Below are 72089 nucleotides of genomic sequence, written 5' to 3' on the forward strand. Positions count from 1 at the left end.
TGACAAAATCAGTTCACATAAAACTTTCAAATTAACCTAGAGCACCTTCATCTCCCTTATCTAAAACAACATGATTTCTATTCTGGATTATAAGTAGGTTTGTGCAAATTGCTATTCCACCATTTTCACATTATAAGAGTCCCATAGTATGTGTAACGACCAACTAAAGGTCAGAGGAAATGGAGGGGGGAAGACATCATACACCACATTTCAATATAAACTATTTTCTTATTAATTCATCCATCCAGGTGATGCAACATAATCTCCAGCCTTGCAAGAATCACGTCACCAGTAGGTGGCGCTGTTTGCGACAAATGAGAGGAACCCTGCTGTTTCAGTCATCGAATGGAACGTACGCCGGAGCTGGTTCCGCAGAGCTACAGTGGCACGACGGGGACTTGAACCCGGTCCCCCGATGGTGGGCGTGAGTGAATTTTAAAGATGTCCCTCTAGGAAGCCACCCAGAACGTACATCTCTACACAAAGGAACAAATTTACTGCAGATTTCACTGAGGTGACACTTGTGCTAAAATCCCATGCCCTTAATCTATTATGTTCTTCTGGCTTGTATACAGTGAAAGGCCAGTGAGTGCGACTGCTACCGACAAGACCGATGCGTCCTCACAAAAGTTCGTTTGAAAGAACAATATACTCTATGCCTACCATCTGAAAAACATCACCAAAAGTTACAAATGAAGTCCTTAATGAACTGAAAATGTAATTTAATATGGCGTATTTATATTGCTTATAATGTGTGTGGTTTTTTTTTTTTTTTTTTTAAACTTCTCACCACCTGAAATGGTTGGTATAGAATTATCAATTAACAGAACAAAACTTTAAAAACAGCTCTATAGTTTGAAAATGCACCCACATTTTGTGGATATTAAAACACCATAAAAAAAAAAAAAAAACATTAGTTCTCAAATACTTTGAAGCAAAAAAGTTATCAGTTACAGAGGGGGCAAATAATTTTGGGAGTGGGGAGGAGGAAAAAAAAAGTGTATTCCTGCCCCACATCAGAAATGTTTGCGATTACAATGTGTCAATACTGACTGAAGGAACAAATTCTTAATTCTTTGAATTATTTACTAATTGCCACATTATAATGTGTCAACAAATGCATATGTCAACATTTTGACCAAGACAACAACTAAAACATTTGTTAGTAATATAAATCAAGGAACATTTTCAGCACATGTGTACTGAACTCCCAAATAGCAGACCATTTCAGGGTTATCCAAGAAAAAAGGTGCAAACTGAAAAAGGTGCAAAACTACAGTATGTCACTAATGTCAATACATTTTCAAAAACCACATTAAACTTAATAAAAAAAAAATCAGTCACATCTAAACACTAATCGTAATTTGAAGTGTTTTGTTTTCTCTGTTATTCACTTTGCTTGTACAAGTGCAGCAGAAAAATTAAAGCTGTACTTTGAAAAGGGGAAAAAAAATGAAAAATCAAACTAAACAAATGTGTGGTATTAATCTGAACTCAACGGTAAAAGGCTGAGGAAACATCTGTCTTTACAGTTATATACTCCAAACCTGATACAATGCAGCCCTATATGTAATGTAGACTCGCAACAGGGATGATGCCTAGACCGTATTCATTTTCCTAGATTTCCGAGAAGATATTTTTACAAAATGTCTAAAAGTGATCTAGCCAGGACTTATATCACAGTCAAGTATCTTAAACCATAGTGTCCATGTTATATTGGGATTACAGGGCATCTGCAAAGACATCAAACCTGCTGTTCACAGACTAAGACGGAGTAAAGTTCATTCTAAGAATTAATGTTATGAACAGCAGTCCCCTTTGGTAAAAAGGAGCCTAATTTGCACATGTAATGGACTTATTCAAGTGAGACTAAATATATCTCTAAAAATTAACTGGAATGAGGAATAGAAAAGTCATGGCCAACAATATTTCCAATCATCTGAAAAATTTGGTCCAAGTTGCAGTTTTTTATGCATTCATATACAAAATTGCATGTCATTAACTATAGCATAAATGAGTGGCACGTCTAGATAAATACAAGCAGTATGGACTGATGAAACTGTATAAGTGCTGCAAGGGCCATGATGTGCATCTAAACCTATCTGTACGACAAGACAGTGAATCTGGGCTGAAAGAAGCTGTGGGAAATTACCGGATGTTTCCACGAACGTGGTGCTACCTCTATCCCTTATTTGTATAACTGATCCCCTGAGCTAATAATGATTTTATTTTAATTAAAAAAAAAAAAAAAAAAAAAAAAAAAAAAAAAAAAAAAAAAAAAAAGCTCATTCAATTTAAATCAGCATCTAAATCACCCAAAGCTGAGCTTTTGGAGGACTCAGCATGAACATAGTACTTGAAGACCATTCAGTCAAACACACCAATGTCCTCTTAATACTGCTTGAAATCATTTTTGAACCACTGGATTCAAACACTCATTTTAGTTCATTTTTAAAGGCTATCATCACAAAAAAGACAAAATTAACAATAATAAATTGTACACAGCACAGCTGAGGCCGTTTTATCGATTTTTTTTTTTGTTTTAAAACATGCAGTCAGTGTGCAACAGCACTTAAAAAAGGAGCAAACCATCATTTCAAGTATTCAATCAAATATGAACCTAATTTACCTTGCAACTTTTTTCAAGGTAATATGATTTAAAAGGAAACAGCATAAATATAAGGGAAAAAAAATAGATGAGGGGCAAAATGTTGACCTCAGGTTGACTGTAGCCGATAGCCATCTTTCTCACCAGGAGGGAAGATGGAGATTCTGCAGGAGCACTCGCTCAGCTGAGCTTCTTCTGCCAAAGGTCCCTGTGGTCATCGTGCTCCTCCGGGGTGATGTCTGGACAGAAGCCATTGGCCACATCAGACAGGGTCTCCATACCAGTCTGGAAGCCCGTCTGCTCTGGGTACAGGTACTCCTTGGCGAAGTCAGGATGCTCCTCAGCAAAGCTCTTGAACTCATCTGCCACCAGGTGGTGCAAAAGGGTGAGCAAAATATCCATTTTATCAAATTTCGTCTTAAGGTACACTAGGCTTTTACATTCACATTTATTTAGCTCACACTTTTCTCCAAAGCAACTTACAAAGTTAAGCTACTTACAATTATTTACCCATTTATCCAGCTGGGTAATCTTACTGGAGCAATTTAGTTTAAGTACCTTGCTCAAGGGTATTACAGCCAGAGGTAGGACTCGAACCTGCGACCTTCAGGTCCATAGGCTCTAAATACTGTATAACCAGCTATGCCAAAAAACTGCACGGCCTGTTTGCTGTACAGTCATTTCAGCTAATTTTATGGCTGATAGCGCTTGCTATTAGAATTATTAAATTTCAAGGAAATATTCTTCACTCAAAAAAAATCGATGTTACCATTTCTAGGCAGACCAGCAGGTGTCAGCTAAATAATTTAAACTATTTGCATAAAAGTGATGGCAAAAAATTACAAAAATGAAACTGAATAAATATATAGAATAAATAAATGGATCTGATCCAAAAAAATTAAAAGCCAATCTCACCAAAGGTGATTTTTCCTTTGTCGTCAACATCGATTGCACGAAACAGATGCGATACATTCAGGTCTGACACCCCTAAGGCAGTCTTCAAAATACACATCAGATCATCTTCTACGATGGCACAGTCCTCCTCTGCCTCATACATCTGTAAGAGAAGAAACTTGGGATTTCATGATAATGCTGCACACTTCAATAAAACTGAAAAGTTCATAATGTAAGTGAACAGAACATGTTGATGGGTTCACGTTAATTCTTAGACGTTCACCGGCGATGCTCTTCTTTTTTGCAATATTACGCCCAGTATATTTTACTCGCCACTTTTCTGCATAGAGAATTTTTTCTTTGTAGCCATTTGAGGTCTCTCTGAAAAGTGTGGAGAGAGTAAGCCTGTGGGATTAAAACACTGGATGCCAGAGAAATTTTAACAGCCACGACAGCCATAGTCCCTGGGTTTGTTTGCTGCTGCTCTCACCTCTTGAACTTCAAATTTACTACAATTTCTCTTGTGTTTTATGTCTTTACGTTACCGTGACTATGAGAGCGATTTCCTTTGGCCATTGTGATACGGGCTTACTTATTTACCTGTTGCTTACTGGGCAAAATAACTGCATTACTGAAAAGTGCCTTTTCAGTTCAGTGATGCTTTAAGGTGGCTGGACTGGTGTACAGGGATACAGCTGTGGTAGCTGGGAATGAATCATCACTCCCCCCATAGCAAAAAATGATTTCTCACCGAGTGCTTTTTCATCCGATGTCCCGTGTTTGGGACTTAAGGGCATTAAGCAAGAGAAGAGTCTATATACCTTAACAGTAAGTGAGAAAGTTTAACAATGGGGCGTACCTTAAAGGCCAGCTTTATAGTGTCCAGTGTTTTTGATGGTCTGCATACAACAGATAAGGCAATCACATACTCCCTTGCATCCACTTCACCCTCCTCATTCTGAAGTAGGAAGAGAACAATACAACAGACATTAATCCCACACAAAGAGCCAATTTAGGCACTCCAAAAGTTAAACATTCATCCCAACTTGAGAGACACACATCAGCACATTTGGTATCAATGCAAGATTACGTCTAACAGGAGCACTGTAGCAGTGCAGCAGTCCATCCACCAGTCCTATACTCAGCCCTAAAGCTAATAAGCCAATTAAAGTAAGTGGATTTTAAGACGTTTAATAGAAAATCCAAGAGCAGGGGCCAAATCGGTGCTACCGTGACGGTAGCAGTACTTTAGGATGATTATCTCTCTTGGGGAACATTTTTGACATTTACTTGCTCAGAAGACAAGGCTTCTCTGTTCATCTCTGGAACAGGTGGCAAGGATCTTGGCATCACCTCAAATTAATCAACCCGGCTTTTCGGTGGCAGACAGAGGAGAAACCTCTAGGTGCACAAACGACGGCCAAAATAAACGTAATTACGGCCGCCCTCAGAGGAAGCATGCAGAGCCTCCGAAGGTCACGGTGTCTCAAAACTGCTCATTCTGCAGAAGACTTTTAAACACTATGTAATGAAATATGTTCACATTGACATCTAACAGCCCTTAGTTAAACAGGCGGAGTTCTTCGTACTAATAACGCGTAACCGTAATTGGATATGTGAACATAAACTTGAACTTTCATGTGTCATAAGCACATTTATCGAAAAACACCAGTATATGTTATATGGTTCTGTACACCCTAGAAATGCACTTATTCCAAGTAAGAACGAGATGCTGTAGGGTGGTATTTGGGGGTATCATGAGTCACCCATGAGAGGAGTGACCTAAGCTCACCACTGAGCTCTCCTGCTGTACACAGAAGCCTTATTCACATGTGGTTATTCTTGCACATTTTCCCTGTTTTTTCACTGAAAAAACACCTGTGAGATGTGCTTCAATATTTACATTACAGCAATCACTGGGTCACCATTTACATATTTAAGAAATTTTTTGAACTACATGTAAGCAGTATATGCACACAACATAAGAGCAAAAACTAAAAAAATGAGCAAAACTAGAAATGCAACTTTAACCGAAAAAGTACTGCATATACTGGCAAATGTTAAAAGTACTAAACGTGGCAAAAGTTAACTTAAAGGGGTTTGAAATTTTAAGAAATGAGAAAGTTGCAATGGCATTAAATTTACCTCATCAAAAAGTGCAAACATGTCTCTGAGAGTGTCTGAGACTTGGATGCCTAAATATTGGGCAAAATCCTGTAAACCCAGCTTTTCGTTTTGTAACTTCCTGGCTTTTTCCCCGTACTCCTGCAGGACCTCTTCAGTGTTCCCTGGCTTCAGGCTGCAAAGTTAAACCAACATCAGACCAATTGATGGCATCAGCGGGCAATTGCAACCAATCAATTGATAATGAAAAAATATGGAAACATGGTAAACACAAGTCCTCTCCTTGCTCTTGAGTTTGCAGCACAATGAGAATTATAAGTTATTTGCCTTGATCACAAAGGGTGATCTGATCGTTTTCTTACATAAGTCCAGTAAAATTTGCTGCTAAGAGTATAAGGTTCTCACACAAGTGAATTCGATCAAAATTCCTTTTGGCAGATACACACTAGGTGGCGCTAAAACATAACCTTGTCAGCTGTAACCCTTATATGTGTTATAATCATGCACACAGCAGTACCATACGCCTATTAAAAATATCAATGTGCATAAAAAAGCTAGCATATATATTGTTTTTCAGTTTACCAAAACAGTTCATGTGACAAAAGCGAAAGGGAGACTTCCAGTCAGCACTTCTACTATGGAAGAATGGAGAACAGACCACGTTTTAGTGGCCCTGTATGATGAGGGTATAGAGGACACCCTCTGCTGAAGCCCACTCACCCCATCCCCCTCACAAGCCTGGCGAACTCCAGAAGGCCCGTGTCTGCTGGGAGGTGCAGCTGGCCCTCGGCCATGGCGAGCTGGCAGTCCTCAAACGAGTAGTCAGTGACCGGGACATCCAGAGCTCTGGAGACAAGGTGAAGTGAGAAAACTGATAGCAGAGCCTCGGCTCCATTTACCTGGCAGGTGCCTTCACTTCGTACGCTGACCAGCAGACCAACTGTCCTGTGTATTATTACTAATTTTTTTCTACATATTTAAACAGATATTTACTGTAATAAGACAAAATCTGTTTCTGAAGGTATAACAGCAAAAATCACTTGCTCAAATCGGTCACTCGGTGTTCCTGCGTCCACCCGTCTACTGTTGCACACAAGCAAGGTAACAACACCTTTCAGCATAGTACGTCAATAATAAAGTGCCCTATTAACATCTCTCACACTATTAAAAAACTGCATATAAGTATGAGCCCAAGATACATCATAGGCTCCAGGAAGCTGACCTTGACCGAGAGGATGATACATACAACAGATATAATCAGAATCAGATTCTGATTATATCTGTTGTATTGTATGATATCAGATATCTAATGCTAAATAAATTAGAAAAAAATATGAGCCCAAGTTGAGACTGTAAACTATTAAATTCCTTAATAGGTACAAGAGTCTACCAGATGGGAAACTTCCATTAGCGTTAGTGCTCTGCCACTGGCACTTGTCCCATCGCTCATCTGCACCGGCGAAACTCGGGCACGCATGCCTGCCCGCCCGCCCGAGTCTCCCGCCCGCCTCGGCACAATGCTGCCATTCTCAAAGTGGAATGCAAGCGAAGCGCTCCCAGGTGCATACTTGGCCATCAGCTGCCGTACGTTGCTGGCGAAGAGAGCTGGGTTCTTCTTCTCCTCCTCAGACGGCCTGTAGACTGGGAGGAACTAAAACAGAGCAGACACAAAAGACAGGTCACACCACAAATGTCCCCGTCACGTGCTGCTTCGGCACTCGCTCTCATTTGCCTTGAGCAATTGGAACCTGTACGCAAGCCTGAAAATTAGAGACTTGTTCATAATATTTTGAAACAGCCACATAAGATACTTGTGGGAATGAAAAACAGACACACACACGATGTATTAAAATGTTATTTCCTGCTATAGGATGATAATGCGACTGTAAAAGTAAAATAAATAAAAGCCAGCAGAGCGCAGAATTTCAGTCATTTTAGTGGCTGTAAGAGAACCTGCTCCCCCTTGACATAAATATAATTATTCTGCCTGTATTACTTAGGGATACTGGCCTCGTGTCAGACTATTATTGGTTTACAGCAAATTAAATTTTCTGTACAAAGAATAAATAAAAGCTCACAATTGGAATTCATCAGAAAAGTCTAGTTTAAGTTTGGTGAAAAGGCATTTTACATGTAAGGTTTTACATTTACATTTATTCATTTAGTTGAGGCTTTTCCACGAAGCAACTTACAATGTTAATCGACCTACAGTTATTTAGCCATTTATACAGCTGGGTCATTTTTACTGGAGATATTTTAGGGTAAGTACCTTGCTCAAGGGTATTACAGCTAGAGGTGAGATTCGAACCTGCAACCTTTGGGGCCAAAGGCGGCAGTTCTAACCACTACGCTACAAGCTGTCCGATGTAAAGCCCGATTTTCGGCTTTGTATGACGGCGGCAACAACCGTCGCGCCTGCTGTTGTTCTGAAAACAGCAGCTCTGAAATTTAAAATCTAAAAAACCACAAGGGACTACGCTTAATCATTCACTAATTATTTGCTAAGCAGATTTCCTTATCAAGAGAGGCTTACGTGGTTTGTAATGGCCAGTATTGGCCAGTATTGGCCTTTGCTCGTTCATTAAGAGGGATATTTACAAAGAAATTACCAGTACAAGTCTTGTTCAAAGACACAAAATCAGCGGCTTCTCGGCGCTTCGACCTTACCGCTATCGTCGACACCTTAAAACCACTTGCACCACAGTGCAGTAGAGCGCAGGTTCCTGCTTTCTACAATCGCCGATAAAGGTGTTGCGAGTGCGTTCATAACACTGCCCACACTGAGAAACGAAACGATGAAACACGAGGACCGTGATGGCAGGAAGAACGAACGGTACTTGGCTCACCTCAATTTCGACTCTGTTGTGCAGCTGGCACAGCGTAAGCCACAGTATCTTAAACCTGAAGGAAACAAGAAGGTGACCGTGCGTTTACACCAAAGGGGCAAAGAAAAGAACAGAAATAACATCAAAATAATAAACTGGGACCACTTATGAGGAGAAGTGTCTAAAATCTTGATTCCAACAGTATGGTAAAACATTGGCTCTTGTTAGACGGTCAAAATCAAAATTTTCAAAAGATACGCCTTTTCTGTTATTTATCCCTCCAAATGGATATTTTCTTCAATTACCCATTACATTTCGAGCAGACTGGAGGATTGGTTCAGCTCAGCTCAATTTCAGTCTTTACAGCGAAGGTCTAGCGATCCTGATAGTGCCCGTAAGCCGAGACAAACTTACCTCGGAGTTTGAATAATAACAGTAAAAGCAGACAGTGGTCAAGAAGTGTTGCAAATGACTGCACAATCGGTACAGAACAGGGGTTTGAAACATTTTCAGTAATTTTACAATTCAGTTGGGACTTAAAACATTTAAATTTCTGAATCGTAATAGTTAGCCAATATCACAGTTTTTACAGAACTTAAGCAGCAAATCAATCATTAAGCCTTTGTGCATTTTGACTTTGGGGGGGGTAACTGTAAAATTAAAGTCAAACAAAACAAAGCACAAAAAACTTCATAAGCTAAGGAACCAGTGTATCTTTATAGGTTTTTCCAATGTGGTGAGCTTGACCAATACTTTTAATGTAATACAATAAGTGAAGCATAACTGGCAAACAGCGAAGCACAATCTGAACGGTATACCGGGGAACTCTGGAACATCTGAAATAGAACTAGAACTGAAAATGCTGTTCCTCTGTAAACATTCTCCAAAATTCAACTGATTAGCAGCCAATATAAACGTGTTTTTTTTTTTTATAGGTTACATAAATTATTCATTCATCACACAGACCCATGGTAATTCTGATGCCCGTTATTACAGCAATCAGGAAGGCAACAGCCCTTTAAAGCTACCTTCTCTGTAAGCAAAGAGGCCTATTTACAAGGAGCATGCGTGAGCATGTGTGCGCGCGCGCACACACACACACACACACACACACACACACAATATAAATATATAGTAAGCTAACAGGCCTGCTGGCAATTGTGCAATAACCAGACAACATTAACATGAATAGGAAATCATTATGGTTGTGTCCGGTAATATTTATTTAGCTCACGGCTTTGTCCTAAGCGACAGCGTTAAGTATTTATATTAAGGTAGTCGCAAGAACATACAGACAATTTAATATTATATACATATATGCACACACAATTACATGTTTTGCAATTTTTATATATCACTAAGCAAATATACTTTAATTATACACACACAATTTTTTCCCCTCTCTTCATTCCACTTCAACTCTTGACCAACTAGAGAAGTGGGACCGTCACACTGCAGGGTGATGGTATTAATACTATAGCACCTGTGCACGTATAAAGTTTATCAAAAAGCCATATCATGACCCAAGTTCAGAAAGCTTCTTTATGAAAAGAAAACTCATAGCAACTTTTAAAAATCAATAAGTTATTTGGCTGCGCTCAGCATGGCTTTGACTGGCAGACACCGATTGCCGTGTTTGACATATAATCAGTCAACACGGTTCCAAAGTGTGAAAAAGTAACTAACACCACAAAAAAGGGTTGATGAAAATACGCTGAAAAAATAAGCCAACTGCAGGATCAATTATGGCTAAAAAAAGCTAAATGAACTTTAAATATTGCAGTTCTTAAAGCAAGAAAAATCTAAAAATCAATGGCAAAATATTCCCCCACACCAGTTAACCTGTGATGGGGCTAAATTAACCACATAAAGTTCAATAATTTAAAGGAAAAATTTTTGCCCCAATTCACTCTGCGACAACCTCAACTGCCATTATCCTCCCCCCCAAAAAAAACATCTCATCTCATTGACCTTAATCGGACTGATTTCCTTAATTTCACATTAGTTGTTTAACGCCTAACACCTTTGTCTTTTTTAAGCAGTAACACTGTTCACCTGACAAGTTATGTGGTTACTACGCTGTACTATAAGAAGCACTGACATATTTATACACTGCCATCGTGAGCCACCTTTGACAAATCGGCTACAAAGTAACAGTGATAATTTACTATTACATTATTATTGAAACACCAAGGAGAGAAATGCATTCTGTAGGGTGTGGAGAACACGCATTCACACAAATTGCATACATAAGTGCTACGGTGGAGTCGTGATGTGGGTCTAACCGAAGAGCAAAAGCAAGTGACACAGAGGAAGCTGCTGTCAAAAACACCAAGTCCACTATCTGCTTAGCATGGAGGAGGGGCTCAGACAACAGATACTCACGCTCCAGGCCCCTGCCACGTCCACGTGATGGTGTCCTACCGCATGTGAGAAAAAGAGAACCACAACTTACAAACAGGTCGCTGCAGCACATAAAAAATGACTGATGGAAACAGTCATCATTTGACCTGATATAAAGACAATGCACTTTGGCTCTTTGCAAATGCATGTGGGTTGCAGAAGCAGAGACAATAGAGTGAGCTGCGCTTTCAGCCATCGGCAGGGTTTGCCTAAAGGTACCTTATACAAAACCTGTGGCCTATTAGCGGTAAAACAGACGCAACGTGCAAATGCATGAAAATTTGCTGTGCTAAACTAGGAAATCTTCCTTCTGCTTTCCACCTGTGCTGACTTCATGACGTTGCAAAAATTATCGGTTCATAACATTCATGCAACCAAATAGCTGCCTAAACATGCCTTGAAACTGCCACGTCAATGTGTCTGACAACAGAAACATGGTACAGCCCTTGCAGGCAGCAAACCCACAGAATCAACCTATAGGTGACTGTAGCTGATATATTAAATATCCCCCCAGCACAAACCACAGGAACTGCCATAATTTAATAAAACACAGCAACTAGCCATGCGAACAGGTGTTATGGTTTATTAGTATGTGCCCACCTGCCAACTCAGAATAAGCTAAAGATATCAAGACAGATTTTCAGAAAGAATGGAACTCAGGACACATAAGGAGAAGCGGGTCACGAATGCTCGATGTAACCGAGGAGGGCAACATATTGTGATGTGACTTCAGCAGCATTTACTCAGCGCTCAAAAGGTGCCGCGCAGGCGTTCATTAGTCACGCGAAAGCAAATCGAGCAAACAATTGACCTCCGTCCCTCGAGTCCCGAGAGACCTCAACAACGGGTGTTGCGTCCGAGAGCGAGTCCTAACTAAAAACTACAGAGGTGCTCACAGCAAATCCAGATATGAAATAAACAAAATCAGACGCACATGCTATAAAACAGTTTGCAATAAAGTAAAATAACACAAATAATTAGTTTGCATATATTAAAGATATGCATGAGTACGAGAGGTACACAAACACTGTAGTGCAAAGAGTAAGGATGTGTCTGGGAAGCAAGCGGGGCTCTCACCATTTTGTTAGGATACCGGAGGACCACAGGCTGCACTGGCACAGCTGGAATGAAGGCCCCTACGAGTGAGGAGACAAAACTGTATAATCAGCATCATTATTCACAAAGGCAAAACCACAATAATTCACCTAGTCGCTTGCCTGTACTACATTCACTGACACCAAAGTTTCTTTACGCATCTCAGGGACAAGAATGCAGCTACAGCAGAACATAAATGAGAAAGAAGAAGCAAAAATGAGGGGGGCATGAGAAGGGCCACCAAAAATCAAACAAGATCAACGTTGTTTGAAACATCGGAATGTCTCATTGCCCAGTAATCTGGCAGACTGGGGAAGAAAAAAAATCACTACATGTCATTTACTGATATTAACAGTAATGCAATATTGTGCACAACATGGGTGGGTTGAAGAACTGGCAACAACTTTAGAACATTTCCTCCACTTAAAACGGATAATCTGTTCACCATATAGGTGGTATTATAGTTGTTTTTTACAGAACAGAAAAAGGGTTATAGCAACATGGGCAAAGAATCAGTAAACAAAGGAAATACACAAATAAAAAATTACAGCACAAAGGTTACCGTTTAGAAGGATTTGTCATGTAGCACTGTCTAATAAGTCCCACAGGATGACTAGATCTTCCAAAATTCATTACGATTACAACTCAGGCCAAACGTTAAACTTTCCAATGAAAGGGAGGGAGCTTCTAGTACCACCTACAGCAATAAAGTAGGTTTTCTTGCAATTACGTACCATTTCTGTTGTATAACCTTTCAAGGGTTAAACACACAAAGTATTGATTTCAATTTGTCAGTTTAGTGATGTATGACTATACTAGAGAGCGATAGACTTAAAACGTCTTCTGAATGAATGAACCTGAGCTGGTGCTGTGGGATTGCCTTACAAATGGCTCGAGATGGTGCAATGTTTTTACTCATAACAGCTGGTATGAGAGGAAATGCTCTGATGAAACTTAGCACTTGAAATAACTTGAATGTCACTTTCTTCTGCAATTGAAGTGGAACAGCTAAATAATGCCATCTGCAATAAATTTAAAAAAAAAAAAAAAAAACATCTAAAACTGTTCACAAATGGGAAACCGAAGGCTACTGTTGGTTCCAGATAATATTGTTTTCATTTAAATCTTAAATGCTACATTCCTGGGGATGTTTGCTTACTGCTACGAGTTACTTAGTGCTTTTGTCCAAGGTCACTTAAAGTTTATATGGTTTGCCCCAATCTTGCAAGTTTAGAAAACAACACTAAGGTTAAATCTCAGAAATCAAAGAGCTACTAATAGTTCAGCGGTAAAAACCTTCAGGTCGCAGGTTCGAGTCTCACCTCCTGCTGTAGTAGCCCTGAGCAAGGTACTTACCCTAAATTGCTCCAGTAAAATTACCCAGCTGTATAAATGGACAAATAATTGTAAGTAGATTATCATGGTAAGCCACTTTGGAGAAAAGCATCAGCTAAATAAATAAATACAAACTGACAATCATGTAGTCTACACTACCACCAAATCCCAGAGAGCGAAATACTTTAATAGCTAACAGTTATAACACAACATCAGGCAGGTTCCCTTCATTAATGACTGTACAATACACTACACCTGTTTACCTGCACTCGTTCAGCTTTTTCAATTCAAGGTGGACTACTGCGGATGGGACTTGTACTGTCCGGAATAGCCTCGACTGGGTTTAGTCATTTTGTATTGGTTCCTGTGCCGTCTACCACACCTTGCTCAAGACTGCATTTCGGACATGACTGTTAAAGAGCATTCCTGAAGAACCCCAGTTTCTGAGTGAGCAATAGTGCCATGAAGGCGCTACAAACTAAAACTCATTGTTTATGTATTAATCCAGCTTTTAATAGAGCAGAAAAGTAAAGGCAAAAAAAATGGCAAGGAACTAATGTTCAAGCACTGCTCATTGCACCACAATGATACATACTGTTTAGACTGCTCTGCAGAGGAGCTGACAAGTTCTTGACCTTAGCATAATATCTCAAAAGCTTGTCAATATAATAGTTATTCACTTAGCTGGTGCCTTTCTTCAAAGTGACCTAAATGCTTTTTTTTATTACACTAAGCAACTTTTTAATGATTTGCAATTCATACAGAAAGGTCATTTTGGGGGAAGCTGGTAGCATAGTGGTTACAGCTCTCATCTTTGGACCCAAAGGTCACAGGTTTGAATCTCACCTCTAGCTGCAGAGCCCTTGAGCAAGATAACTACCCTAAACTGCGCCAGTAAAATTACAATTATTTACCCATTTACAGAGCTAGGTAAGTAGCTTAACATTGTAAATTGCTTGGGAGAAAAGCATCAGCTAACAAATTTAAATTTGTACTTGAGTAATTCAGGGTATCTCCCAAGCTCAAGAGCTTTCAGCAGGATGAGGGATTTGAAAACAGGAACCTCAGTTGCAAGAGGAAGGCTGTAACCGCTACACTGCCCACTGACCCCAAATTTCCAGTACACTGATTCTTCACAATGGGCCTGTGACACGTTTTGCCCTTCTAAACAGCTTTGGCCTCATCGGAGAAAGAACATCAGTGTGTACTAAATAAAGTGTTCATAATTGACCGCTTGGGAAGCTGCTCTATGCTCAGCACTCAATGTTCTGTACAATGGCATTCCAAAGCTGAGAACATAGGCATAAAACAGGTCATAAAATATGAAGGCAAATGCTGTTGCTACATCCAGTTTATCAACCCTTTAAGAGGGCAGCACCTCTACCGCACACACGTTTGCAGGACTGTTTACAATTAGGTGTCCTGAAATGACATGGTAACCTTAGCTGACAAAAGGAACCAGGGAGTCGAGAAAATCGGTGTAAATGTAAACTGGGATCCACCCTAATGACCAGGCATTATCAGAAAGTAATGGTACTAAAGGATAATACAACTCTGACAGCTAATGACCAGGGAAAAGGAGAAGCTTCTTTTGAAAAAAATTCCAGACAAATTATAGCACTGAGTCTTTGATTTTTCAAAGGTAAAACAATTAAACTATAAACTTTGCATAGGGGGGGGGAAAAACAATGCAAATTTAAAAAATTGTAAACTGCCTCTAAAAACACTGTGCAACAGATGACTTAAATACTACATAAAGGAATACATTTCATGCAAGTGTCTTAAGCCTACCGCTTCTCCAATTTCAGAATGTGCCGGAATTGATGATGCACACAGCCGAAGTACAGAGGCTTTAAAATGCCTGAACGGTTCTACATTTGTTCAGTGAGAAGCTGAAGAAAGATACGTACCTGGCTTGAACGTGATCAAGCAGGATCTATTTGTACATGTTCCTTCTGGGAAAATCATTATCTGCAATAATCAATCAGAACATTTCAGTAAAACGAGTCTCAACGGTAAAAAGCAAAATTAAACAGAAATACTCATCTTTACATTTAATGAAGCATTTTGCATGAATTTTAACTCTTTGTTTTCAAATTCCCACATTGTCACAGCAGAACAACCCAACTACACTGTTACAGCAGTACAAGTGATGTTTCCCGTTCCAATTTATAGGTAGTGAGAGAAACATAAGGGGCTGGATTGGCTGCGTTACCTGTGGCCAATCCCCTCCAGACTGAGCCCTGCGCTTGATTTCCTCCACGGTCTTCCTGCGTGAGTCCTGGTCCGACCGTGACACGAACACAGGGCGGATGTACTTGATAAGGGCTAAAAAAAGAAAACATAGATTCATTGGTGAATTTTATTGAGTAGAGGACATAAGACAAAACCGCATACTGTAGAAATAACTGCAATGTTGGATTACAAAAAACAGAAAAAGGGGTCTAAACAGACTGGGTGAGAGGGAACAGCAGTCAATGATTTCAGATTACTGAATTTTCACAGATTGGAGAACAATGACTTCAACACAAAAAGATGACAACTTGTAATCAGCTTCACTGTGCTCTGCATACAACTACATTAAATTACGCCTGCTCTTACTAAGCAAAATGCTGAACAATGTTGATGCAGTTTCAGTTTTGCTAACCTTCCTTTTGTGAGGGCAACTAAAGCCTTCTGGGAGTCAAATGTCCACCAGTCTCCTCTGATTTGTGACAGCACATAATTTGCAATAAACTAGTTTCCTTTGTGCTGACCATAGAATATTGTTTTTGTTTCTAAGGAGCAGAAAAAACCATCGATGCTTCAGAAAACAGAGGTCGTTCCACCATCCGCTTCCTTCCTCCCTGCTGCTGTATCAGAGGCATGGAGCCTGGCCTCCTCCTTAGGCCTGGGGCTCACGCGGGGGGGCCTGTCAGGCCTGCCGATCAGATTGGATGAGTTATGCGTGGCATCTGGCAGCGCTCCGTTAAGCCTGCTGATTGGGTGAGTTATACCAGCCATCTGACAGCAGCCTGTGGAGTTATAGCTATCAGGCGCTGAAGCTTGATAGGTCCCAGGAGCAAATCCATCAGTAGGGCCACTAGGATCATGAAGGTATTTGGGCAGAGAAGCCATGACTTGCCACTGAAAGATAGAAGATCACAGGGATTCAAGGTGATACTTCCCAGCCGAGGAGTGGAGGAGGCCAAATTGCAGATGTGTAAACGGCACTCCTCTGATGCGGCTGAAGTGCTTGAAAACACACCTTTTCCCATCTGACTGTCTATTATTTACGTGTGTGGTCTTTTCAAGTCTCCCAGGCAATGTGAACAAATGATTCATGCAGCATTTAACACTGGATCTGTCACAGTGTGAATCACACTGGGCCTCAGTAGATGAAAGTCTCCATTTGCCTGCATGAAGCTAGCTGAAAGCTGTAATGAGATAGGAGGCGGTAACCGGGGAAACCGCTACAACAGTCACGTGTCACCGATGCCATCAACCAGAGTAAGTAGATGTGTTCCTGTGTTCTCTGCAGGCCCTGTAGAATCATGTCTCCTTTAACTCGGTCAGACTTGGGAGTCACTGACAAAAGTGATTTACCTTCTTTGCAGCTCAAGCGGAAATTGTTCAATTCTAACCATGCATCGCCTTCGGTTAACGGGCCGAAGTGTTGAAGGAACACCACTGTTTGTCAGCCTTTCATCTGAGGATTTGTCACTTCCACCCAGGCTGGCTGAATCTGTAGAGCCCGTTCAGCAGAGCCAGCCAGTGAGGGAACCCAGTATGGACACTGACTTGCACGCATACCCAGCAGCTCTGCTTTATTTAATGACTCAACTCCACCTAAGAGCTGTCAGAAATTCCCAAAGGAAGAATGATACATAAAATGAACCCAAAAAAAAAAAAAAAAAAAAAAAAAAAAAAAGAGAGAGACTCACTGCCCCAAACTGGAATGTCCTTGCTTTCGGCCTTCATCACGATGGAGGCCATGGTCATGGTGACGGGAATGGCATCAAAGTAGGAGGAATGTGGCCCGAGGGTGAGGATGGGTGCTTCGGCGGGCAGAGCCTGCTGCCCCTTCACCGTCATCCAGTGGAAGCCCCCAGCAAACCACATAGCCCGCATGATCACTCTGAGGATGACATCTACACATCTGCCAGATAGGGAGACAGACAGAAGGATGGTGATGGCTTATGGAAGTGGCATTAAAGTGCAGAAAGCAAATTATTGCTTAGAAGTAAACTTACTGCATCTTAAAATTGTTGGGAGCAAAACTTGTCAGTAATCGAACTTATTGCTTGCAGGCAGTCAAGGCGGTTTCTAGAGTTGTATGGCCCAATACATCCATATCAACATGCAAAACATACTTCTATTTACCATTTACTGATCAAATACCTTGAATGCAGAGGGATATTTCATTTTTTTAACCGTAATTTTAAAAAGTGTTTGATAAAGCCTTTTAACGACATCAGTACATTTGCCAGACCATGCAAAACAGGTCAGTAGTTGTGTCTGAAAAGAAGTGCATTAACAGTTGGACAAAGTCTTGTACAATCTCAACAGGTGAGCAAATCATGCACTCATGATGTTTTGGCTGTTTTCACAAAGAAGCAAAACACTTATGTACTTTTCTGACATCACATTGAGCAAAATGAAAAACAGGAAGTGAGTAGAATAAAGAGAAGTTGTCGGCCAAAATCACCCTTACGTTTATGCAGGCAAACAAACTGAGCGAAGTGCAGAACTGCACACCCTTTCGAGGCTCCAGAAGGACCATAAGGAAGGGGGATATACCAACAGGGAGAGGAGCGAGAGGAAAGCTGAGAAGACTGAGGATGTAACGCATTGTGTATCCGAGCTCCGCAAACCCTGGAGGTGCTGCTCACCTCCTCCACCAGCACTGAGGTTCCACCGTCTCCTCGGAACGGCCCAGAGAGGCTACGAAGGCGAAGGGCCAGGCCAGCAGCATCATGAACGCGGCGAAGAAGAGGCGGACCGGGAACAACGTCACTGTCATGAGAGCGAGCTGAAAGACAATGATGACAGAAGAGGGCTCAGTAAAAGGAGGCTGTCAAAAAAAAAAAAAGACACAAAGACGGGATACATTTTTAAGCTGGGTCTGATGCTCTGATCTACTGATCTTTGCTACCTACAAGAAAAGGCAACAAATTGAGAAAAAGAAATGGAGGGGAAAACAGCAATTTCACTACTAAAATCAATCTTACATTTGCTTTTACATAAACTTCATATTTAAACTGCAAAAATTATCAACTGCTTGTTCTGAATGAAGGAATGAATAGATAATGGGAACTTTACATTTACATATATTCATTTATCTGACACTTTTCTCCAAAGTGACTTACAATGTTAAGCTTGCAATTATTTACCCATTTATACCACCGGGTAATTTTTTACTGGAACAATTTAGGTTAAGTACCTTGCTGAAGGGTACTACAGCAGGAGGCGGGGATTGAGCCTTTGAATCCAAAGGCAGTAACTAATCACGACACTACCAGCTGTCCTCCTGAAAGTCAAAGGAAATTGCATGGGGGGAGTCCTGCTGAACATTTTTCTAGAAGATGCACTTCAGTTCAGTCTGTATTACAATGAATAAAACGCAGACCCCAGAACAGGTGTATCTTACCACTAGAAGCAATCCTCACATTTATATGACGTGGCTAAAACAAAGTGCAATCCAAAATATGAGTGCTGATTAAGCTAAAAAGGAATATATCACTCATAAGCCTGCTGAGGAAGGCTGGCCATTTTCACAACATGTGCGATTCAAAAGGTGGAAAAAAGCTCGGGTGCCTGCCAGGGGCCCTTTTTGTCTGCAGCCCGAGATGAACTAAGGGGTCCTTGAAAATTCACTTTTTGTATTAAGAAAATAACGGTGGCCGTCAAGCGTAAACATTCATTTGAAAAATAAATGAAACTACGGTAAGGGTTAGGATTTCTCTCATTAGGAGGAAATGAAACAATGAACTCAAAACAGAAAACCCTGATGCGCTGTTCATGTATGTTTATATGGCCTTTTGGAATACACAAAACGTAGATTAATACCTGCAACGCCATTTGGCGCCAAAATTTCCAAGTTTCTCTCACGCAAAAGTTCCATGAATTACTGAAACCACAAGTCATTTTTCACTACAGTAACAGTAATTCAGCTTCAGATGTAGCATGCAGGGTACAGGGTTAGTCCATTTAAAAACAAAAATAGAAAAAAATAGCCCAAGGTTTAATTTTGTCCATTCAGTGCTGCAATATCACAATGATTCTTTGGACTCATCATAGAAAGCATGGAAATTTGTTTTCCAGAAATAAGCCATTAGTCTCTTCAAGCATGACAGTCACAGTGAGCAAGATGTCACAGTATACTAGCAGAAGGACAGAAGACAACCCACCAATCTTCAAAACATCTAACTTCTCAATTAAGTAAATGCTTAAGTACTTAAATAATACAAAACACACACACACACACACACACACACACATTTTCAGAACCAAAACATTAAAACTTAAAATAATGTTCAGGCACTAACAGCAACAAAAATGTGCAGTGGCAGGCAGCGGAATGTGTCACGTTTACGCTGTACGGAAATGGAAAGGTGAATGGAGACAGATGCGCCCTGAAGGCACTGCTCACTCATCTGGCAGAGACATGAGATCAGACCCGAACAAAGACACATCGATGGTACAATGTATTTTCTTTCTGGTCACTGATGGGATTAGAAACCTTACCAAGGTAACGGTTGGGTTATGAAAAGTATAGCTTCATCAATTATCTGTCTCGGGGCAGACAAGACCTCCAGACACGTTTTTTTCTCTCCCGGAATATTCCTTCGCATCCTCGCAACATTCAGTACATGTCATCGACCACCTTGCAACAAATAATTACATTTATTTAGCCGACACCTTCGTCCATGGCCATGTGCACTTAGGTTTGCACCTTAAGCTACTTTCCATTATTTAATCAGGCTCATTGTTTCAAATAAAAGTAGTGGTACGTACCATGAAGGGAGCAACAGCAGAAGTGGGATTTAAACCCAGGACCTTCCCCCTGTAAAGTGATAGCTTTTACCAAAACCAACAGATGTTCCTTGACTTGCAATTTTTTGTTTTTACGATTGTGAGCTGGCAATGGATATTCAGTGGAAACCGTACTTCAGATCTTGAATTTTGATTTTTTTTTTTTTCCCGGGCAAGCGATATGCGGTGTGACACTCTCTCACGATGCTGGGCAGGGGCAGCAATCCGCATCTCACAGTCTGTCACGCGGTCGCTATACAGATACCCCCCTGTATCTACGCTGTGTTTTGTGCATCCATAATGTCACAAAAACACCCATCTGTGTCTCCAGCTACTGGTGGGAAGAAGAAGCGGAGGGCAATTACTCGAGGGGAAACAAGATAATTGCTCAGCATGAGGGTAACAAGCCTGTAATGGCCATCGCAGGTATGCTAGGCTATGATGTTCGATAGGTTAGATGCAGTGAATGCATTTTCGACTTATGACTTACAATGGGTTTTGCAGAACGTAACTATCCAAGTTGGGGACCACCTGCGTTCAGAAATGTGCAATTTTGTTGGAGTGCACTGAGCCCCTGCGAAATTTAAGGGCACTACCAGGTATTACCAACATGACCATGAAAATCGAAAGTATGCAAGATACACACAATGGACTCATACACAGACTCGTGTACAAGTTAGTGTTTTGCAAGGTCAGTTCAAGAGTGTTCGAGAGGCATCTTCCACTTGTGATTCCTGAAAGCTTGCTGGTTCCACAGATGTGGTTACATTCACAAATGTGATTTTCCCAGTCCCACTACATGAGTCAGCCATTGTGGGCCTTCTCAGTCTTCTCATTACCGCTGACTAATACTGCTTTGACGTCACACACGCAGCCCTTTGGCTGCCAACGATCTCTTAATAGGAAAAGCGGGGGGCAGAGCGTTGTTTGACTCTTTAGATACTTTGCAAGAAGCTGTGAACGTGCAACATAAACATCCCTATCAACACGCCACGCAGACGTACGGACTCCGTTGGGTCCCTTGCTTGGCCCTGTGACAACGTCCTTGGAAGCCCGGGACACCCCTCATACAGATGGGGGAGCTGATCCCACGCTCCCTCAGTTGGAACTGTTACATAACCATACTGATGATGCCTAGTGTCCCTGTATGACCCTCGCATCTCCTGTACCGTTCCAGTTTGGCAAAGGGATGACAAGTGGTTAGTGGCAGTGAGTCTGTGTAACTTAAATGACAGGCTGCTGACCCCACTGTGGGGAACGAAGACTGGCCTTGTGTCTGTGGCAAGGAGATCTTGGATTTAAAAATAATAAAAGTAAAATAATCAGAAGAGCAAGTTCTCAGATTAAACGTGTGAGTTGATGACTGGAGTTACTCTCAAGCTGCACCTCCTAAGCAGGAGGAACAGGAAATAAATATGCCTGTGACATACACAAACCATAACTAAGTTGTTCTGGACAAACTCATTGCTTGCGAGAAAAAAAAAACCAAAGTGCAAAAACCTCTCGAAAACAAGGGAAGGAGATGCTGCTCGAAGTGCAAGTTTCAACTGATTTGCATTATACAGACGGTGTAAGAATGTACGATTATACATCTGGAAGTAAAGTTAAAGATGTAAAGATATCTTAAGATATGAAATTTATTCATTTAGCAGACGCTTTTTCCCCCAAAGCAACAAATGATGACTAAGTATTTCCCAGAAGCTTTAACAGACAACATAAAAGTACTACTAAAGGTACAAAATGAAAAATAGTCACTGGTGATGACTTATGCACAATCATTTTTTTAATGGAAATACATTCTTTATAAGCTCTATATTTTTTGGTTGAGTATCTGGTTATGTATCCATTCACACAAGCTAAAGGCAAAATTAAATACTAATTCTGATGTCTTTTGGGAAAAAACAGCATACAGTTGGCATACTTGGCCTAGAGTCCTTTATTATTTTTATATTGCACATCATTAAAACAGTAAGCTTTTTAAAACTTAAAACAAAGGAATTTGGACCTGAACTTGTTATTGCTATGGGAAGCCTTCAGAGTACCTTTCTCGTGCAAAATAACCAGTCATAAGAGATGATGGCGTTTCAGCAGTCTACTTATATCTGCCCCTTTTAAATGTCATTTTTGAGGGTTTTAACTACAGCAGTACTTCCCCAGTGCAGACAGGAAGAGGGTGCTGGAGATATCCAAATTGGTCCGATCCAAGGAAAGGCATGGGCTCAAAGTGTTGAAAAACAGGAATGCCGTGGATAAGAGGCAACTGGCAAGGGGCCTACCAGGAGCTAGCCAGAAACCTGCCTGGAAATGGCCCTAATCCTCAAAGAGCTGCCAATATGCGCCTATGCACACACATGCATGCTGTCTGGGCTGTGGGATATATTTTTCACAAGAAAAAGGTATGACATTAATTCAATCAAGTCATGCTTCAGGTATATTTAAGGTAAGTTTCAGCTAGAACCTACAGCAACAAAATACCAAAAGAAGCCATGGGGTTCAGCTAGAATACATCTAATTAATAATTCTAAAATTTGAATGAATCCATTCTACGAGTCATAAAAAACCTGAACGATTGAGATTATTCTGCCCTCCAAGCATGCATTTTTAAGAACACTGATTTTACAGAAGAAAAATTAACTGTGACTACATTTTTTAAGAAGTACCAAATACTGATATAATGACTAATACTTCCAAAGATTAATTAAAAAGTAAGATAACCAAATGACCTCCTGGACATGCAATGAAAGCATAAAATATGCAAAAGCTGCCGCAGCCGTTGACTAAAGATTTACGAGACACTTTACTTATTTATGCTGATTCTATAATATGCTAGCAGTATTACTGAAGTGAACACCGGAAACTCTTGCAGTAGTAAAATATATGTATATAGATGCTATTCATTCATGTCATCACATCATAACACAAAGTATCATTGTGTTAAACAGATTGTATCACAGCTGCTTAAGTAAGAACACTGACAGAGGTAGTGGGGAAGGCTGGAAATCCTTGGTTTAAAAAAAAAAAAAAAAAAGGTCGTAAGTGGCCTTTGAAAATTAGTTATAATTGAGGAGTGCTCAATTATTATTGACGATGCTTATCCCGCAGCCCTGAACAGAATTCCTGCAATAGATAGGATGAGGGGCTGGGTTGCATGGCAAAGCACTCCAACTGTCAGGTCTAAGCCTTGGATACTGAGGAGGACTGGCGTCTCGCAGCCGAACACTAACCTTCACATCTCCATCCACCCATCTGTTTCAGGACTGATAATGGCCTTCACGCCCTCCTGGCTACTCAGCTGCCCATTCAGACTGCATTAGGAGTGACCAATCCATTAGGAATGCCTTCGAAAAGAATCTCTTGCCGGTTGCACCAATGTGCGTAGCGGCACTGTGGTTGCCATTCATCAATATGTAAAACACGTTAAGAGAAATTTTGGCAAACATCAAAGCAAAACCTTTGTGTGCATTCTACTTCTCGTAGACTGGGAAACCAGCTTTTTTTGGGGTGTCCAGAAAAACAACAGATGACGAGCAGAGAAGGTTAAAAAAAAGGCAACAACTGATTGGCAAGTGTTTAACGTCTTTAAACGCAGAACATATTAGTACAGTGTTAAAAACTGTAAAATCTAAACAGAAAATAAGTGAACTGAAGTAGACTGCACTGTGAACACTTAATGTGTTTTTGACATAAATAGTATTGAAAAGGATGTGCTACTCTGGGATTACAATGGACACCAAGCTGCAGAAAAGACAACAGGAAATACTCTTAGGAATGTTACATTATTATGATTATTACTGATATGGAGAAGATCAGTCTAGGCTACAAAGTACAGTCTGTAGCCTTAACTAATCTACAAACAAGGACTAAGACAGAATTCTTAATCTGTATATTCCTTGCAGTTTAGTGGAATAACTACTTCTTGCCTCTTACCACCTAAATCCATAGGCATAAAATATTAAATCAATATTCTGATGTGTTAGAATAATAAAACCAGATGCAAGCACTAATATGGATTTTAATGTAGATCAGTTCTGCTAAATTAGCTCTTTGAATGCTCATTGCCTTCTGGGTAAATGGCAGGGTGCAAAATGATAAGCAGCGAAACTGATGTTTTAGAGAACAGAAATGTACAAACCATAAGAAGGGTGAAGAAAAGGCCAAACTGATAAAAACACTGACACCAGATACATTCGGTGCTGCTTCAAAGTATGTGACACATTAGAAAAATATAATATAAACTCAAGAAATCAATCTTGTACTTATGATTTACACACCTAAGTCTACTTACTTGGTTTAACCAAAGCAACCTGAGGTTCCCTTTTTGCACCTGCACTACTTCCCTTTTTCTACCACATGCATGATTTCCTCTAAAGCGACACACGGAATTGGTCATTACACACCTATTAAGTTACGATAAACACTGCATCTCATTTTGTGATCAAGCTGAAGGAGAGAAAGGGTTCACGAACTTAAGCAGCACTGTACGTTTGAGTCGTCGATAGTAATACGCCTTCTCGTCTTCTAACGACTTCTTGATTTCTGTGGCGTAACGCTCTCCTCGATAAACCACGTGTTTCCAGAATACCAGCCTTCTTCTCCGACAAATGTCACCTTCTGCATTATTAAAACCACGGACTAAGTTTTCAAAGACAACAACATCTTTCAGAACCGCAAAGAAAACTGTACTAATACATGTTGCATGCAATATTTTAACGATTATGTCCTGCTAATCTTTCACACATTATTCCAGAGGTGTTCCGCCCTCTGCAACTGACATTTCACATTATTCTGAAGACAATTTCTACCTCTGGTTCTGTGTTTGACTCTTGGCACATCAAAAATTGATATATTCGATAATTCATTCTTCAATGTTACTGGCAGCTTCTTCATTTTCAGATTCAGCCAATTCAGTTCTAAAGAACAAAGGTGAAATGTACGTGGGGGGACCTAATACTTCTCCACTGAGAACATGTGCTTCCTGATTAACTTAACAAATGTGCTTAACTAGACAGAAAGAGAACCACTTCTGATAGACATTCGAGGTAAAAATGAACCAAAATACCAAATTAAGAGGAGAAGTGACACACAGCCATTGCTTTAATGCACTTAATTATAAAATCAAGAAATTCAATGGCTTCAAATTAACATTAAATGCATGTAGAAATATTTACAGTATGCTGACGTGTAACTACCACAATTCTATGGTGAATTTCCCAGATTTGACAGAGAAAACGGTGGCCTCTGGGGGGGGGGGAGTAAACTTCTGGGACATGTTGGCAGTAAACAACACTTATTTGAATAATCACTTCTAAGACAAAACGTACAAGTACAATGGTATATTTGCACGGTTTTGTTGATCCAGCACAATGGGATCATTTCCTAGCAAACCATTCATTTAGTATATTTGCACCAATTTCCTGCACTTCACAAAGGTCTCGTTCTAATTTGTTAAAAAGCAGAATGTGAGAATTTGAATAAAACAGTCACGGGTGAGAAATTTGGCGTAAGCCTCGGACAATGAGAGCTGGAAAAGCGTGAAGGCTTACCACACTGGAGACAATGGCAATGCTCTTCGACTCATGTCACCAGTAATTACTTGCAATTTATTAGCAAGTGTATTACATTAATTTATGGAAGAGAAAAAGAAAATATAAAGAACAAGACTGACTTTGGCACTGGGAGCACGGTCTCGGCTGCAGAAGCACAGTACGATGACAGACAGCAGCATTTACTGATGACTTACAAGAGGAAATGACATGACTGAACTCTTACAGGTCTGAAAAACAGAAAAAAAACAGCTGTTTATAAAATTCCAGCTGTTTAGCAATGCACACTTAACTGGTGTTTAAGTGATGCCTTTTAATCCAACATAACTTGCAGTCCTAGATGTACTGTATTACACTGCCTATGGGACAGCAGGTAGCGCAGTGGTTAGAGCTACTGCCTTTGGTGCCAAAGGTTGCAGGTTCGAATCTTACCTCCGGCTATAGAATCCTTGAGCAAGGTACTTACCCTAAAATTGCTCCAGGAAAAATCTGCCATCTGTACAAATGGGTAAATAACTGTAGGTAGATTAACATTCTAGTAATAATGATGATGAAATTAATCCAGCTGTACACCAGAGCACAGTAACACACACATTTTCTACAGGCAATTTAGTGTTACCACTTCACGTAAAATGCATCTTTGGACTGTAGGAGCAAATCCCCTTGAATGTGAGGAGGACATGCAAACACCACACAGACCAAGCAGGACTTAAATCCACATCCAGGAGCTAAAGCAAAATATTATTAAATTTTATATTTTTATTCTAACATGCAACATTTTAATACATTGAGACTTCAATGTGACTTTTTGGTACCAATTAAGTTTAACTTCAGTCATAATGTTGCTGTCAGACATGGCCTTACAACCTGTAATGCATCACCCTATAATCTTTTCATTCGGTGCTGAACAGGGGCCTCGCAACTGACAGGTATTATGAATTAGCCTGTGTGAATTACTCCATCTTCAGATTGGTATTGATTCTTAGCAAATTAATCACAGCTGCAACCCTGGCGTGCACTTCCACCCTTCTTGCCCTCAAGTCTTCTAAATCCATTCAAAATAATAGTAAAACCAGACATTTTTAATATCCTTTCACACCTGGAGCTCAGCGAGCAGAAGAACGACAAAAACGAGAGGGTGGAAAAAGTAGCCAGAGCTATTATATTAACTGGTGTGGAGACATTTCATATGTCTTGCTTATAGTAAAAATACTGATATGTGATCTTAGTGTCAAACATTTGATGGCATCCAAGTGATATTTTTATCATTTATTCAGCATTTACCAACAAAACAAGTTACAATGTGAGGGTTGTAAAGTAAGCACTTCCAATGAATCACCCATCTTTACAGCAGGGTAAGCGTAAGGGTAACCTTGCTGAAGCATAGTACAATAGAAGCAGGAATTCAAACCTTGGTTATTCGAGAGCAAGTTACTAGCTCTGACCATCATGCCACCAGCTGCTTGCTGTCAAACACTGATAGTGTTACCTAGAGAAATACATTCACATGGACCTTTGCAAGACATCTTAAACACCAATCCATTTAACACAAAGGAAATATAGAGATCACTATAAATTCTACCTGGAAAAAAAACTAAGTTTACATATGAAAATATGACCAAAAAAAAGGCTTAAGCCCACAACTTCACTCTTAACATAATACAGCGCAAAAGACTAGCGAAAGGACTGACTTTGCAACACGTGTTCAGGAAAACGGTCTAGGCCAAAAAAAGGCAGAGGTGGAACGTTCCATTTTTACAACGGAAAGTCGTTTTATTGAGCCTCCGTCTCGATTTAGCTTACACTCAGCAAAAAGAATAGGCTTTCTGTGGTGAGACAACATACTGGCCACAGCATCTTGGCAGAGCGGCTGCGAGCGCTCAGCCAAGCTGTTCAGAATTCAGGACGAGGAGGCTGGGATCCCCGCAGGTCCCCCTCCCCCAGGAGCTGGAGGTGCGAGGACAGGCTAAAGCTAACATAGTTTCCTGAGACTCGGCGCTTGTGTGCAATTTGTCACAGCTTTCTGCCACGGGTGCTGTCCCCTTTGGAAGTCCAGAAAGGGTCACGGACCACTGCGACAGAAGACAAACGCGAAAAGCTAGAAAAATTCCTAAAGATTTTGGATTTACCACCATGTTAATGTAATAAACTCCATGGACAATGCACAAAGGGATCTCAAATTTCCATACATCCCTACTGAACATTTCATACCGAGCTTTCTCTAGACACTCAACGCTGTGTTTTGTGGTACGTCCTTAAAGAAACTGATTATATAAGAGGGTCTCGTTGTGCCCCATTGGGCCAAGTAGGAATGTTACACCCCAAGGCCAACATGAAATGTCCCTTTTACTTTCGTCACCATTAAAAACAAATGAACAGGTCCGAAGAATTCAAAACTGAGGTCAGATTGTTGGATCATCAGCAACTATTATCTCATTCAAAAACTTTGCTGTTTAGTGGCCAAAAAAAAAAAAAAAAAAAAAAAAAGAAAAATCGAGCAACCGTGAGGCCTACTACTGTCTTGAGCAAATCTGTGTAGGTTATGATGAAATAGTGAGAAAATTGGACCTTTTAAAATTTCATATTTTACTGAAAGAAAATTAGTTTCTCATTTATACGAATGGCCTATGTAAACACTGACCTTATCAGTCAAACTATTAGCTCTATTTTCTTAGCACACACACACTTATCTAGCATGGCAGATAAAGCAAGATGTTTATGCAAACAAAAGATTAGGCGATATGTATCAAGTCTACAAGCTGAACAGACAACACAGTATTCTGGAGTACTTTTCATAGCAAGAGAGCTATGAATCCAGAAAAAAAAAATCCAGACATTCAACAAGCTAACAACATGCAAAATAGATTAAAAATGTGGACAGGATCAGGAAGTTCAAGTGCTCAGTCAAAGAAACTGTCACCTTATCTCTATGAGCCAATGGACCATAGTATACATAGTTTCAACAAGGCTAAAACAAGGTAGAAAACTTGTATCTTATTTTGGAATAATGAAGAGCCTGGATGGGGTCTCTCCCCAACTAGGTACGTCTGCCGAGACTAGTCGTGTTAAATGGATGCTGCCGAGTTAGGAGGTCTAGGTACGAGCGTAAAGGATTGGTTTATATATCTGACAGACATGACGTGAGGGAGTCATCGGTTTTGAATAAAGCGGGGAGGATTCCCACTATGGGGAAAAGGAAGAGGGGGGCAGCTGAACAATGGATGACAAGGTCAACGATAGACAGGAGTGTTTAATTACGAGCCATAAGCCCTGCAAGGTCTATGGCTGTTTCTTTTGTGCCAAAGTATTCAACTCATTATTATTGGGATTTTTTCCTAAAAAATTAACATTCAGCTCAAAATGAATCCATCACTTACTGGAAATTGGCCCCATCAGCAAAGCTACTTGTCCACAAAAGCCCCCCCCAAAACACACAACCCAACAGATGACTCACAGATTACTCAATATACTTACGATATGACTTGATTTTCAAACTTTGTTTTGTAATCTGTCTACGTTTCACGTAAGCAAATAGTCTAGCTAGCATGGAGTCTTAAGAATCCCGAGTCCTCATGCAACACCTGCATGAGGACTGGGGATGCAACCGGTTTACTGCATGCATTACCATTTCAAAGCGGAAGACTTGCTCTCCACCATTCACACATCTGTGGTGCTAAAATCTCCGGCGTTTAGAGCGGGAAATCTGGCATCCCGCGGCTCTGCTCATCAGCGATTAAGCAGCCTGGGATGAAACTGCCATTCTGTCAGTCCAGGGCTGTCAGATGGAGTGTTACTTGGGACCTGTGTTGCCAAGCTTACGGATTTCATGCCAAATGCGATGCTTTAAGAAAAATAAAAAATGGGAAATGCCACAGTGTTTGGCTATGAAAGGAAGCAAGCTGCACATTCTGTGCAATTACAAACAATTAAAAATCTCTTTTCAGAACAACATCAGTCAATGGTCTGTGGTTTTGTGACAATGTGTAGGAATTTTTGGCACTGAAATACCTGGCACAGTCCCATTCCAGCCCGCTCATTTGTAAAAACTGGGTTTAGCTTCATCCACGGAAACAATCGATTACCCTGAGATTAAATTAAATGTTTAAATGCATGAAGCAATCAACTCGAAAACAGGAAAAAAGTGAGACATTAAGCAAATTTTCTGACTTCCAGGGCACTGGACATTATCAAACCCACTTATTAAGAATACTTTAAATTCTGCTGGTTTGCACAAACCATGACCAGGGAGTACTGTAAGATGATAAAAGCAAAGACATAAGGGAAGGTCTGACAAGTATGAAACTGCTTTACTGTATGATTACACTGAAATGTAACCAAGCAGAACATGTCAATGTCTTCAAATGCAAAGAACAAATTCTGAAATGCTTGGTCTGGTGTGAGGATTAGCGTTGTAATTTTTTTTTTGCATTGCATGCATGTCTTTTGGCAACAGGAACTTGAAAATCACGCAAAATCAAAAACAGTAAAGTGTCAACAGAGGCAGCACATCCGATAACCAAAAAGTTAATGCCTTTAATAGCAACACAGGACAATGTTATGCGAATTCAAGTCAAACGTCACCTATTCTGTGACACCTTTACCAAAGTGTCAAAAGAGAATGGAGCTTTAAGTTTTCACCTGGCAATTGATGTGACGATGTACCTAGAGCCCTTTGTGACCACAGACACTTGTCCTCCTGGAGCCTGGCTTGGAACACAATGTGAAAGCTGTACAAGCATAAAGCAGCATGCCACCAATCTGAACTTCGTGGTGATGTATATACTATTGCTGGACGGATACTTGGAAATTAAGCATTAAATCACATGCAGTTAACAGATCTGCACCAACAGGGCAGCATGGTGACTCAAGGGTCTTCAGGGTCAAGCATACAATAAATACAAAGAACTAAACATATACGTAAACTTGTTTTTACTCATTTAAAATCAACACCTTGGGCAGTATAAACTGCAAGCACTGGGAAGTACTTTTACAAAGTTTCTACAGCACGAATCACAAGTAGCAGGTACCGTAGCGCTTAGAGCTGTCATGTCGAAATATTCAGTCTCCAGGTCGAACCCCGTTCCCGCTGAAGTACCTTTGTTCAAAGTACTTACTGAACTAATACAGTAACATTCCTTGTATAAATGGACGAATCGCTGTAAATTTGATCATCTAAGAATGTAAGTGACGAAGGTGTTTGCAGAATACAACTTAATACTCAGTTTAAGAAACTAAAAAAAAAACTGATATCACATGATTCTCAAGTAAAATAGTCTCCTGACAAGCACACCTTGTCTAAATACACACACACACACACACACACACAGCCTGAAATCGCTTGTCCCGAGCGGGGTCGCAGCGAGCCGGAGCCAAACCCGGCAACACAGGGCGCCTTGTCTAAATACGCATTTGTTCAAATGCGTTTGTTCATGTGTAAATAAGCGTTTGTATCGTCAATGTCAATCTGAGCCTCGTCACAAGCATTTTCATGCTCAGCGTACCCAGTGTTTCATTTCATTTATTCACTTAGACGCTTTTCTCCAAAGCGACTTACAATGGATACTATGTAGTGTTACTATGTAACTGTGGAAATAAACTGACTCCAAATGACCAAATTCTATTCCAGCAATTTCATTAGAGTTTAGACCTCCTGAGAAGTTATTGTATTCATGAATCTCTGAATCTGTTTTCTTGTGGAATCATATTAAACAAGTCTAGGCAGCCTTTACTGAATAAAAGGGAAGAAAAACCAGGGTATGTTGAAGAAAAAAAATATATGAAAATTATTCCATACTTAGAGGAAGTGCTGAAGCAGCCTCTAGAAGACTTGTTGGAGGGTATGAGATGTTCCTTCTACACACTGTCTGTGCTGAGCAGAGGAGGCCTACTGTTCTCTTTCTGTCAAGTCTGGCTGCACAGCAACCGGTGCATGACCGTGAGAAAGAGGCCATTGATTGTCCCGATTCTGAAAGTGACTCCAGTCTCAATTTGCTCTCACGGAACAGAAACCCTTGACACTTTTCAGAAAAGAAAAGAAAAGAAAAGGAAAAAAAGACAAAAGCAAACCCAGGGCAGAAGGGTGCAGTTGAGCACGCCGGGAAAAACCTGGCCGGCGGTGCTTTCGCAGCGGACCGAAGACGGAGCCTTGCGGCACACCAGCGCTCCACAGCGCAGGGCAACGGGTTTGAACCTATCTCGGCCGCTAACCTCCAGGTCCAGGTACCTCAGCCACACATCCGGGCAGGCTCAACGTGGATGTGGTGGTAACCCACCCGACGGCAAGGAGGACCACACACACACGCCACGGGAAAGTCACCCCCGGCTGGACTGCCGAAATCTGCCGCGAGGGCCCTGTGTGTGTGGACGGGGCCGGGACTCACCAAAACCACACTTACTTAGCAAGCTTGCTTGCGTGGGCTTTTTTCTGCTGCATACGACGAGGCCGTCCGTAAACACGAGAGCCCTCACTAAATATAATATATGGGGTCGTGGATCTGCATCTGGCTGTAAATCGCGCGGTGACACTGTGCTCCCTGTGCAACCGGTGAACACCCACCCCTCCTCCTCCTCCTCCTCCTCCTCTGCCGCGCCACTGCTGCACGCGCATCGCCGCGCGGCTCACCTTGGCTTTCTCCAGGGCGCCGAGGCGCAGCTCGTGCACGAACGGGTTCTTGAACGGGGGAGCGCGCGGCCGGCGCTCCACCACGCGGCCGCGTGCGTCCGCTCCTTGGCACCGCGTGCTCCCGCGCAGCCTCATTGCAGAGCGACGTAATCCGAAGAGTGAAACGATGAAATCAAAGAAATAAAAGGAGCTACTGCTGTAAAATTCCCCAAGTAACGGTGCCACGCAGTTGGTCCGGTTTTGGGTTTTTTTTCTTCTTCTTTCTCGTTCGGGGCGGAGACGGACGGAGGGATTAGCCGAGGATCATGTGCTCGGAGGCCTCCCAGTGCTTTTCTTGTAGTCGGGGTTGCAGTCCGGCTGAAGATGAATCTCTCCAGCGCACCGGAGACAAACAGAATCCCTCCAAACACCCCTTCTCCCTCCCCCACCCCAGCCTAGCTTAGTGTAAGCGCAATGCGCATGCGCGACGTGCCGTGCGAGATGACGTTTCCGTGACATCACGAACTAGGCGACGGTGTCACTTTGTAGTTCATTTACAGGCGTCTCTTTTTCTTCGCATCATCGCATCAGCTATCTTTCCTTAAATAAAGTTTTACCGAAACCTAACATTTAATTTAACCGAAATAAAGACAATTCAACAATAATTTGTACTTTATTGTTGGTCTCATCTACTTTGCGTAATTTTTTTAATGATGTGTTTCTTTCCGTATTTCAAAGTATCAGTCTACAGATCAGTTATTAATTAGCATAATGACAAATCATAGTCACTCTTATCTTAGAATGAGATGTTTAAAAAAGTGCTGTCAGACCAGTCATGCTATAAATACTCATCCTGCACGCTAAGTGAAAAAGTAAAATACATGTACATGCGTCACACTAGGCTATTTTCAAGGAAATGGCCTGGCTCTCTTAATGAAATCAAATTTTAATCTCAAACAAAATGTGAAGAAAACCAGTAATATGAAAAGAACGTGCTCTGCCGGGATGTTTTTCCTCACTGTTGCTGCTTGCCTTTTTATTTTAGTCACACAGAACTGTCTGTAAAGTAGGCCTACCAGTTGATCATCTTTGTGTGAAATGTTCATTCCATGCATAATATCATGTGACGATACAAAAAAAGCTGTCAAAATATACAACGTATTCTTTCTTTGGAACAGTCATATAAACTCTTTTACAAAAATAACGTAACATCTTAGCTGAAGGAATTCTACACTGAGCTGACTTTGAGTTAACACAGTAAAAAAATTGACTCTTTATAATTTTCTCATAATGGGTACTTCTGAACAACAGTTTTGTTTCATAGCTTTGTTTTGGTTTAAAAACCGAGAACTTATTTATTGTCAATTTGAGAAATTACTTACCATGATTTGGTACAGTAAAAATTACCTACCTCTACAGATGGGTGGATCGGTGTAAGCAAGTTGACACTGTAAGTTAGTTTAGAGAAAACCATCAGCTAAATGACTTAATAATAACAAAAGGAATAGTCACACTTTGTTTGTTTATCATATACCGTCAACATTTTCCCCCTGCATTCCTTTGAAAAAGAGAGTAACGGAACAGAGTGAAATTTATTTACTGTGTTATTAGTGCCACCCTGTGGCCATAAATATATATGTCAACGCCAATTGCCCTTAAGCGGCTAATTCCTGACCTCTAGCGGCAATCCGTTATATTGCAGTTAAGGACACGTGGGCAAAGTGAGCTTTTCTGAACTCATTGTCACCCGTCACGTGGCTTTCGTGGTAAAGTCGTGGGCGGCAGTGGTTTACCAGCTCCTCGTTGCACGGATGTCTATGGATTGTGAACACAGATTCCACAAAGCGTGAACTGAGTCTCACGTGGTGGACAGAAGGAAGTAATTTTGGTTTAAATACTGATGCTCCATAAAATATGTTGCTGATGTCCACAGAGGAGAAGGAACATTGAAGAGGTTCAACTTTGCTCTTATTGAAATGACCATTGCATTTTTTTTTTCAGATAAAAAATGTAGAGGGAAGATGTTTTTGGAGGCACACTACATGTGGTTTCCAAGAGTTGACATCAACTGATCAACTCAACAGCCCTTGACAGAAACACCCAGTTCCTACCTTGACTAAATGACCACAACTGACACTGCCCAAGGTTTCATGTTTTGCTTCATGCTCTTGGCATCTAACTTCTGCTTTCTTTCAAATATTGCTTGGCAACCACAAACGCAGCTGCGTGCCGAACTTGACCACCATACAGATAAACTCAATGAAGAAAATGTGAGAAATGAGACTATTTTATGTCCAAGTCAGTCAATGCATTAGAGTCTTCATCTGTGTTAATCACACTGGAGTTGATATGGTTTTGTATTTTTTGCGTGAGATGTCTGCTAAATGAATAGATGCAAATGCAGGTATGATCATTTGCAGGACTTTTTGTATGAAAAGCAGAAGTACAGTAGCTGGCTCATTGGGGTAGGATTTAAATTTTTAATTGTTTTCATGAACCATCACTTTGATACTGTTCTTTTATGTTAGACATATTAATCTTGGATATTCACCTCTCAAAACTCTTGCAGAAATTTCTTTTTGACATTCCAGATAATTGAATTATCTGTTGTTCTAATGAATGCTTAAGTACAGTTAATGACAATGTTATTAAATAAAAATTTTATAAAGAAATGACTTGTCAGAAATGCCAGTCCACAGCCTTCTTAGGGATTCATCCTCAAAGTGTTGGAATAAACATTACATTTTGTCAGTATAAAAGTAGGATATTCTGGAGCAACTTATTTTAGACCCCATACTTACTGCACAGCATGCTTTATCTTTTTCTGAAATGTTACCGATGAGCAGCAAAAAAACAAAAAAAAAAAAAAAGTATTTTAATGCAGTGGCATGCCATTTTTTGGAATAATCATGTTTTAAATATATGAAGTAATATTGTATTTTTTAACAAAAGAAATCAAGGCTTCTTTTTCTGCAGTCATTTCAGCTTTATTTAGTTATTTATTGCTAATTAGTGCATTAAAACCAGACAACTGGTAGTGTAGTGGTTAGAGCTTCTCTCTTTGGATCCAGATGTTGCAGATTTGATCCCCCTTCCAGATGTGGTCCCCTTGAGCAAGGTTCTGATCCTAAAATTACTCCAGTAAGATTCTAACTGTGTTAATGGCTAAATAACTGTAAGCTTGTAATAACTGTAACCTTTAACATTGTAAGTTTCTTTGTAGAAAAGTGTCAGCTAAATGAATAAATATAAAATGTAAAACTGGACGCAATCAGCGCAACAGCAGTAGTTGGCAAAATAAATACACTTATTGTTTTATATATTTTTAAAAAATTTTATTCTAGTTAATTCACTCTTTTGAATGATATTAATTTACGGTTTTTCTCATGTTTCGTCTATTTTTTTTTTTTTTTTTTTTAAATACCGCCTTCTTTTTCACCAGAAGTGTATTACACTTAAGCTAAATTACATAATATACTTACCTTAACAATTTGTAATTTTTTTCCCTCAAGAGGTGCATGTATGTAGGTAAATTTATTGAACATGTATTGGAAAAAATACCCCACAACATGATTCCCTTTGTGACATTCCTTAAAAAAAAAATCAAGAAAAAAAGTAAAGAAAAGAAACAAGAAATGTTGCACTGTATAAAAATCCCGGTGTTTCATTCTTTAAAATGTCACATGGATTGATTTTATACCAGCATTTCAATTTTAATCAGTGGTGTAGAACTAGATGTTAAAATGCATTGCCTTGAGGCCATAACGAAATTGGACAAGAACCGGGAAATTGTGTCTGTGCCGGAAACAAGTGTTAGGTGAGTGTTTACTTCATGTCTTTAAATTGCATTTTCCTCCTTTTTAATTTCGGCCCCGTCGAGACAGAAGGGAGAAGCCGTTTTTTTGCTGCCATTTTTTCTCCTTACCATTAACCCCATCTCCCAGATTCTTGCCAGATGCAAATGTCATGACCCGATACAGTTTGCTCAGGGGCAGGTTTGACAACACTGTCTCGCTTGGAATTAAAACAGTAGCGGAGAGGTGCTCCGTGGCCGCCGACTGCTCTTGACACTTGCAATTACAAAAACCAGGAAGGACATGATTGCAGAACACCCTGGAAATGAAGTGCGACGCGAAGTGCAGAGCTTTTGTTTTCTGAATTATGGATTCATAATTTCACAACTCAATCTACCTTCCGTGCCTTCAGCCCTGATCATCTGGCAGGATTTTCAGCTTTAAGTCAAGTCTGAGACACTGGTGGTATATAAAGGAAACTCTATCTCTTCAGATACTCACAACGGTACTATACCATAGTATGGTAGCTTCATATGAGTAGTGATACCTTACATTCCCCTTTTCGTAAAATCGATTTACAATGTTAAGTTACAATTTTTCACCCGTTCATATGGCTGTGTAATTTTATTGGAGCAATTTAGGGTAAGTACCTTGCTCCAGGGTACTACATGGTACTACTTTTTCTACAGGTAACAATTATGCCCTTCTATTTATTTATGCTGCAGACATCTCTAAACACCATGCCAAAGTTCAGAAGGTCTTGGCCTCAGCAGCAAAATTAGCCCCAAGTTCTTCAGCATCTTCATTGAATATAGTGTACCATCATTGCCAGTCTTCTCCGGATGCTTCCAAAGTGTGATGACCACAGTCTCATCACTCGTGCTTCTATTGAACCCTCTGCTTAGTTTTGATCCTAGGTCTGCTTGTTTGTTTCTTCTGGCCAAACACAGTCCTGGAGGGTTCCATGAATTTTATGTACTCCTGAGCAGTGTCAGTTAAGGTCTGTGTGCGTAAGATTATAGGGCAGCAGTTTGGAAGATTTAAGGTGAAACATTCAACAGAATGTTGGAGGCTCCATCACTCGTAAAAATATGAATAGAAAGCAACGGCTACTGTAGTGGTTCTAAACATTCCTTTGCGCCTGAAGGACCTGAGTTCAAGTCCCTACGCCTTTTGATGCACAGTTGGCTAAGACACCTACTCCAATCTAGCCCAGTACAAATGCCCAGGTATATAAATGGATAAATCTACTGTAAATAGATTATTATATAATCCTGGCATTATAAGTTGTTTTGGGCAAAGGTGTGGAATGGTTCATTTAAATAAAATGTTCACTTGTCTTGTCAGGTAGCAGGAGCTGGAACAGGAGAGGCATGCTCTGATTCCCACACCCTGATGGTGTTCATCAACTGATGGAGCAGAAAAGTTAGATTCTTTATCAAACAAAATGGTAAACAACACATCCACATAAACATAATGGTTTCAAATCACTTAACATGTGGCCATATGTTGTTTATGTTGTTTTTTTTTTCTTAATTTCTAAACAAAACCTGAGGTTTAAGTTTAAGTTTCAAGTTTATTGTCATTTAACAACATGTAGTGCGTTATTTAACATTAATACTATGAATATAGTTCCCACAGTTGTGATGGAGAGGGGTTCTGCTCAGGGTGTACCCTACCTTACATCTTATATTTCCAGGATAAGTTCCAGACCACCATGACCCTGAACTGAATAAATGACCATTGCTAATGGATGAATAAAGCTCAAACAGTCCTTTGACCAAATCCACTGCCCTTCTCTTCTACTAAAAAAACACACAATATTATTATGTAAATACACACAAAGTGTCTGAGACCGCTTGTCCCAAGCAGGGTCGTGGCAAACCAGAGCCTAACCCGGCAACACAGGGTGCAAGGCCGGAGGGGGAGGGGACACACCCAGGACAGGATGCCAGTCCGTCTCAAGTCACCCCAAGCGGGACTCAAACCCCAGACCCACTGGAGAGCAGGACCTGGTCAAAACCGCTGCACCACCACACCCCCTTATATAAATATCCAATTGTAAATTAGTAGATGATATGTTATTTCTGTGTTTTATGATGGACTTCTGCAGGCCTAAGGGTATCTGTCTCATAAAACTGTTGCAAGACAAGACACATAAATGTCTGATTCACACAGTCAATGGGCACATAAGTTACATAATTAAAATGATACTTTCCTTAAATGTAGCATAACTACCGACATCAGAGGTCACCAGAAAACATTAGTGGACATGAATCAAGTTCTTTTTTTTCCCTGGATTTAATGCACCATTCCCCTCCAATTAGTGTAAGATTTGAAGCACTCATCATCGTTCCCGCCAACTCTGGGGAGGCCAACGGAAAAAGGTTTAATCATGACAATGTCCACTTGAATCTGATGGTTCAGCCTTTAATTAGGACGGGACTTCACAGTCACAGTAGTTCTGGAGGGACACAGTTGACCAATTTTATTAGTTCTTAGATAGATAGATAGATAGATAGATAGATAGATAGATAGATATTAGCAGCAATTTAATTTACATATAAAGGCTGCATTCCCTTAAAAAAAGCATGGAAAATTTAAGTTAATAAAAAAGGATGCATTCAGTTCTTAAACAAATGCCTGCGATCGGGTTAGTAATAAAAACAAAAAGAATGATCTGGCAAAGCCTGAGCTAAAAAATTGGGTAAAACAAGATAGATTAGATATGACATAGCTGGAATGCTAAATGAATGCCGATTTCACAAATAATGTCAAGATGTAATTTGTCAGTTCTCCCTGAGCCTTTATCAGCAACGCATAGGTATTCAGGCTCTTCCATTAATCTTCACCTTCTTGGATATTCTCCATAAAATAGCATCAACATCCTGGATTTTAATCTTTTCTGGGATTTGCGGAACTTCAGACCAGCACTCGATCCATTTGTTTAAAGTGGATCTCGTAAAAATAATGGCATCATTTACCAGCGAGCGTCGCTATTTGAGCTCACTGCTTTTATGATGGCGGCTCTGGCTCTGTGTTTTTCTGGTGGAGAGAGCCGGAAAGAAAAGGAGAGACCCAGCGCTTGCTGGAAGGCTCGACCTTCTCTTTTTACATTACATTCCGGCCTTGGGCAAAATCCTGAGCGGACCGACAGGCCGTCTGCCGATCTTTCAGGCGGCAAAATGTTGTACCAGCTGCGGCTGCTTGTCAATCAATGGCGATCGTGTTCGGAGCATATATACACACAAATATGAACACTTCTGCAGGTTGGAAATTTATCACGTCGACTGACAGATTTTCCCCGCCCGGTTTCTTACGCATATCTTGTACGGTAAATAGCTTACTTTAATTTATACTTCATCTCTTGGCCTACGGTCTCAACCTCTGAATTTCGGTAATCTTAGATAGATGTTTGTGGGTTCTATGACAGCAAAGGATGTTTGAAAAAGAACTATTTTTTATATTTTACAATATAAATATTTTACAATGCAACATAGCTAGTTTAAGTTAAATAAATCATTAATTCATGAATGGCAAAAGTGTCAGATCCCTTTCATGGGCAGCAAATAAACACACTTGTCAAGCTTCCTCATGTTGGCGCGAAATCTAAGAAAGAGTCGTTCGTTTTTTTCCCACCTTTCTCAGACGGCTGTGCCATCTGGATTCGCCCGCATCCCTTTGAAGAGAGCCAGCGCTTTTGAAAAGCACCTTTGCCATCCGCCGTTCGTATCCTCTTCTCCCCTCGAAGAAAGACGGCCTTGATCGAGAGCCGTTCGGTATCTGAAGCCACATGTTGCGAGATGTCAAGCTGTTGTAAGACAAGAGGGATCTCTGCCTCCAACGCAAGTGCTCGGCTGTGCTCTCACATGCCCGTCTTTCAGCTGGAAACCTACCCCAGATACTCACGCTTTGTAATTTTAAACTGCCTAACATGTACAAATTGTATTTTTGTAAAGCTCAAGGAGAAAAAAAAGAAACCTCATAGGAAGGCTGGGTATGGAGCCAATTTTGCGCGGGGGTGTTGAAGGGGAGATATGTCAATCAACTGTTCTGCGAAGAACCTGTTTTTGAAGGCCTGCGGTGGAGGGAATACCATTTTGAAATTCCTCATGACCTTTCATATCAGCTGAAAGTGCAACATGTGATACAAGCTGCTGCTTTTCCTGGAATCCCATACAAACCACTTTACTCACAAATGTCACGCAGAAACATACGTTTCTTCGGTTTCCAAATCCTAATCCAACTCATGAACGGTATGTCATCTCTTTATTAATAGTGGTCTGAGTATCACAGGTTACAGATCAATATGCCAGCGTTATTTCATTGCAAATTCTGCTTTAGGAATAAATGTGTTTTTTCTCTTTTTTTGTCTACATTTGTTTACCAAGCAGAGGTTGTTGTCCAAGGTACATTACAGTGCTAGATTTGTATACTATTTGTATACCGTTTTCCAAAGCTTTTTACGAAGCAATGACACTAATGCAGGGGGGTACCCCACACTTTTCGTTACAATTGATTACAAGACATGAACTGCATAAATACTGAGAAACATCAGTATAGTTTCATTCATATAAACATGTTAAGGGTAAGCTGTAGCAGAACCATGGGGTCCAATGGAGACACTGACTATAAGTGCTGGCAGGGCCAGGATTTGTCCCCCACAGGTTGAATGCTTCAAGGTTATCACAACATCCTTCATTGTCTGAGGAGGGAAGCCACATGGTCCCAATGGGAAATAGAGGTGGACAGGGGTACCTGATGGCTTCTATAACACAGAGATACAGCAGGTGGGCAATGCGATCCTACCCTACCCAGAATACTTAGCCCCAGTGGTTGCTGCAGACCCTGGTACTAGGAATGGATGAAGTAGTAGGAAGGGATGAATGTGGGTGGCATGGTGGTACAGCAAGTAGTGCTGCTGTCTCACAGCGGCTGGGTGGTGCGAGAGGATGTGGATTCGATCCATATTCAGCCTGTGTGGAGTTTGCATGTTCTCCCCGTGTCTGCGTGGGTTTCCTCCGGGTGCTCTGGTTTCCTCCCACAGTCCAAAGGGCTGCTGTTCATGTTCACCCATAGTGTGTGAGTGAGAGAGAGAGAGTGTGTGTGTTCCACTGATGTATGGATGAGTGACCCAAAGTAAGTAGTGTATCTAGCAGTCTAAGTTACTGCAGTGAATAAGGTGTGTGGGCTGATAACACTGCACAGAGTTCATTGTAGGTCGCTTTGAAGAAAGCATCTGCTAAATAAATAAATGTCAGTATAAGCTATACCTACTGCAGCCCATGGGGTTTCCCCATAACCCCCACCTATCAACACAGTGTGTGTCTTCCTGTCAGTCCTGTATGACAGTGCCACCTGCTCGAAGCTACATAAAACCCAGCATCGGTGTCACACAGGCAAAATCCGCAACAAGACGCAAAGAGACTTCGATGCTGCTGACACATTTGCACGTTGCTCCTTTAAGTATATCACCAGGCTTTGCATGTATTCATTCGGCAGATGCTTTTCTCCAAAACAACTCACCATGATTACTTACTAGTATTTACCTGACATCTGTATCCATGGCCACTTATAACATTAGATACAGCAACGCTAAACTCCCTACACTGATACACCCATCTACCATACACTTGAGCAGTGTGACACGCAAATTACGGGCAATTTAAAGCCTCTAATCCTCCTGACGCACATCATTGGAGGAAATCCGCACGGACACGGTGTCAATATGCAGACTCCACACAGATGGAGCGGGAACTGAACCTGCATCTGAATCCACATCCCAGTGCTGCGAGGCATCAGCGCTACCTGCTGAGCCACTGTGCTGCCCGATACAGCCACTTTCCCACATTGCTGTTGATGACTGCGAAGGCCCTGGAGTTTCTTCGGTTTTCCATTCACCCTCCTTGACACAGATTAATACGGGGAACGGGGATCGGCGCCTTAATGAAAGGATCGGCTCCTTAAGCTGTCGGCTATACGGAGGAAGGAGGAGCGAGGCGGCGCTCTCCTCTGAGTCAGGCCACGTTGGCGCTGGTGGTGACTGAGGGCTTAGGGCTGCCACGGCCTTTGATCTTCATTAAAAAAGAAAACCCGCTCTGTTTTACACCAAACCGCGCCATCCCCGCGAACCCGGGCACTCCCTCACTCCCTTCCGACTGGAGATAGCGTTCACCCGATGATACATGACGTTGCGTCTCCAGCGGCGGCCGCAGACCTGACCGGACACCCCCGAGAAGCGGCCGTAGGCGAGACGGGGGAGGGGCGGATGCGCGAGGATCACGGAGAGCGTGGCTCAGGGCACTTCGGCGCAATCGGGACGGAATGCAAATGGATGACAAAGTGCAAGGAAAACAAGAGATTATCACTTGCGCGGTATTGACTGGGCAGAGTGTTGGCTGACAGTAAGCACAGATCTGCTCCCGCGCGAGAAGCCAGATAAGGCGGGAGTCTATTGACCCGCGCGCCATTTATTATTCGGAGGTTATCCTCTGTAACAGGCATGGAGTGAAGAGTGGAGAGTTCACTGCCAGTTAGTGCTCGCCTCTCACCAGCTGTGCTCGTGTTACTTCTGCAGTATTTTCCTATAATCAGCTGTTTTTAAGTTTTGTTATTTGCGCTTAGGATATTCTGAATTCATTCCCTGACTGTATTTAGTTCAAAAAGTTAATTAGTAGTTTTGTAAACCCAAGCTGCTTCAGGTCAGTCATAATAATAATAATAATAATAATAATAATAATAATAATAATAATAAAAATACATGCCCTTTACGTTACCCTTTGAAAACTTTATGTTTTTTGTAAAAAATAGTTAAATTTTATAGTGAAAAAAAAATTCCTTTTTAAAATGCTATAATACTATGGCTGCACTATAGCTTTACCATAAGACAGATTTAATAATATTAAGAGAAATTAAATACAATATCTGAGCTTTTATAGTGAAAAAAAAAATTTGAAATGCAGAAATACTTCAAGATTTTTTCTTAAATAGAGGCTACAAGGATGCAGCTTGGCCATTTTGAATGATATCGGACAAATTCCCATCGGCGGCCCTCGATGATTTGTCACTGGGACTTGCGATTCTTCGGTCCACTTGAGCACAAACTCTGCTGAAAGGCCATGGCAGCCCGACTCAAGGCTCTTCTGCTTGCGCCGTCAGCGCCGAGAGCCGGCTGGGAGACAAGCTCTTTAGAAGGAACCCCTTTCCTTGGCAACTGAGCACTGGCAAGTGTAAATGCCATCAACATGCACAATTATTGTAAGAAAATAGGACTGCTGAGGCCGCTTTGCTGTAATTAAACTGGACATGAAAGGGCAGCAGGAACACTTGTCGACAGACGGCACAATGTTCGACAAGGATGAAGAAAGTAACAATTACAGTAAAGACTTGCTTGACAAGCACGATCAAAAGGAACGTAACATTAACAAAATTACCCATTTTGGTCGGACAAGTAGCTTGGGATCCATGCTTGGCTGCCGTCGACTTGTAATGTAATGTCCTCTGATCTCTGCAAGTTTGCGCTCCTTTCTTTCCCTGTCAGTCAACATGGCGACACATGGTCCCTCTCTCTATCAAGCAGGTGCTGTTTGATCTAATCCTTAGAGCATCTGCGGTGATGATTATGATATCAGAATTATGAAACTGTGCGATTTCCTCCCTTGGTGTAGAGTATCTGTGACAACTTGTACAATGGTGAGCTACTACAGTGTCTTGCTCTGAATAACACGAAATTGCATCTGCCTGGGTATGATTTTTCTGAGCGCGTGTCATTAATTATTGAGCTGAATTATTGTGCATAAAGCAGGAACAGATCCGGACCAGCATTCATTTGGAGAAACAATGCCACTGAACTCTGAATAGGAAGACCCAAATCAAATCTTTACATGTTTACAATTTCCTGGGAAAAGTTTACCACTCCTGCGCTCGTCTAATTTTTAAGTAATGATAATTAGCGCCGTTTTTCAACTTTTCTGAAATAAATTAGTTCCACCACATCAGAGTGCATTCATTTCTTTTCCAAATGCCAAAATTGCAATTTCCTCCCTGAATGTGTGTACTGGACTGAAAAAAATAGGAAGAAAGGAGAGAAAATAAAATAAATAAATAAACAACCTCGGTAATCTCCACGTCGTTAAGACAGATTCTGACAAATTGCTTGGTATTTATAATGATGGGGAAAATGATCATCAGCATTATCATAATCATTGTTATGCATCGCTACCATGTGCCAAAAGCGTATCAGTGGCAAGCAATACCCAGTGCTGACAGTTGGTGGAGCTCTTGTTTTGTCATTTTCAACGGGGTGGGAGTAGAGATGAGACAGGACGGAGTGGGGGTGGAGGGGTAGAAGAACCCGGAATTGCTCACTCACTCATGTGGTCCTACCTAAAGACACTACAAAGCAGAAGGTCAAACCCCACGAAGCAGCATCCACTCAGACAAGCAGATGTCTGCACACCTGTAGTGAGACCCCATCCATTTATTCACTGTACGCAGCAAATTATATCGTTGCTTAATGCAGACATCTGCAGGATGTGATTTTTTTTTTCTTTTAAATTTTTTAAGGATTATGATTAAATGCAGTGTGGGATGAATGAACGGAACAGACACCTGTTGTCAGAAAGTCAGAACAATGGCCTAGCAGGTCTCTTCCACTGGACCGGGGCCACCTGTTCTACCTTTTTGTTGTGTCATTCTTATCTTAACGCACAGGTACAAACACCCGTTTTACATTTCAAACCAATGGATATGAAATATACTAAAAGTGAGATGTGGCTCATTAAGTGTGTAACGTGAATTCCTTGTGGCCCAACCTCGCTTCTTCTTCTTAAATTTGAATAAGTATACACTGCGGCACATTAAGTACAATGTGAAACGTAGTACAGAATTGTAAAATAATACATTTGCATGCTGTATAATGAATTGCTGGCAAACAATCAAAAGTTCCTTACCGTAAATGTGGTATTTTTTCTATAAGTTTCTAGAGCCATAGAGTACCTTCAATTCAGCAATAAAACTGAATGTTTCTGTAAAATGTAATTTTGTAAACCTGACGTCATGATGAGGACTTTCATCTGTTTCTGTTTTCTGTTTCCTGCTCTAAAATCTAAGTTAGTTGACATTCAGTAGGACAGAATAGTTAATGCCAAGAATTTTAGTTTGGCATTGATTTTTTCATGCTGTCTAATACATGTACACACATGCACACTAACACACACATGCATATACATATATACATACATGCATATACACAAATATACAAATTAATTAATTGCATTAATACGTGCATACATATGTCTGTATATTATACAGTAACAACGTTGCAAAGTCACGGCACGCTGACAGCAAAAATAAAGATTGCTGGCAAGACGGATTTGGAATATCATTTGATGTACTCATACAAAAAGCTCTTAAATTTTGGGACGAAAAATTAAAACCCTGTGTACAGTTTTCCCTTCCCTGCATACTCCCAGGTTCCCCCTTTTTAAAAACCTAAGTCACGCTTCCTTGTTGCAGGGGTTGCGCTTACAACTTTAAGGCTCTGACATAAAGGATTTAGTGTTGTCCACTCCTTACTGATTACACAGGGCACAAGACAAAGGTATACAAGCCCAGCCAGGGCATTTATTTGCCTGTGAAGCAGGAGGAATAATTGTGTAGGGGGGGATGGAAAGGAGGACGCGAGCACTTTTTCCTGGTTATCGCCAGCACAGGCAGTCCCTTTCCCAGAGACGGAAATGCTAATCATCAATCTCGCCTGCATGCTACGTCTCTGTTTAATAGCTGATAGGGCGTCTCCAAAGGCTTCTTTGGTCCCTTTGTTTAAAATGACATATAATGGGCGCAGTCTTATCAGTGTCTAAATGCATTTTCTGCGCTGTATTCCCCACTAGGGGATATGGTCCAGTCTAATGAATACGTGCAGGATTGATTTTGAGCTTGGGATAATTTAATCCATCAATTTAACATGAAATGAATATGCAAAAAAGGAGAGTGTGGTGTGGGAGAGTGGCACTGGGAGTTGGAAAAAAAAAAAAAAAGACCAAAAGAAAGGAGAAAACAGTGGGGAGAGTTGTTATTGATTTGAAATGGATTTGAGGGATGGGGAATTGTGGAAACTGTTAGTATCTGCCAAAAGGCCCCAAACCTGAAGAAACTGCATCCGTTTTATTACAGAAGCGTTAATCCTAATAAGCTGTCATCTATTCAGCCTCGTTTAATCATGACATGGCTGGAAAAATGGGTGCATTCTGAGTCTTCCTGTGTGTGTTTAATGTTCATTCCAGTAGGACAACAGGGCCGACTTGTGTTTTCCTGCGACAAGTGGTGATAATGAGCAAAGATTTCGAGTCCCAGAATACACCCCGATCTCAGTCCTCCAATGGGGAATGTACAGTTTGGGCACCATGCTTATTATTCATCGAAACCGATTCAATACGACGTTGCCGCCATGTTTGTTGAGCCGAAGTTGATCGCCTCGTCATTGCCGTGAATGCTGGCTGAAAAGGAAGCCTGAAGGGAGGGAGAAGGGAGATGGCAATAAGGTTACACAAAGCATGGAAATGAATGTCATTAGCGTGACGGAGGAGTGCGCACGACAGGCTCACTTCAAGGTCCCATAGCACGTGCTGTAATCTAACGTCAAGGCCCATTTCTCAAGGAGGAGATACGGATCGCCCGCTGAGTCTATAAGGACAAAAGATTTGTTTCTTTTTATGACTGCAGATTGGATTACAAGGTTATAAATAATAGCGTTGTGTTGCCGCTTCCTCGTTTTTATGGAAATAACGCGTGTCGATTGCGTGCCAAAATGTAAATGTGTCTCCGTTGGAGCATGCAGCAAAGTAGCAACAACAGACAACCAAAAAGGACGTTACAGGAATCCCCAAGCTACCAGTGCTGAGCGAAATTAATGACATTCCTCTGCCGAACACGTGCAAATACAATAAATGAATAATAGAGGTGGACATTTGCTGTGTTTGCAGACTCATTCATTGTCATTTCAGGCTTGAAAATGGGGGAACATCCAGAGATGATTCACCCGGGCTGCCGGGCGTTGGAAGCCGTTACTAATTCATGAGTCCATCATGAGGGTTAAAGAGGCGAGCACATGCACCTAAGTCGTTGTCTGTGTGAGGTTTTTGTCCCTCCTTGTTGGATCCTGCACCTGCACCTACGCCACCCCCACCCCACCCGTGGGATATAAGGCAGATAAAACATTTTTCCACAGTAACTTTAGAGATATTTCCTCCCAGCTGGTCAGGCTTGAGGAGAACAAAGCGCCCGTTTCGCCTTTAGAAGAGCCTCCACCTCCCCAGCACTGAATGAGAGGAGAGAAGCGGTACGTTTGAGCCCGTAGCTCGACGAGCACTGTGCTCCCTCCCCCGTGGGAATGAAATTACACAGGAACGCATATGAAAGGGCGGCTTGAAACAGCAGCACGTTCATATTCGATATCCCCGTTGAATGCGGGCCTTTGATTGGGAGCGCAGCTGAGCACTGCACCGCTCAAAGCACTTGGAAACGCTCTTTCAGCGCTGGAAGCTAATAAGGGACGGTCGCGAGTCGTTCCGTCAGCTTCCTAACGTAACCTCTGCTTGTCGCGCTTAGCATCAGCTTCCGCCTCATGCTCACTGGCAAACTATCGCCGAGTTCGAATTGCGATCCTTGACTCTGTAATGAAAGCACTGCGTAGATGCACGGGTGGAATTTGAAATGGTGTCGATGGATGACTTTGGATGACCTTCGGCGACCTTGGGGCAGCTCAGATCCATCTTTGAAAACTACCCGCTAGTACAGTACAGCTCAGTTCATTAGCAGCTCGGTTTGAAAGTAACTCCCGAAAAAAATACACACACATGATCCTTTTGTTGGAAAGGACAAACCATCCTTTGTTTACATATCTATACAAACAAATGTTGAACAAAGTTTTGCAAAAATCTCCTAATGATTATAACTATGAAAGAATGGCAGATTTTGTTAAACCAGACCTTTTCGGAGATATATTACATGCTATATTATAACAGTTTAAATTTTCCATCTGCATCAGTCCCCTTCCTCTTTGCCTGTGTAATTCAGTTGCTCAGCAACCCTAAACATCTTGAGATGCACAGATGAACATGAGTTTTCATTTCAGAAAGATAGATGAGCATGAGTAACAACCACTGTCCCAGCTGATATACAACACTTTGTACTCTATCTCCGGAAGCCTGCAGCATGTGGGGCTAAGGGTTACGCTAAAAGAAATGAAATCAGTATTACACAAAATTTATGTGCGATAGGCCTAAGAATAATCTATGCATGGTCCAAGCACGTTCGCCAGCCAACTACATTATTATTGACTATTCATTTTTTTTAGTTGTCATTGATGTATGTGGCAGAAGACCAAGTAATGCATATGTAACCTATAGCCCTTTAAATATACATTTGCCAGAACTGAGTCTTTCACTGATTTTGCCCTTATCTGCATTTGCAGGTTGGTGAGATCCATCAATGTTTATGAAACTAAACCATGTAATTCCAGAGCATTTGTCTAGGAACACACATTGAGAACTTTTCCATTACACACAGAATATCTTTCTAGAAACATTTTAAATATTGTCTGGGCGGCATTTTGTATTTCTTAGAGAATTTCCAAAATATTTTATGAGATAAGAAAGATAGAATAATCCACCCCCTACTTCATGGGAAGATAACTAGGTTTTATTAATGACCTGCCATAGAAGTGGATGGGTAATTAAAGTTTTTCCCTCTCTTTCTGGGCGGACAGTGAACAAATTTTGTTGATGGTTTGATAACTAAAGGACACTAGCAGAAAACAAAAAAGGGAGGGAAAAAAAGAATTCCATTGATAGCATCGCTCCTCATTCGATTTGCTCAGGACAGCCCCTACTATCAGTTAATTTCACCTGTGAATAGTTAATTATCCAGCAAATGCATATGGGTAAGCCATTAATTAAATCTGACTGTGTCATTGGTTTAATTCTCCCTTTTGCATGTTTTATCATGGGAAATCAGGTTTTTGGTCTAAGGAACCAGTGTAGCTACAGCTGCAGTGGGCATAGTGGGAAGACTAATGAATAAAGGAGCTTCTGAGAGGAACGTTTCAGAAGAAGAAGAATCATTAAATAAATTATCCCTAGATACTACAGTATATTTTGTCGCAGTGGAATCCACTGAACTGTGGCCTTTATTATTTGTGGGTGCAAAATATCTGGAAAATATTGATTTATTTAACTTTTTTTGTGCTGGAATGATATAAATGAAATTCTATGTAGCTATGTTGTATTTTTTCAGTTTTCCCCAATATGATGCAAATATATATATATACATACACCGTGATGCTCCACAAACAGTTTAATTTATTTTATATTTTTACATAAATGTAGTTATAAAAACAGTTGTAAAAAAAGTTTATGAGCCCTTTGGAAGTATCTGCATTTCTGTATGAATGGCTCATAAAATGTAATTTTAATGTAAGTCATAATAATAAACAGACAGTTTTACATTTTTACATTGCCAAATCTTCACTGAATAAATGGTTTAAACTATAAGGATCATCGATTAAAAAAAGTACTTAAACCCTTATATTTAGTAACTACTTGATCCTCCTTTATCGGTAACAAGATGAACCAAAGACTTTTGTAGCTACTGATCAAACCTGCACAGCAGTTCAGGGGTATTTTGGCCCATTTTTTTTCACAAAATTATTTTACTTCATGTTATTTTTGGCATGCCTTGCATAAACAGCCTTTTTCGGATGTGGCCACAGCATTTCAATGGCTATAAGAAAAACTCTGAATTGGTCATTCTAAAATACAGAATTTTCAAAAAAGTTTAACTTTTGTCTTATCTGTCTAGAGAACATTGTTCCAGAAGTGCTGTGAAACATCCAAGTGGCCTATAGCAAACATGAGAAAAGCAGCAATGTTATTTTCAAAAAACAGTTGTTTCCTTCATGGTAGTCTCCACTGAATGCCACCCTTGCTTGGTGTTTTTCTTATAGTAGATTCAAGAATATAGACATTATCAAGCTAAAGCGATGCCTGCAGGTTCTTAGCTCTCACCCTGGAGTTCTTTCTCACTCCTAAGGAGAATAGGAATTGTGCAATATTTCTTCCATTTGAAAACTCTCTTCCTAACTGTGAACTGATGGACGCCAAAGTCTTTAGAAATTCTTTTGTAACCCTTTCCAGCCACAAACACTTTAGAAAGTCTTCTACTCAAGTTCTATATATTCTCCTTTGATCAGATATTGTTGCACTTCACATTGCAGAGGGAATATGACCAAAATTAAGTTTATTTATTGATTGATTGATTTATTTATTTAAAAGCTATTGGGCAAGGCAGATCCACATCTGAACTGAAGGGAACACATTTAGACCTTTTGTTATCTCTGAGTTGTGCACCACTGGGGAGAAAAGCATCTGCTAACTGAATAAATGTAAAGTAAATGTAACACCTCATTGACTGATATACCTGACTCCAATTGCTCTATTATTTACATCATTATTCACTCAGTCTATAAGATGTCATGATCATAAGGGTTCAAATACATTTTTTAAGATGATATATATATATATATATATATTATATAAGATGGCATTTAAATGCTTATTCATTTTAAAGAAAATATCTTATATGTGCATATTCAGAAGGGGTAAATTAACACAAGTACCTGGGTTGGGCTAACAATGTGTGGTATGGTAGATGAAAAAAGCCTGAAGTAGAAGTAAAATGCATGTATCAGTGTCTCAGTACCCTGTGGTACAACCCTCTCTCTACAGTCTCTCTCTCTCTCTCTCTCTCTCTCTCTCTCTCTCTCTCTCTCTCTATTGCCTATCAATCTAAAGGCCTGGGTTTGATTCCCAGACCGTTCTGTAGTACCCTTCAGAAAAGCACTTACCTTGAATTACTTCAAAATTACCCTGTTGTATAAATGCGTTATTAATTTTAAGTATATTTTACAAACCTAAACCTACTCTGAGTTGCTTCAGAGAACGCTGTTAGCTAAATGAAAAAACATTGCCCTTCAATGCGTGACGTTTCAGATAGAGTCCTAGCTGTAGACGTCGTATGAAATGTCGGAAATTTCATTTTTTGTTCCGTATAAAATGTACCAGTAGAGTATGAAATTTCACCAGCCAACGACGTACTCAGTGTGCTTGCCTTCTTTCGGCGCATACGCTTTAAGCGCCTCTTTGCCAGGCCTCAAGCATGAAAATTGGAGAGAGCACCACACGCGTTGCCTGTGTTAACATTACATCAGACGATTAACTCATCAAATAAAATTAAAGTTCAATGGACTGTGCTGCCTGACTGAAGTCCAGAACTCGGAGCTATTAGGACCATTTCTGCCTCCCTTCGGCTGCTGTTCCGCCACTTCTCTGGTGAATGAAACTGATGGAAACGGACTGGCTATGAAAAGATCATCGCTGCCATTTTTTTCCCCTTCTAAAAGATGTATTACCCTTTCGCTGCAGCTTTCGGGTACTTGCCCAATTCTTCTTTTGAACCATTAGTGGAATATCCATCACAGCAAATGTATCTGGCTGCGAAGGCTGAGATGCATTAATCCTGGCAGTTGGCACTAAGTGTTTAAGTGTAATGTTATCCATCCCTTGTGTGTTTTGCCAGACGGCAGCGAGACCGTGTAGACAGATCCAATGTATACTTATCACGGAGGATAAGGAGATTACCGTTCAATCGAAGGTCGCTCTATCTCGACTGTAACCCTGACCTGGGCTCTCATCTTAATCTTTAAAAGCTCTGGACATCAGAAATCCTGCTCCATTTCTTCCACCTTTTAGTGCCTGTCACAGGGGTCAAATTGCACCTCCGAGTTCCTGAAAAGTTTGAAGAGCGGAGGGAGGGCCCTCAGGAAAGGACCAGTGCTGGGGGCGTTTGAAGTTTTGAGGGCTGGGTTATCGGGAAGGAAATGTCAAGTTACCCGACGCGGGTGACATCACAACTACGACCGCGGGGACTGAAGATAGAGATGCTATCATGGTGGGCACGCAAAACTGATTGCCTTTTTTCACGTTTGTCTCACGAACGCTCTAGATTTCGTTTTGTCCGCAGGGCACGCAATTCTGAATTCTGACCTTGAGGAGAATCAAAGCGACTTCGGTTGACACCTTCTCATTTGAGGAAGTGATTATTTTGTCACAGCCTGGACTACAGATAACCTTTAGACGCCTGGTGCCCTGGGCCCACGGCTCTCCTGTTTTTGCTCCATCAGATCCCCGTCGGATGATGAAAGGGCCCTTTAAGGGGTCATGACAGGAAGTATGCAGAGTTTGCTCATGTACCTGTTTTGGGCCTGGTTGGAGCAAAGCTGTCCACTGACACCACTTGTAAAGGATTGCAGGCAGGATATGTGTGATAAGGGTGGGATGTGGCGTGCCACACTGTCACACAGCTTTCATCTCGTCTGTCTGGAAGCAGAAACTCCACGGCGGCCCGAGGTAAAGAACCCCCACGGGAGGCTGTCTATGCGCAGGAAAAAAAGAGAGCGGAAGCCGAGGGCGAGTGGCACAGTGACAGAGCTGCTCTCAAAAAGGGCCGGCGGTTCCCTCTCTGCTACTGATCCCATTCACTTCATGGGCAAATCGCACATGTTCAGCAACCAGCTCAGCACCCAGCTCAGAGCACTTCCGCCGACTGTGTGGCCTTTGTTCGTCTACATAAATCTTATGTTGTGTCTCTATATAGCACATTTCACACATAATCATCCTCCGTAACGCAGAATCCAAGATGCAAGCTCAACGGTTAACTTTTCTAAGACATTAGTATTACATACTTCTCGTAACAATCTACTTTTTTGTGAAAATAACATTCACTTTTTGCATAACACTATATATTCCTGAATATATTGATAATTTTCCCACATTTTCCCTCATTTTATTCTTGAAAATTGTGGATTTTTAAACTCAATTTTTTTCATCTGATTTAATAATATATTTATTGTTAATAACATTCCTTTATTATAGGTAAGATACAAACTGTCTGAAGCCGCTTGTCCTGAGCAGGGTTGCGGCAAACCGGAGCCTAACCTGGCAACACAGGGCAGAAGGCTGGAAGGGGAGAGGACACACCCAGGACGAGACGCCAGTCCATCGCAAGGCACCCCAAGCAGGACTCAAACCCCAGACCTGCCAGAGGGCGGGACCCGGCCAAACCTGCTGCACCACCCTTATACTTCTACAAATAGAACAACAGCAATAATAATAATAATAATAGTAATAATAATAATAATAATGACAACAACAAGCAGTTGTTGACAATGGATGGATGATAATAATAGTATTTATGGTAACCATACACAGCTTGTACAAAATGCTTGGATGAATTTCAGTGGTCCCTTATTAAGTCTTCTTTTTGCATTACTATGTAAGTAATATGGTGAACAGTGATTTTACGCTGCTATTGACTAAGTCAAAAAAATATGGCAACAACGTTTCGTGATGATGCTTGTTGAAAATAGGGATCATTATTTAAACGTAAGGGGGGGCGCAGTGGGTTGGACTGGGTCCTCCTCTCTGGTGGGTCTGGGGTTCGAGTCCCGCTTGGGGTGCCTTGCGGCGGACTGGCGTCCCGTCCTGGGTGTGTCCCCTCCCCCTCCAGCCCTGTGTTGCCGGGTTAGGCTCCGGTTCCCCACAACCCTGTATGGGACAAGCGGTTCAGAAAGTGTGTGTGTGTGTATTTAAATGTATGCATGTGGTCAAGAAACATGCGTTCTGTGCAGTTTAGTCCTGTTAAATCCCAGTAGTATACACTGTATCTTTCAAAAAACAAATACAAAATAAGAAGTATAATACAGATTTTACATTTAGATATTGTTTACTATGCAGTCTAATGTACAACTGCATATTTTATTTCTTTTTAACACTTCTTCAATATTTAATTTTTAGTAATACTCCAAAACTATGGGCTCTGCTAAACCTTTGGCAGCTGCAGATGTGGGCAGTTTCAAGATCATGCTTTGACACCTTATTTATGACGACACTTACTGAAGAGAGAACACTGGCACAAAGTCAGATGTGGCAGGACACGCAACGGAGGCCACTTTGTCACCTGCAAGGGGCTCTGGGGGCGCTGTTCTTTCTCGTCGCCAACACAGCCTTTCAAGCGAGGCTGTGCACAGATTGGACACAGCTGGCTCTTGTCTTGCTAATGCTGCTGTAGATAAGGGGGCTGGGTGGAGGGGTGTTGTCTTGTTGCCACTTCTGTAGCCTGGTGACAAGGGGAGGAGAAGGGCCGGAGGAGGATGCCCTGGTGATTTGTTTGTTTGTGATGTTACACAAACAGGTTTCTCATCTTTGTTTTGTCTCTTATGTACCAGGGTAAACAGGGCCAAGAATCCTTCTGCAAACACTGATTTTGCTTTAATTGACCTTTCCTGCTTATCACTGTCACTAATTCCTTGCCTTCTTTAATTATACTGTGTTATGCATAGTAGGGACAGCTGGCTAAGGTTTGGTCAGCCATGAAGAGGAGTAGAGTCATTGTAAGCATGATGTTCAGGACTTTTTGAAGAAGATGCTGTAATGAAAAAAGTGAAAAGGAATTAGGAAAAAAAATTCCGACTGCTTTTTGAGTGTGTGCTTGACACACGCCAGTTGCTCTTATTGTCTACTGTGTTAGCGCCACCCAAAATGGGAAATTTTTAGTTCATTTGAAAAACAAATATAATTATCGGAAATACACAAATAAATAAAGAACAAAAATGAAACAGATATGTTAAAATGCAGTTTTATATGACATGTTTTGGAATATTCCAAATCTAAATTTCATTTATCCTTTACTAAGAAGGACTGACTTGATTCTCATATCCAAACCCAAATAACCCTGGTAGTGTTGTTATTTATGGTTTCATTGCAACTGGACATTATACAATTAAAATGAAATGTGCTATGCGTAATAGTAGTATCACAGAACCGCTATGAAGTGAATGGAAGCATTAGGGCTCCAATCTATTCAAAACTATCAGGTCTGACCTGTCGATGTGTCTGTGGTCTGGGAGGTGACCAGGCATGAGGTGGCAAAGGGTGGATTTCATGAGTTTTCTTCTGGAACAAAAATGACACTGCCAGAAATAATAATGTACTTACACAAAGGAAAATTTGCCCATGACATAAATCATGGTCTCTAAATACAGCAAATGTTGCCCCACTTGTTTCATGGAGCAGTCCAGTTCAAAATTTCTCCCGAAGTCTGTGTACACCGGGGCACCACAAGCCGTACCTGCTGTTCATATCCTCTCCAGAATGTACTTAAAAGGTTTTACCCATCTAAACATCTGAATAAATTTTGCAGGAACAATTCAGGATTCAAGCATAGATTCGAAAGTGAGTTCCTGAAATGCAAGGTCGCGGATCTAACCGCTGCGCCACCTGCTGGTCCGGTAATTGAATTAATCCTCCCACCCTTATTGCTGTAATCATTTGCTTAGTTTGAAAAACAGCACTCCTACATTGTTCCCTCCTCAGCGAAGCATGTATCAGAAAGAGAATCTGAACACCACACTTTGAGTGCAGACATCACATGACCGAACACACGGAAAGTCAATCTCGTGGTACAAAATATTAAACCGTTTGTGACCCGAACGCGGGCCGAGCGCAGTGCTCAGTTGCCATGTTCTTGCTACTTTTGTACATGAAGAAAAAGTGTTCCACGTAAAGTACTACAGTTATTCCCTGGTTTTAGCTGGTGTGCCGTTGTAGGACAAATTTATTCAAAGTGCCTCGCTCGTGCCCTAAATTGAATAAAATTGTCGGGTTTAGCGGCTTCCTGTGGCACTGCCTGTCTGCCACCTCGGGGCATTTCCACAAAAGTAAATGTAGCTGCAAACCTCTTTCCTAGACGTTGCATATTTACCGCTTCTCAATGCCGCCCAAAAGCCTGGTTCTCCAGTTCATTTATTTATTTATTTTTTATTTAAACACAGGATTGACTCCCCAGCTCCCTAAAATGTGCAGGTCCGCTCCAGGGAACAACGTGCGGAGGTCCTCCGGAGTCAAACTCGTGTGATGTTCAATAAAAGATAATGGGGGGGATAATTAGAGCGACGGTGTCAAATTAAATGTACTTTCTTTGTACCGAGTCGAATCCCAGCAGAAAACATTTCAATTTACTTTGTCTCACGGAGAGCAATGCCAGTCCTGCAACGCTCAACACAAAGGGCCATTACAAATGACAATTTATATTTCATATGTTCAGAAATGTTCGGCGCAGGTTACAAATGGAGGTATATTAAAGTATTTATGCTATGCAACCAACAGACTATGTATTAGTAATATGTTCCAAGCAAGGAGAAACATATTCACTTGCTTATATCCATTTGTTTTCAGGATGCATTCAACCCTTCACAATAACAAGGCGACTCAAGGCAGAGGCATCCCGAAAAGCGACCTTAGCTGGAGAGCCGAGGACAGACGGGTTTCTCACGGAGTCTGTGGAACTCTTCATTTGCTTTGCAATCATTACAACAACAAATGGAAGTTTGTTTGATCTTTTACTGTTTTTTAGTCTTTTTTCACTCCGTATTTCAATGTTTATAGTTCCCAAAATCAGAAAATTCAATTCTTCACATGCTCACAAATGTAACTTCAGTTATCGCCTCTGTTCTGTATGAGTGGTCACTTGTCCTAAACTAATTAAGTCATCATAGATCATGTAGTTAATATCTGCTTCAGCCTATGTAGTCCTAAATGTACATACATTAATGCATTAAACCCTTTTTAGTCCAGTGTTGTGTCATTTCTATATTCCATACTATGTTATGTACTAGAAATTACATTCATTACTAAAGCCTTGTTATATGCTATAAAGTTATAATCTTTGACAAATTTAAGACACTTTCTATATATTAGATCTATGTGCATAACAAATAAAACTTGAGAGACAACCAGAGTGTTACAGCATGCATTAAGTAAGTTTGCAACTCTTTTCCTGTAACTGTATTCCTGCTACTCCTCCTATTTAATGGGAAATTAAATTTACACATTTACCCTCAATTAAATAAGTCAAAAGCACATGTTTCGAGTGCACATAAGATATACTAGGGATTTATTAAACATCTTTGTTGTCTAAAAATAAGGGGCGCGGTGGCGCAGTGGGTTGGACTGGGTCCTGCTCTCCGGTTGGTCTGGGGTTCGAGTCCCGCTTGGGGTGCCTTGTGATGGACTGGTGTCCTGTCCTGGGTGTGTCCTCTGTCCTTACGCCCTGTGTTGCCGGGTTGGCTCTGGTTCCCTGTGACCCCGTATGGGACAAGCGGTTCAGAAGGTGCGTGTTGTCTAAAAATGTGGAATATTTAAAACTGCATTTAATCTTGTTTAATATAAATGAATGAAAACACATAAAAGCTGTGTCTACACCATGGCTATAGTTACTCTATGTGTCTTGTGTCATAGGTTTAACAAATGGGAAGAGGCATCCCCCCTTTCTTCAAACAAGCCTAATTTGTCCCACCCACTATTTATCTGTAACTCCACTGAGCATTATTATTAATATATTTGGTCCACCAATACCTGAAGAGCAGTCAAGCCCATCTGGTGTACTGCAGTAGGTTTCTTAGGGCCAGTCGAGAGACGATGCTGACAAGTAATCAATACTATGAAGAGAAAAAGTGAGCAGAGCAAACAGGTAGGTTTATATGAGCCACTTTGACTGACACGCACAACTGAGATATAGACAGGAAAAAAGCTAACAGAATAGGAAGGGAATAAATGCTAAAAATTCAGAATCTATCTATCTATCTATCTATCTATCTATCTATCTATCTATCTATCTATCTATCTATCTATCTGTCTAATTCACACTCTTCTGTAGGAAAATTGTTTGCTGATGGTATACAGGACAGAGCTGATTTTACTGATAAGTTACACTGATAAATTACACTGAATTTACACTTTGTGAAATTACACTGACTGATAAATTACAGTGAAGGTGCTTGGTATTACAGTTAGGTGTACTACTCCCCATAAAGCATTATTCTGAATTTGGCTGAAGAGGAACTGTTTTTTACTGTTACTTTTTATGCACAAAGTCCAGTGTTGAGGAGCTTCACTTCTTACTGCTTCCATCCAGGGAGCTCAACTGAAAACACAGTCCTCATATGTCTGAAGCTCATTAAAGACAGGGTGGCACTGCTGATGTGTTGCACCATAGTTACAACCAACCAACCAGCAATTTCAGTAACTGCTTGTTCCAAGCAGGGTTGCGGTGAGCCGGAGCCTATTGGGTGCAAGGCTGAAGGGGCAGGAGGGCACACGCTGGACGGGATGCCAGTCCGTCGCAGGGCCACAACTAGGTACCCAGGCATTATGCTGGGCGAAGGTACTAGAGCAATTGCAGGGCAAGTACCTTGCTCAAGGGCACCACTCAGTCGAGACTGCAAGATCGAACCTGCAACCCTCGGAGCCAAAGGCAGCTGGGCCAACCATGACGACCCTGGTTACAATAATGTACAATTATACAACTGGGCAACTTTAATTTTATCACTTCAGGAAATGTATGGAAGGGTATTGTATTACAGGAGGAGTTGGGATTCAGTCCTGGGTCTTTGGATCCAAATGCAAAAGCACTACAGAGCATGCAAATAACATCCAAATTACAATTCAACTTCAGATTTAACTCACTAACGAAAACCACAAAATATTTTTCCCTTATTGCTTCTTCTACTTGGCTTTTTGGGTTAAATAAATTCTTTTGTAAACTAAGAATGAAGTCACAACAGATAAAATAGATATGCCTGTGAAGTTTTTTTTTCCGTACCATGTACCACGAAATACGGCGCGAATTTAAAATGAATAAATAATTGTTCAACTAACCCAGCTGCATAAGAAGTTAAACCATTTGTAGTGCAGTGTGTGCCTTCCAGCAAGGCTTAATTGCAAAACTAAAACAAAAGGAAGGCCTCACAATGACAGCTAGCTGGGCAACAAAAAGGTAAGGATTAATGGCTACAAAATGAAATGTTGCTAGGAATTCTTGTTTACCTCTGGTAATATGCATATTAGATGGCATGGTAGAAATTGAAAATAAAAACAATTAAAATTTCAGCACTGCAATGTGCAGAGGAGCATATTATAATCACTACATGTTTCAACATAAGTCATAAGTCTTACAGAATTTATACTATATGTAGCAACCTTATTTTGGGTGTTAGTGAAAGAGAAATTTGCATGGACATAAATAACTTATAACGCCGAACACAAGTTTTTAGTACTGTGGGCACCAATCAAAATGAATTATTTCTGTTGTTAATTTTTCATTGGTCTTATCCGAGACTGAGAAAATGCATTAGTCACTTAGCATCCATTTAATTTTTCATAGCAAGCTGTTCTGCAGAAAAACAAAACAGTCATCTAGAAGGAAACAACACAGATGATGGTATAACTGAAGTTCCAACTCATCTTATACAACTGACATTCATGTCACAATAACTGAATGTCAAGGCTGAGAAAAGAGGTTGCTTAATATTCATCACTTTCAGAAACTGCACGTTCTTTCTCCCCTGAAGTTAACGTACAAAAAAAAAAAAAAAGAAAAGTTTTAAAATTACAGATTGTGTTTGTTTTCGGGCATTTTCTTTTTTCACTGTGTTTTAATAAATGCTCCAATTAAAACAGACAATTAACACCACATGAGAACTGTGAAAGAAGTAGTTATGCATCAATGTTCTGACTGCTTAAATCACAGAAACTATAATGTTATTTATTGGATAAACCTCACACTTGCTGTGTCATATTCATTTGTATCAAAATAACACAGAAATAAATATATATCAAAAAATAGGTTAAGAAAATGTATATACAGAAATATAGCAATTGTGACCTGTGTTATGAATTATGTATTGCATGAAATAATTTACCTGTTTGGGCTACATGCCCTTCCTTGCAGGGTAGAGAGGGTTTGGGGCCATTGATGCTCTCGGAGAACAATGCAGCCCAGGTTAATCACGATTCTGGCGGAATCTGAAAGGAAACAGATTAAATGATGAAACTGCCGCTAGGGGGCTGGAGATTCATGCAGATCAGGCCGGCATGGCAAGACCCTCTCACTTGGGACAGGGAATCAGCAGGATCAGCGGGATTAGCGGGCCACAAGCATCTGAAGGGTCAGTGTTCCGTTCTGCAGAATGGCCTGGTTTTGGAACCATTTAGCCCCGAAAGGACATGGTGAAAGGCAGGTTACATTTGTTTCACTTTTGAGCTGCAGTCTCTGGTTTGCATCAAGCTTTTTTGGTAGCTTTAGTCCCTAAGGTCTTCCCCTTCATTTTGAATGGCTTTGGAGAAATTTCCAAATGAACAAGCAAAGCACTAATCATGCAATCATCTGAAGAATAGTTAGAAGATGGGTGAAGTATCAGACTGTGGAGCAGGGGGTAGCACTGGTGCCTTGCAGGTCCTGAGCTGTGGTTTGGGATCTGTTGCTCAAATCCGGTTCAGAGTTTGTATGTTCCATCTGCGTTCGTGTGGTTTTCTTCCTACATTTTAAAAGTAGGGTCGGAGAGGGTGTAGTATAGCAACTCAAGCTGCCCCCTTTGGGTTGAAAGGTTTTCAGGTTTGAATCCAGTACCCTTGAGCGAGGAATTAATCTTACATTTCTCCAGTAAAAATGACCCAGCGGTATGAATGGATAACTAATTGTTGGTACCTTAACACTGTAGATTGTTTCGGAGAAAAGCACCAGCTAATATGGATAAATCTAAAGTATTGAAGAAGGAAATAGTAAACTGTACCTTTCTCTATCAAGAAAACTATGAGTTGTTGCTAAGTCAACTTCATTTCATAACACTTACCTGTGCTTTAAGATTGACTTTACAAAAGCCCCCCTCCTTTCAGGTTTTGTATCTTTTCAAAAATTGGGGAATAGGTGGTAGTGTAATGGTTAGAGCAACTGCCTTAGGACCCCAAGATTGTAGGTTTGAGCTTCACCTCCAGCTGTAGTACCCTTAAGCAAGGAACTTACCCTAAATTGCTCCAGTAAAATTACCTAGCTGTCTAAATGGGTGAATAATTGGAACCTTAACGTTATAAGTTGCTTTGGAGAAAACCAATTGATAAATGTAAATTTGGGACCTTACTGTAGTTACAACTAGCTTTTTAAAATACTGAATGACATCTCAAACAAGACTGAATTAGTAAGATGAACAAAGAGATTGAAAAGAAAAAATAAAATGTGTTACACTCCAGTTTTATTTCAGGAGATACTGCAATATTTCCTACCATGTAGTTTGAGGTGTGCATTACACCCGTAGTGTAACGCTATCTCTCAGCTAGATGGATTGACCCCGGCCCGGGGATGCACGTCTCCACCCGGGGTTAATATATTCACCTATTAATGAAGTCACTGGTGTGTGACCTGTCAGTCCATGCTGATGAACTGCTTCTGCTTTCCCATATTACAGACATGCGAATGTGGGGAAATTAATTTAAGTAGAAGTTAATTTCTATTGAATAGCACTCAAGCGGCTAATATTGCCCTTCGATGTTATGGTAACCTTCATGGATCGCTGACAAATGTTTAAAAAAAAATCCACTTTATGCTTATTAAAGTATTGGTAGGGATTTTGCTAGCGTTTCGTGTAGATAAACCTCTGCTTGCATCTGAAAGACGTTGCGAGTTCAAGATTAGTGGACTCATAAACTATTTATACACATTTATACATAGCGAAGGCGTAAGAAATCTGTTGCAAGGGAATTCTTTTAATTGGCTCATCACTGGATACTTTTTGTATTTTATATGACATTCTGCCTTGGTTTGACATCAAGCATTAATCTTGTGAGACAAGACTTATGCATATTAAAGAGTTAATCTTACTGTCAAGACTGATGTGATCTGTAAGAAAATATGCTCAATTAGAAGGTTATTAATCAATTTACCCAAATGCAATTAACATTTTTAAAGAAGGGTTTTAACAGCTATGTTCGAAAGCACAGAGGTACCCCATGATCAATAATATAATTCCTAATGAGTTGCACTGTCCCCCTCTGTGTGGCTTTCATACAAAATTCATTAATTATCCTGATTTATTAATCTCAGCCACCACTAGCTGGGATGTTGCCACCCTGAGTGGCTGCATTCTGTGTCCGACAATAGGGCTGTTTTCCTGAAAGTGTGTGCGTGCGTGCGTGCGTGCGTGCGTGTGTGTGTCACCAGAGCGGAAGTGTTAAATGAAGAAAAAAAAAAATTGGATGTGCTTAATACAGGGGGTGCGGTGGCGCAGTGGGTTGGACCGCAGTCCTACTCTCCGGTGGGTCTGGGGTTCGAGTCCCGCTTGGGGTGCCTTGTGACGGACTGGCGTCCCGTCCTGGGTGTGTCCCCTCCCCCTCCGGCCTTACGCCCTGTGTTACCGGGTAGGCTCCGGTTCCCCGTGACCCCGTAAGGGACAAGCGGTTCTGAAAATGTGTGTGTGTGTGTGTGTGTGTGTGTGTGTGTGTGTGTGTGTGTGTGTGTGTGTGCTTAATACAATCCAGGCTTGGCTTTGATTTGCATAAATGGGAAGGGTCCAGGTAAGTAAAAGATCCCCACCATCCTGCCCTGATTGTTCAACAAAGACCCATCAAAGAGGGTGTGCAGTCTGATGTCATTTCAATATCAATAACAAATATTGAGGGCAGCTCTCTAGGTTCGTTGGGGTTGTTACTCTCATATTGAGAGGTTGTGGATTCAAATCTCACCTACAGCTATAGTACCCTTAAGAAAAGCACTTACCCTAAAACTACAATAAAATACAATAAATTATCCAGTTGTATATATGAGTGAAGAGCTGTATGTATCTTACTGCTGTAAGTCACTTTGAAGGAAAGTGTCACTATTTCTGACTGTGAACCCTGGGTTCAACAGTGGCCAGCTATTGCTGAGCCATTAGAGGCTTGCCGCACCTCCTCCATTGACCTCAAGACTGTCACTTGTACTTTGTTCTCTTGCTGCAAATTGGCATGAAGGGTTGTTTTCACCCATCAGACCAAGACAAGGTGCAGCAGGCCAAAACCCTGGACCCAGTGCAGTCAGGGGCCTTTGCCCAAGTGAACATCAATGTCCATCTGACCAAAGACATTATTTATTATTGTTAATTGTTGTTAGTATTTAATGAAATTGAGTAGCCATAAACTCACATTTGAATGCGCTCAAAATCACTTACTTAATCTGTACTGAATTATCCATATCCTGTTATGTATGCCTGTTATGTCCGCCTGTATTACAAGCATATTATTAATGCATAAAATTCATAGGATTATTAGCAGGTCTGCTGTGCCAATGAATATGAGACATTCCAACAAACGTCCTGATGGTGTTTATGTTTGCGTTATCATATTTGATATTGTTGTTTCCACATGTTTTTCCTGATTATAGAGCATTCAAATAGTTCATACTAATCTCCCAGGTAAACTGTAATTACCATATGAGCTATAAATAATGCACTGGGTACTCCAGTTTGACAGTGCTTTGTGAGCTACCAACCTCTGTTTGTCTTCCACATTCTCATTCCAGTCTAATAACCTGTAGAGGAACTGCTGCTCTAATTGCTGGATAAAGCCACCTGCAACAGCACATCCCGACCCTACAAGGGCAAATGAAAGTGATGTTAATAATTTGAGAATTGGCATTAAATGCCGTTGCTATGAAAAACAAAAAAAAGGTGCAAAACTGTACAATATCTCATGCATGGATAAAAGTAAAAAAAAAAAAAATCACAGTTTTCTGTTCAGGAAAAGCCACTCTTAACGGGAAAGGAGATGCAATGGATACTTAGAAAATCTAGTTTGAGTAGTGGTACACTTTGAAACAATGCGATGATCTGAAATTCAACATTCATAATGTGAAATTGAACAAATTAACACTTTTTTTATCAGATAAGCTGTTTCTTATTCAGTTTTTTTTTTCAGTATTTATTCATTACACATACTTACGTTTTTGTATCATTATTTGGCACAGTTTGTAGTTTTTTTTTAATTGTTTTACTAACAATATTTCATCAAGTGAAAGGAAATATATTTTTTTTAAGTCTTTTATAAAGAGAAAGATAAATGCAGCTGTATGCATAAGTACCTGACTTGCCCTGACTCACACCTTTAAAACAATCAATAATAATTCATGTTCAGCTAACTAACCTTTCTAACATTCGCTGTCAACAGCACCATTTCTATCAAATTGTAATATTATCATATTTGACCTTTACATGTCAAAACGTTTCTTTTCTATGGATGCTTTTGCCACCATTAAATTAGAATCCAGCGCTTGGAACATCCTTACTATAGTGCTTATATACAGTTTTTACACTTATTTACACTTAATGTATTGCTACATAAGATGCATGCATGAATGAAAAAATATGTTTGTGCTCAATAGAACTCACTACATAAATAACTATTTTCATTATCTGTTGGTGATATCAGATCACCAGACAAACTGCTTCTTCATGGTTACACTTCTCTCATTGAAGATAAAGGGGATATTATTTTTAAATGATCACAGTTTGAATAATTCAGGGGGGGGGGAAATACGCCGCTTTAAGCCTGCAAAGTGTTCAGACTGAAATATATGCTGAATTTCCAGACGTTGGCAAGATGGGACCATTTAATATATACCTCTGTGGTTCCTGGATGTTAACTTTCAGACCTGAATATTTCATTTTGGCAATGCTTCACAGGAGAATGGGCCACACTTTATGTACATTTACATTAATTTTGAATCTCCTGGACAAGGCCCATGAGGTCACAGAGCCTCATGTAGAACTGACAGCGTTTTTCAGGGTGCTTGTCAGTCGAGGACGGCAGAGCGGAAAGCTCCCATCCGAGCGCTGCGAGACGGGCCCTTTCTTGGCAGGCCTTGATTTGTGCCTTGATGTCTGTTAGCATAACCTGGGAGGCTAACACCGCTGCCACTCACCCAGACACCACATTACTGTTAATGGTAAGGTATCCATTGTGTGTGTGTGTGTGTGTGTGTGTGTGTGTGTGTGTAATTGTAATGGTACTGAGGGGCTGGGAGGGGTTGGAGGCACTGCTGAGTCTGACAGTAAAGCTGCATTATCTGAACCCTATGTCATTATTTATAATAGCAGTAACACTGCAGTAATATTTTTTGTTGTTATTGTTGCCTCTTCGGTTGTTATATATATATATATATATATTTTTTTTTTTTTTAAGAAAATTGTATTTTATAATTGCTTCTGTGTATGTATGTGTTTTGTCATTCTTTATGTGAGTAGTGTTCTGCATTAGCATCTTTGGCTCTTAGCTAAGCATTTTTCGAAATTGCTCTAACACCATTCCCTTCTTTCTTTTTTTCCTTCGTCTTCTCGCCTCTCTTGTGTGACAGTTCGTTGTCACTGATCTACTGATGAGCAGAATATGTTATCTGTTCTGGATGGCTGTTCCTGGAAGTCTGAAGGGAAGCAGATGTGGACGGAGGCCCTGCCAGTGCCGTCTTAGCGGCCCGTCGGACCACGTCTGCCCAATTTGCATTTTCGCTCTTTTGATTGCCTTGCGTGTGGTTCTGCTGTCCACGTGGGCCTTTTCTTGACTGGGTTTGTTGTGGACGTTTTCACATTAGGCGGTATACTCACGGCCACGTTCCTGTTTTCCGTTTTCTGTTTTTACGATAAAATAAAAAATAAAAAAAATAAAGTACCCATTGTCAACAACCACTTATCCTGAGCAGGGTTGCAGCGAGCCGAAACCTAACCCAGGGCGCAAGGCCGAAGGGGGAGGAGACACACCCGGGACGGCATGCCAGTCAGCCGCAAAGCACCCCAAGCAGGGCTCGAACCCCAGACCCACCACACAGCGGGAACCAGCTGAACCCGCCACGCTACCATGTCCCCCATTAAAATAAAATAAAATAAAACAAATAATGATACTTCGCTATTTGATTTCTGGATCTCGTTTGTCTTGCCTGCTGATATACATGCATTTTAGGAGGGTGGTTTTCTTTGATATTTGCCTGCAAATTGAATTTGTGGAAACTTCAAACATATAAATTAGCTGATTAATATCTATGTTTCAGCTCATATACATATCATTGTGTCCTCATGGTGTCAAGCACTGCAATTTGGAAGATAACTTTCTGTTCGCCTGCTGTATTTTGATTGCGATCTAAAGAATGCTTGGAGGTAGTCAGATTCTTTTTGAGTTTTTCCATTTTAGAGATGTAAAAGATAGTCACTTGGATGTAACAGCAATTTAATAGCACCCAGCATTACCGTAGCTTTTTAAGAGGCACTACACTGAACATTTTAATTGGATGTTGTTTGTTATCGTGAAAAGTGGGCATCCTTTTGGTAATACTTTTATTCTGATTCCTCAAAACTGTCCTTATCAGCCACAGCAGATGCTGAAAGCATTCCCTTATGAGAGTGAAGGAGTTAAAATTGTTGCTCTTTTTGTGTATCCCCAATAGAGGAGAGTACATCATGATTAGTTTGTATACAGATTATTTCCAAGTGAAATATTTTACCGTGAATGCTGTTCATTTTATTTTTGAGCACGTTCTGCATTTTCTTCATGCTTCTGACAGTGGCTCTTTTCAAGTCTTATAATGTACTTTTTGGTACTCTGAAGTTCACATTGCAAAGACGGGAAGGACATAGCTTTGACTATATCAAGAGCAAGAAAGCAGTAAAGAAATATTTCTAAATGTGAAGCTCTAGTGAGATGACAGGCTAAATTTCTACAGTTGTCTGTGAAGTATGTCAAAACATAAACAATTGTTTATTCTCCATGAATGAACAAATGAATAAGCAAGCGAACAAACAAATTAATGGAACTAACGCAACTAACGAAAGGAACAAATGTGTCGTCTACAGAAATTTTATTTGCCCAGAATTCTTAGTTCAGGCCATGTTGATGAACTCCTCCCGTAATTCTGGTACAACACAGATATACTGAATTTTTGCAAGAAGAAAATTTAATTTTTTAATTTGTTTTATTTCACATTGTTTGGGCGCTGAAATTTTTAAGAATATCCACACAGCCATTTTTACTTTGTTACTTACATTTTTACTTTTACGTTGTGATAGTGCCATTGTCTTATTTCCCCATATTGACACCACCTTTGTCATGTTCCTTATGCCACAACACAGATTTCCATACAGGCTATCAAGCTACAGCTGCATCCCATTTAGAATCACGACTGGTTGCCTCTGCTTACTACCGTACTTGATTTTCAGTCTGCATTTACAAAATTAAACCATAGAAAGTCATATTTGGCATAAAAATGTATGGATGAGAGTCCCATGGTAAGTAGTGCATCTAGCAGTGTAAGTCACCTTGGTGGATAAGGTATGTGGGCTGGTAACACTACATAGTATCCAGTGGAAGTCGCTTTGGAGAAAAGCGTCTGCTAAATAAATGTAAATGTAAATGTAAAAATATATTATGGGTTAGAAGGAAGTAAAGTGGTTGCAGTTATTGCCTTCCTATTCAAATACCTTGGGCAAGGGACTTACCCTGAATTTCTCCAGTAAAAATGGCTCCGTTGTGGTGGAACGACCTCCCCCTCTCACTCAGAACTGCTGAATCTTTGTCCACATTTAAAGAGGGTCTTAAAAGTCGCCTCTTCCAGACTCACTTTGCCCATGATCTCTTAAGTTCACGTAAGGTATAAATGCTTATGCCCATAAGGTATACATGTTCATGATCATGCTCAGATCAGTCCTTTACAGAGGCACTCCTGCAATGTAACGGAAATGTTTATCTCCGAAAAAACTAGAAAGGAATCAGCGATGTTCTGGTGAAGTTTTATGCAGCTACTTGTGTGATGAACATCGGTGCATATGGTGAAGGAAACAAACTAAATGTACTTAAGAGTCACACATCTGCAGCTATGTCTCTTTTTCCTAGGGCAATGTACAACCTGTATTTTCTATGCGATGTACATCGCTTAGGAGAAAAGTGTGTGCTAAATGAATAAATGTAAATGTAAATTTAATATACTGTGATGTACAAATGGGTAAATAACTGTAAGCAGCTTCATAAACAAATCTAAGAAACTGTTATTTGCTTCAGAGAAAAATGACAGGTATATCATAAAATCATAAATAACAGTAGGTGCTATAGCCTCTGTGCACTCATAACTTCTGTATTACATGGTATACAACCATAGTACTTCAGTGTGATGTGTTTTCTTCAAACTGTATTACATATCATATTATAAACAAAGTACATATGATAATAGGTTCAGCAACTTACATTGAAAGAACAAAAAAAACTTTTGGTAAATATAAATGAATATTCATCCAAGATGTTATTGAGGCGGCTTATTAAACAACAGCCGCAGGGATGCTGATATTTACCTGACACAACAGAATGAACACATTTTTTTGTTTGTTAAAGGCGAGAAAGCCCAGCAGACAGGGGGCTCGGGCAACCTTCTGACCAGAGCGGCCGAGAAATCTCACGCTCCGTAAATGTCAACATGTCATATCAAGCATGTAGCAGGAGGCAAAAATCCCCCTTCTGCCAAGTGATAGAGTCACTGCTGGAAGATGAAGTGGTCAAGATCAGAACATGGGGCTGCAGGAGGGCAAGCTAATGCAATGTATACAACGATCAGAAAGCCACTCTCCTTGTACAAGTTGAAAACCACTTTTAGATTTCATTGTCTGGAATAACTATATATATATATATATATATATAAAACTGTGATATATTCATTGGATTTGTACTCCTGTGGTTCCCCTGAGCAAAGCATTTACCATGAATTGCTCTAGTAAAAGCAACATAAATGGATAAATCACTGCAAGTACCTTAATATAGAAACCCAATACTGTAGTTCCTTCTAATAATAATAATAATAATAATAATAATAATAATAATAATAATAATGATGACTTTTCATTTAAAATGTTTAAAATTTTCATTGAAGAAGATATCTAATTGTTAGATAAAGGAATTGCTTTTCTCATTTCCCATTACATAAATAATATATACATAAAAATAAAACACACAAAAAAAAAAAATAAATACATAAATAAAATCAGAAAGTTTTAAAACTGTGTAATCCATTAAGAATTATTAATAGACAAAGAAGCAAATCAAAAATATTCAACAGATATATATTCAAAATTCAGATTCGTAAAAGTTTTATGTTTGTTTGCTTTACACCACACTTTTAATGTATTGAAAAATATACAGGGAGCCAGATGAGTAATTCATTATTCTATACCTGTCACCTTGAGCGAAGTCAACAAGTCCTGTTTAACTGCTGAGTGGCCAACCTACTCCTCCTCCAGACATAACCTCATTATGTCCACATACAACAGCTGTTCCTCTGCCACACATTCTTGCAGCCTGAATATCACGGAGCCAATTAAACCCTGATTAAATCCGTCTTGGATGCGGGGCGAGCTGGAAGAGGCCTAACTCGGTGACATGCGGACAAAGGGTTAACGGATCGTTCATTGTTTGGGATCTCGCTGGCCGTCCCTAGCATTTTTGATATGGCACACTCCTAGCCGTTGCACGTCAATGGACCTATACAGCAGGAGCCAAGTGGCATGGAGCCTATGGAATATACCACTGTCATTATAATATTCATAAATGTGACAGCACCCTTCTTTCCCTCCCCCTCAACCGCCTTCCCCTCATTCTTCTCCTGGCACATGTACCAAATGAATGCCAAAGGTGACAGACTCTCTCTTGTCTATCTGAACAGCTCTTGATTTCAGAAAGGTTAATAGGTATTACAGGATTAATTTAGACATGGTCAGATTCCAATCCCTTTCTTTACTGAATGTTTAAATTTTAAAACTAATGTCCAAACCAATTAAATTCCAGTTGATCATTCTACAAAAGCACATGGCGCATAAAATATTTATGGAGGTTCTCAGGAACTTTTATGGTGGAAAATGTATTTCATTTTCATATTAATGAGAGTCTTTGCAGATTGTTAGGATAGCAAGAGCTTCGGGGCCAAAACTCAGCGCTGCAGTTGAGGCATGTGTGCAAATGTCAAACGGCTGTTTCTGCATATTGATATGAAAAGAAATAAAGATGCCCGTGCTCCTGGTCATAATGGGTACTGAGAGTTATTGACCTCTCGGTGCTCAGACTTTTCAGTGATTTCAAAACATGTTTTTTTTTTTTTTTTTCAAATTTTAAAATCTCAACATGCCTTTGTTTTAATTGCAGTTGAAACGAAGGCACAAGACCTCTCCGAATGGAGCCGTGTGACTTCCGCTTCAAGCCGCGTGACCTGCGTTCCATCTCGGCCTGTTCCGCTCGGAACGTCGGCTTGGGTTTTCCGTGTGTCAGAACGCAGGTTGGCGGAGGCCTGCAGCCGGGGGGCGCGAGTTCCCGTGCTTCGGCAAACAAACACGCCGCGCTGCCAGGCGAGCGGGACACAATACGGAGCCGAGGACCAGAGCAGCGAAGACTCCTAAAACCCCGCACTGCAAACAGCATCCGGGCGTTATCGCGCTCCCCACATGCGCGCTGAGCAAAGTTTAAGCTGATCCGGTGGCAACCCGCATTTTGATAGGCCTTAATCTGGCAGAGACGGAGTGCTAATTCGACAGAGGAGCAAGACTCGAAACAGCACAATTAAAAAGATACCGCTGTGTTTACACTACCTCGCCTGTGTAACTGCTGAATGGGGACATAAACAGCTTAACTATTGGGAGTGCAAATGGGCGGTGTGGACCTTTCATACAAATAAATGAGCGCAGGCTATATTCCGTCAAATGCCATTGATGGAATTTGAAAGCCTTGTATTATGCATATAAAAAGCTGGTATTTGAAAGCTGGAATTAGACAAAAAAAGTTGGCAAGGCAATGAAAATTTAATTTGATCTTGTCTAATCTTCAGGAAAAGAATGCCGGGAAAAAGGGAAATCCTGCCATGTTTTGTTCTACCAGTCCAGCGGAGTTCTGGACATCCACTGCTCTCGGGACCGCGGTTAAAGTCGGAGAATATAGGACAGCCATCTGTGGTGTGTAGCCATCAATAGCTTGGCCCCTTGTCGCCAGTGCATTAATATGATTTGGTATAGTGTCAAGTTTGGATGAAAATCCTCACATTCACAATCATATTTTCCTCCCTGCTGGTACGGCGCCGTATCTGGTGCCATCTCCGATCGCTAATCTGTGAGACTGGGACATGTTGGCTCTCGCAAAAGACAAGTCTGACAACAGCCGCAGAATCAGCGGCACGGAATAAACAGCTCGCGGCAACGGATCCGTGTTGAACCGTTCGGGTCCCCCAGCGGTTCGCACAAGACAAAGAACACAAACTGCTCGGTAAGGTCCTTCCGTGCAGCTGCGGTGGCGCTTTTCGTTTTTCTCCCCTTGAAAACAGAAGCGGTTAATAGCCTACAAACACGATGGCACTCATCAAGTCATTTTCGCAGAAGTTCCTCAACAAATTCATCAAACATATCTGTGTTTTTCACGTCTCTTGAAATTCGGCAATTTTTTTTTTGAGCAGACCACCGTTATGGTACCAATCAAAAGTTTGAGTACACTCGCTGGAAACTAGTTTCTTTTACCCAGGAATCTGGTAAACAAGTTTGTGGTGGAAATGAGGCTCCATGTCTTCCCAGATCTTCTGCTACAGTTCCCAGAGATGAAGGACACTGAGTTGTTTTACTTTCACTCTTCTGTCAACTTCCTCCCATACAGGTGTAGTCCATGTTGCCCATACACATGCAAACATACTTTTCATTGGTACCATATATGAAATTAGTCTGGATCAACTTTACTTTTCCATAGGCGAACAGCATCCTCCACTTGCGGAGAACACACTAAGCTTGAATCAAAGCCAAATGTCCTGTTTATAAAAGTGATCACAAAGAGGTCTGAACAACGAGCAGAAACACAGTGATTGACACCACCCGTGATGCAA

At 40.7% G+C, this 72089-nt stretch overlaps 1 protein-coding gene across 1 annotated transcript; it reads right to left on the reverse strand.

The window, feature by feature from the left end:
* Nucleotides 1–2243: 2243 nt before the first annotated feature.
* Nucleotides 2244–32939, reverse strand: LOC108940486 (lysophosphatidylcholine acyltransferase 1). The gene is made up of 14 exons (XM_018762711.2): nucleotides 32464–32939; nucleotides 18156–18295; nucleotides 17208–17422; nucleotides 15500–15612; nucleotides 15195–15255; nucleotides 11932–11990; nucleotides 10837–10871; nucleotides 8473–8527; nucleotides 7195–7277; nucleotides 6347–6472; nucleotides 5648–5801; nucleotides 4362–4460; nucleotides 3524–3665; nucleotides 2244–2970 (listed from the first exon to the last, which is right to left on the reverse strand). Exons 1-14 carry the CDS (start codon nucleotides 32596–32598, stop codon nucleotides 2789–2791), a joined length of 1599 nt encoding a protein of 532 aa, XP_018618227.1. The 5' UTR covers nucleotides 32599–32939; the 3' UTR covers nucleotides 2244–2788.
* Between the last annotated feature and the right edge of the window lie 39150 nt (nucleotides 32940–72089).

The sequence above is a fragment of the Scleropages formosus genome, chromosome 18 (assembly GCF_900964775.1).
Source record: "Scleropages formosus chromosome 18, fSclFor1.1, whole genome shotgun sequence".
Taxonomy (NCBI): domain Eukaryota; kingdom Metazoa; phylum Chordata; class Actinopteri; order Osteoglossiformes; family Osteoglossidae; genus Scleropages; species Scleropages formosus.

What these genes read in the sequence shown, in the direction of transcription:
- LOC108940486 (XM_018762711.2), bottom strand. Translation starts at nt 32,598, where the DNA reads ATGAGGCTGCGCGGGAGCACGCGGTGCCAAGGAGCGGACGCACGCGGC. An exon ending in TGTTTGCACTTTTTGATGAG is followed by an intron (nt 4,461 to 5,647) that starts GTAAATTTAATG and finishes TTCCTACTTCAG; the next exon opens with AATGAGGAGGGTGAAGTGGA. An exon ending in CAAAGGAAAAATCACCTTTG is followed by an intron (nt 2,971 to 3,523) that starts GTGAGATTGGCT and finishes ACCTGGTGGCAG; the next exon opens with ATGAGTTCAAGAGCTTTGCT.